The following is a 71888-nucleotide window of genomic DNA, read 5'->3' as shown; positions in this document are numbered from 1 at the left end:
AGTGTTTATATCGTGGATAGAAGTTCTTGTGCTTAAGCCTGATGATTTGAGGTTGAGCCCTGAATCCCACAAGGTGGCAGAAGAAAACCAACTCCTGAGTGTTTTCCTTTGGCCTCCATATATATATGCCAAGTCATACACACATCTACACACACACACAGAGAGAGAGAGAGAGAGAGAGAGAGAGAGAGAGAGAGAGAGAGAGAGAGAGAGAGAGAAATAGAGAGATTACAAATAAATATCCTAATCATGTAACTCAAAGAGAATAAGCAAAATTCCAAAGTAACAGATAAACATACAAACTGCCCAGTCAGTGGTGGTGCACGCCTCTAATCCCAGCACTCAGGAGGCAGAGGCAGAAGGATTTCTGAGTTCGAGGCCAACCTGGTCTACAGAGTGAGTTTCAGGACAGATAGGTTTACACAGAGAAACCCTGTCTCAAAAACATCTAAATAAATAAATAAAATTTAAAAAGGTGATATAAACTGGGACAGAAATTAATAAAATAGAAACTAAAATAAAACGCAATACAAAGAACCAGTGAAACAGCTCCAACACATTCTTAACAAGCAGTGAGACTGGCGCAGTCACAGTCTCCAAACAGGAGTCTCCCAGGACTGGGTGCACTCTGCTCAGGTCTACCAAATCTCTAAGTAGTAGCTAGCACTAATGCCCCTAAAGTATTCCACGTGGTAGAAAGGAAAGAGCAATACTATACTACATCTAGTCTTTGGAGTCGGTGTTGCTATGGACAAACCCAGGCAAGGACAAGGTCATATGGTCATTCTGTTTTGAACTTTTGAGGAACCTCTATACCGATTCCCAAAGAGATTGCATCAATTTCCATTCTCACTGGCAATGTCTAAGCATTCCCATTTCCCACATCCTTGCTAGCATTTTGTCATTGGATTTCTTAAAGATAGTGTCTGACCAGGGTGAGACAGACTGTCAAAGCAGTTTTAATTCAAATATTGGGACACATTTTTCAAGTATTTATTGGCCATTCACACTTTTTTTTTTTTTTTTTGGTTTTTCGAGACAGGGTTTCTCTGCAGCTTTATAGCCTGTCCTGGAACTAGCTCTTGTAGACCAGGCTGGTCTCGAACTCACAGAGATCCGCCTGCCTCTGCCTCCCGAGTGCTGGGATTAAAGGCGTGCGCCACCACCGCCCGGCTCACACTTTTTCTTTTTAGAACTATTCTGGTCCTTAGAACTGTGGTCTGCTTATCTACCCATGATCTTGAATAACAAGTGCCAGAAACAATCTCTGTCAAATCCAGGTCTCTGCTCTCTCTGTCCTCCTTAAATCTGGTAAATTCTTATAGTGATTGAGCAAAGGGAAGAGCTAGTGCTTGGTGTTGTGCAATAAAGTAAAATAGTGGCTGTTGACACACGCCCTTTACCATCTGCTCAGAACCATTGCTTTGTGGCTTTTATACTGTTTTTATCTGCTGGCCCTCTGTTCTGTCTACACAACTCTAAGGACATCGTATGCCTTTCCAGGCTTCCCCAGCCCTTCTGAAGTAGGTATGAACATTGGAACTAAAATTTTTTCCCAACTAGAGGATGCAAAAGTTAGTAACTCTCCTGGAAGAAATGAAGATGGTGTGTGCTTGCATGCATGTGTATAATGCCCATCTTCTGCCTTACTAAGGCCAGCTTTGTCTTGTTTCTGATGATGAACTGTGTGTTCCAGGCTAGCTCCACTGTGAACTTCTGGATAGTTCTTCTGTCTCTGTGTCCCGTTTTGCTGTAGGACTTCTGAGGTCACAAACTTATACTCCACATTCAATTACCACATGGGTGCTGGTGATGGAATTTGGGCCACCAGGCTTATGTAGCTAGTGCTTTGACTGACTAAGCCTTCTCCCCTGGAAAGAGTAAAGGTTTTCTAAATGCCCCTTTCTTTGTCTCTCAAACTATTAGATAACAAAGCCCAAAGAAATTGCAACTTCCCTTGGAATCTCATGTCAGAAGGAAAAGAAATAGCCCCAGAGTCAACCAAAGCAGGAACTTGTCTCCTGGAAAGAGGTCACACAGTTCTGACCATCTTACAGGAGAGACTGGAGCCAAGACAATGACGAGTGGAACCACAATTAATCAGAACAGCTTTGTGCATTCTTTGCTCTTATTTAAACCTAAGACTCATGTCTGGACCCTAAAGATGGACTTGGCAGGGTTGTCCTTAGATCTCTTTGTTCCTCTCCTCAGTGTGTCCGCATTGAATACATCTTTCTCCCTGCTCTTTACTGTTACTTAGTTTCTTGTACTTCCCTACACACAAGGGATTTTGTGACCTTGGCTGTCCATCCAACGCTCCTTGTTCTAGATTCCCAAATCTCTCTAGGGTAGCTCACCCTTTGTCCTGGATACAGCAGCCCTTGGGAATACACAGCACACAGTTCCTTCTCAAGGAACTACCTCCAAATATTTTGTTTACTTCTTCTCTATCTCTAGAGGTAAGAAAATGGAGCCCAAGGTGGAAGGGTGCAAGTATTATGAGACCAGAGTCAGTATAAAGGGTTTAGTGAAGTGTGTATGCTGTGGACAGAAACACAGAAGGTGGAGGGGGAAGCAAGAGGGAGAGATTATGAGTTGCTTTCCTGAAGGACAGTGAGATCTGATTAGAAGAGCAAATTTAGTGATTCGTATTATGGTGGGCCATTGGCGTGGAGACAGATTTTAGTAGACAAGAGGTGCCCAACTATCTCCATTGTTAATAGTAAGTTTATGCCTTTGTCCATCCCAAGACTGCTCTTTTAAGGTGAGATGTTGGGGTGCATCAGGAATGAACCATTGTTTGTTTAAATTCTGGAACTTCTTCGAAGTTGAAAAGGGATAGTGTGTGTGTGTGTGTGTGTGGCTGGTTGGCATTGTTGACCTGTTATGGGGTCATAGTATCATCAATGGATCAAGCCATATTTGGGGGAGGGGAAAGGTAATGATTACTGTAGGAGGTTGCAGTCTAGACTGTGTGACATTCTTGGAGTCTGAGAAGCCCTCAGTGGGAGACAGGTTATGGAGTTGACGATTGATATCCCTGAGACAGTAACATTTGGAGTTTAATGCCCTCCTATTATCACAACCCATAAGACAACCATTGTAACCGAAGGTTAAGCAAGCAGGGGCCAGAGATAAAGAATACACTCTACAAAGCAAAAAAGACCCTGGGAGCTAAACAGTCCTCTAGACCCATCTTGATAAACAGTCCTCTAGACCCATCTTGATAAACAGTCCTCTAGACCCATCGTGACAGGATGTCCAGGAGCTGTCCCACCCAAGCTCTGCACTCAACTTGGATTTAGGCTCTTGGGGGTTTGAGGTTATTTTGCAATATTTTTTTTTCTGTCTACCTTTCCGTAAGTATTGACCTAGCAGCACAGATGTCACTAAAGGAACTCATGTGCCTCCCACTCCTGCATTAAGGCTGTCTGGGAACCTGCAGTTTGGAAGGTTACTCCTGCTAAGGAGCTAGAACTGCACTGTTGTGCCCCTATAGATGCCGGCGTGGCCTTATAGACACTGTGTAAGAGAGATGTTTCTGAGATTCCCATGGGTCAGAGGAGACCTGTGAAAGTAGAATAGCCCAATGCCACCTGTTCCCTTAACAGGTTGTTTGTGGCTAGCACTCCAAAATGGGGGGTTTCAGACAATTCTGGAATTTTGTTTTGTGGCATGGGGCTTGGAGGTAAGAAGAGCACCTATTTCAGAAAAGAGCCTAGATTTTGAAAATGCTGGGAGATGAGAAATCTGGGCATCCAGCGTGGCCATCCTATCGTTTCTCTGCAAAGGCAAATATAAGTTGGAGCCATGTAGAAAGTTGTAGCTTCTCCCTTAAGGTTGCTTAATCCAGTCATAAAAAGCGGCCTGTCAATAGGCTCTGGAGTTGGCAGTAACAGAAGGGCCTCAGGGATCGAATCCTTTTGACCTCATACCAGGAAAGTATTCAGCTCTACACAGAGGTTACTCAAAAGTGGAGTAATTGTGAGGGATTTGGTAAGCCAGGTTTTGAAAGACCAGAGATGAAAAGGGACAAGTGAGGTCTCACTTAACTACAAGAGTTCTGTTTGTCAGATTACCAGCGGTCTCTCCATGCTGAGTGGTTATGTGCATGCTGTTTGGAGGCAAAGGGGAGGACAGGGGAGATGCTCAGATAGAAAAATCTTGCTTTGCAAACTTTAGTGTTGTTACTCTACAGTCACTGCTCTAGGGGCAAGGACCTGGGAGAATAGAGCTAATAAATGAGGTGAACTCAAGTCTCATGCAATAGCTAGCTTTATTCAGAGTGTCAATCTATATTCTGTGAGTTAAGAAGAGTCACATAAGTAAAGTGTACAGTCACCAGGACAGGCTGCATGTGGCTGGCAATCCACATGTGATAGACAATCCGCAAATCGCAAAAACATGTTTTCCCATAGGCACAAACTGACATCACAAGACTCATCTTGTTTTCTTGGAATTTTCTCACAAGCACCCAGAGTTCGCCTTATAGAACTCTATTCTTGGACTATGTTCCAGCACCTCACTGTGGTGCTCGAACAAGAATGGCCCCCATTGGCTCACATATTTGAATGCTTAGTCACGAGGGAGTGAAACTCTTTGAAAGGATTAGAAGGATTAGGAGTATTGTTGGATCCTCCAGTTAGGAAAATCCTTGTTGGGGGAAGTGTATCACTAGGTTTGGGCTTTGAAGCTTCAAAAGCTCATGACAGTCACACACACATACACACACATGTACACAATATTTACACACACATATGTACACACACACACACACACACACACACACACACCTCTACTGCCCCGTCTCCCCTGCCTGTGGATCAGGATGTAGCTCTCAGCTACTGCTCAAGTGTCATGCATACCACCATGTTCCCTGACAGGTTGATAATGAACTAATAATCTGAAACTGTAAATAAGCCCCCAATTAAATGCTTTTCTTTCTAAGAGTTGCCTTGGTCATGGTATCTCTTCTCAGGAATAAGTAATAACTAAGACACCAAATATAAATGGACAGAAATAGTATAAGGAATACATCTAATTGCATGATTCTCACCTAGGATATCATCATTGGGATTGTGTAATGAGATCATTTAGTAATAAAATAGTGTCTAGGCACCCTGTGAATGGCCCATTCTCTTCCATTGACTGGAGACAGGAAAGCCAGCTCAAGGACTGAGCTCAGCTTCTACTTATTGTTGGGTGGTCTGTTGCCATTAGGGTCTTATGTACAAAGGATCCCCCCCTTTTCCATTCATGTCTAACCATTGAATAGCTGATACAGGAGATGCTCAAGTATTGTACAGAGGTATTATCCAGGTGTTTTTCTTATAAGCATAGGTAGGTTTGGAGGACCCACACATGGAGTGTCTTTATGGACATATTCAACAACTAGACAGATTAGACCAAGCTTCTATTCTGTTCTTGACTAGAGAGAGAGGGTTGGAAATGCCTAAATCAGAAAGGATGACCATCAAGAGGCAGCACAAAAGGAAGTATAGATACTGGGAAAGGGGATCAGCTGGAGGAGAGGTTGTGCCATGAACCAAGCCAGGACAAGCGACAGGTTGGTTGCTTAGACAGAGGAAAACAAACAAAAGAACAATGAGTGGTTTCTTAGTATAGTGCTATAACCACAGCCGTCTCTTGTATAGAATTATCAGTAGAGGCTATAACTTGAATTTGGTGGTGACCGCAGTCCAGGAACAAGCTAAGAGAAGTCCTGGAAGAGACAGGCTGAAGACAAATCCTCCTGTTTGACACTGAGGGAATGTGAAAGGACAGCTTGTAAAATTATATCGTAGGATTCAGAGAAGTGAGAGAGAATCTTAGCTACATTAGGGGCCTGGAGATGTTTAAGGGTGGCTTTCACTGCAATGGGGTATGAACAGAACCCAACAGAGTCCAGCCCATACAGTTTTGGGTGGATTTTTTATTATGTATACAATATTCTGTATGTGTATATGCCTGTAGGCCAGAAGAGGGTACCAGACCCCATTACAGATGGTTGTGAGCCACCATGTGGTTGCTGGGAATTGAACTCAGGACCTTTGGAAGAACAGGCAATGCTCTTAACCACTGAGCTATCTCTCCAGCCCCCTTGGGTGGATTTTTGTTGGGAATTTGTTGTTGTTAATTCTCATTGTGTATATTCTTTGTACATGACTTCATGTTACAGAAAGGCATTTCATACAAGTATATATTATATGTTGTGAAAGTTCCCCCTGTGATCCACTGCCACTCACTTTCTTGACCCTCCCTTGGTCACTTCTGCTCCCTAGGCAGTTTCACTTCTATTTTCATTTATCACATAGGCACATGTAATTTTATGTATCTATATGAGATCTAAGAACCACATATGAGAAAAAACTCACAATATTTGATTTTTTGAGTCTGGTTTAATTTGCTTAATGTGATTATCTCTAGTTGTATCTATTTTCCTACAGACAACCTAAGTTTGTTCTTCTTAAGGACTGAAAGTACACACACACACACACACACACACACACACACACACACACACACACCATGATCACTATCATCTTCATTTACCAGTTCACCAGTTGTTACACTAAGACTCATAACTTAGCTATTGTGAATAGTGCTGACTAACCACTGATATGCACATATCTCTGTGATATAAGACACTGGGGTGCTTTTGAAGACTGTGGGACTTTTGAAGTTATTTATATTTTAATGTGATATCTTGAGGGTGAATAATAAAGGAAACATTGTGACTTAACAGTGATACATTTGTATGTCAAGTTGATAAGGGGTCAGTTATACTGTATTGTTCTATGTCAACTTGACACAGCTAAAGTCATCTGAGAGGAGGGAACCTCAATTAAGAAAATGCCTCCATAAGATCAGATTATAGACAAATCTGTAAGGCAGTGGTTCTCAACCTTCCTAATGCTGCAGTCATTTAATACAGTTCTTCATGTTGTAGTGACCCCAACCATAAAGTTATTTTCATTGATACTTCATAACTGTATTTTTCTACTACTGTCAATCAAAATGTAAATATCCGATATTCAGGGTATCTGATATATGACCCCTATGAAAAGGTCATGCTACCTGGAAAGGGGTTGCGACCTACAGGTTGAGAACCACTTCTGTATGTTGACCGAGGTTTTCTGTCCCACCTGGTCCCCACAATCATTAAGTCCCAAAGAAATCACAAAGAGGTCTACATTAATGATAAATTGATTGGCCCACTAACCCAGGCTTCTTATTAACCCTTATAACTTATATTAGCCCATTATTCTTGTCTATATTAGCCACGTGGCTCAGTACCTTATTCAGTGGGGCAGTCACATCTTGCTCCTTCAGTGGCTGTGATAGGACTGCAGAGGAATGGGCTTCCTTCTTCCCTGAATACTTCTGCTCTGATTGACCCGCCTCTACTTCCTGTCTGGTTGTCATGCCTATACTTCCTGCCTGGCTACTGGCCAATCAGCGTTTATTTAAAATACAATTGACAGAAGACAGACCATTCTCCCACACCAGCTGTAGGGCATTTTCTTAATTAGTGTTTGATGAGGGAGGTCCCAGCCCATTGTGGGTAGTGCCTTCCTTGGTCTGGGGATCCTGGTTTCTTTAAGAAAGCAGGCTGAGGTCAACAAGACAAAACAACAGCCTACAGAATGAGAAAAGATCTTCACTAACCCCACATCAAACAGAGGTCTGATCTCCAAAATATACAAAGAATAATCCAATCAAAAAAATAGAGTACAGACCCAAACAGAGAACTCTCAACAGAGGAATCTAAAATGGCTGAAAGACACTTTAGGAAATGTTCAACATCCTTAGTCATTAGAGAAATGCAAATCAAAATGTCTCTGAGATTCCATCTTAAATCTGTAAGAATGGCCAAGATCAAAAACACTGATGACAACTTATGCTGGAGAGGTTGTGGGGTAAAGGGAACACTCCTGCATTGCTGGTGGGAATTCAAGCTGGTACAGCCCCTTTGGATGTCAGTGTGACAATTTCTCAGAAAATTAGGAAACAATCTTCCTCAAGATCCAGTAATACCACTTTTGGGTATATACCCAAAGGATGCTCAATCATGCCACAAGGACAGGTGCTCAACTATGTTCATAGAAGCATTGTTTGTCATAGCCAGAACCTGGAAACAACCTAAATGCTCCTCTACCGAAGAATGGATAAGGAAAATGTGGTACATTTACACAGTGGAGTACTACACAGCAGAAAAAAATAACGACATCTTGAATTTTGCAGGCAAATGGATGGAGCTAGAAAATACCATATTGAGTGAGGTAACTCAGACCCAGAAAGACAATTATAACATGTGCTCACTCATAAGTGGTTTTTAAACAAAGCAAAGAAAACCAGCCTACAAATCACAGTCCCAGAGAATCTAGACAACAATGAGAGAAATGCATTGATCTGACATGGGAAGTAGAAAAAGACAAGATCTCCTGAGTAAATTGGGAGCATGGGGACCTTTGAGAGGGTTGAAGGGGAGGGGAGAGGCAGGGAGGGGAGCAGAGAATAATATAGAGCTCAATAAAAATCAATTTAAAAAAAGAAAGCAGGCTGAAGCCAGGCAGTGGTGGCGTACGCCTTTAATCCCAGCACTTGGGAGGCAGAGGTAGGCGGATCTCTGTGAGTTTGAAGCCAACCTGGTCTACAAGAGCTAGTTCCAGGACAGGCTCCAAAGTTACAGAGAAATCCTGTCTCGAAAAACAGAAAGAGAGAGAGAGAGAGAGAGAGAGAGAGAGAGAGAGAGAGAGAGAGAGAGAGAGAGAGAGAGAGAGAGAGAGAGAGAGAGAGAGAAAGCAGGCTGAGTGGGTGGGCTGGAGAAATGGCTCAGCCATTAAAGGCTAGGCTCACAATAAAAATATAAGAAAGCAGGTTGAGCAAGCCATGATGAGCAAGGCAGTAAGCAGAACCCCTCCATGGCCTCTGCATCACCTCCTGCCTCCGGGTTCTTGTCCTTCTTGAGCTCCTGTCCTGACTTCTTTGATGATGAACAGTGCTGTGGACGTGTGAGCCAAACAAACCCTGTCTTCCCCAACTTGCTTTTTGCTCACAGTGTTTCATCGCAGCAATAGAAACCCCAACTAAGACTAGTAGGTACCAGAAGCGGGGTGTTGCTGTTGACAGACCTGATCATGTTGTCTGGGGGAGGACTGTGGAAAAACTTCGGAATTTTGTGCAAGAAATGCCATTGAGTTTTGAGAGCTCAGTGAGATGTTCTGTAGGAAATTGGAAGATAAGAATGTTGAAGCAGTGCAGAAAATTGAGGGCAGACTTGTGAAGTTTCACTTGGAAGTTTAAAAACTCGATTCTGTGGTTCTGGTTCACTGAGCCTGAAGAACCAGCTGTAATTAATGATATGTATGAAAGATACTGATTTTTATATTCTAATTTTGTATCCACTCATTTGCTAAAGTGTTTATCACATGTAAGTGTTTTCTGGGTGTCCTAGCTAGGGTTTCTATTGGTGGGAGGAAACACTATGACCAAAAGCAAGTTGAGGATGAAAGGTTTGTTTCCTTGCACTTCCTGTCATAGTCCATCACTGGAGGAAATCAGGACGGGAACTCAAGCAGGGCAGGAACCTGGAGACAGGAGCTGATGCAGAGGCCGTGGAGGGGTTCTTTGCTCCTCATGGCTTGCTCAGCCTGCTTTCTTACAGAACCCAGGACCACCAGCCCAGGGATGGCACCACCCACAACGGATGGGTGGCCTCCCCATTAATCACTAATAAGAAAAAGCCCTACAGGCTTGTCTACAATCCACTCTTAAGGAAGCATTTTCTCAATTGGGGTTCCCTCCTCTCAGATGGCTCTTCCTGTGTCAAATTGGCATAAAATTAATAAAATTATCCAGCACACTGGTGAAGGCTTTTTTCTTCCATCTCATGTGTACAATCAAGTCTTTAAATAAGGATATTTGAACATCTGCCTTTCTTTCCTTATATCCATTTATATCTCAATCTCTATTATGTATACTTGTTTTTTTTATGTATAATATTACCTTGGTAGGTTCTTTTCTGGTTTTACTTATTTGATGATCTAAATGTATCCTGTACATAGATGGGCATCTCTTTGCCTAGATTTGGGGAATTTTCTGTGATTATTTTATTTACATCAAAATTTATTTTTAGCCAGGTGGTGGTGGTACACATTTTTAACCCCAGTACTTGAGAGGCAGAGGCAGAGGCAGGAGGATCTCCAAGTTCTAGGCCAGCTTGACCTATAGAGTGAATTCCAGGACGACCAGGGTTATACAGAGAAAAACTGTCTTGAAACAAAACAAACCTAATTTGTTATTTTATCTTATGTATATGGGTGTTTTGCCTGCTCCTATGTACCATATGTATACCTGGTGCCTGTAGAGACCAGAAGAGGACATCGGATCCCCTGGAGCTGAAAATTAACTGCCATGTGGATGCTGAGGATTAAACACAGGTCCTCTGGAGGAACAGCCAGTGTGCTTAACCGTTAAGCCATCTCTCCAGGCCATAAACTTTTTATTTTTTACTATGTCATAAGCATTAAATTCTTCTATGTTCATAATTGGTAGCATTAATCTTTTTATAGAGCTTGAATGTTTTCATATTTTTTTAAAAATAACCTTTTTCTCTTTTAGAAATGTATTATTTTGGCCAGGTATGGTGATGCATGCTTTTAATCTCAGCACTGAGGAGGCAGAGGCAAGCCAATCTCCAAGAATTCGAGGCCAACCTGGTCTACATAGCAAGTTCCAGGATAGCCAGGATGACATAGAGAGATCTTGCCTCAAATAAATAAATAAGTTATTTTCTTTCATGTATATGAGTGGTTTGCCTGCAGGTGTGTCCATGTCGATGCCTGGCGAGGCCAGAAGAGATACAAGCTCCCCTTGAACTCAGGTTACAGACAGTGGTGAGCTGCCATGGGGTACTGAGAACTGACCCTGGATCCTGTGGAAGAGCAGTTGGAGCTCCTGACCTCTGAGCCATCCCTCCTGCCTCTCTTCATACTTTCTCCTTCCCGTTGTCATTGTTGGAGTGCTCCAGTTCCTCTGCCTTGTATTCAAGGCCAGATATTCTGTCCTTCTTGGTTCCCTCCACAGGCAAAGTTTTCCATCCAACTTTTTATTTGAATTATTGTTCTTTTTTTCTGTATTTCCACTTCTATATCCTTTATTGACTTGCTTTTTTAGTCTGTTTACTCGTGTTCTCCTGGCATTCATTCTGGAGTTTGTTTCTCTGCATTCTTTGGACGTTCATATGGTCATCTGAATTCTTTGTCTGGGATTTCATTTAATTTGCTGGCTCTGGAAGCCATTCCTATTAGAATAGTAGTTTTTTTGGAGGTATGTTACCTTGGTTTTTCATGTTTCTTGTGTATCTGAAGTTAAGCCATTGGTTGAGTTTTTTTAAACCACCCTTATTCTTGCAGTGTATGTGAGAAACTGGGCACCAGGATCAATTCTTAGTGCTTCCTGACAATAGAATAATGTGTGCAGAGCCAAACTTATTAGTGGGTAGGCCCACTATGAGAATAAAGTATTAAAAAATAAATAAATAAAAATATTTATAAATAAAATAAATAAAAATATTTCCAGAATGCCAAGAAGTAAAGGAACATTGTGTTGTGTGAACTATATATATATCAGTTACTGTGGGTATAGATGGAAAAGATATAAGACAGAGTAAGATCAATACCTAGGAATGAGTTACAGAGAAAACGCAGAGAAAGGTGAATAGAAGAGGGGACAGGCAGGACAAGGACAGGGAGAACAGATAGTTTTGGTGAAAGCCTGAATGAAAAAAAATTAAAGAAATGCAATCCAGTAACTCAAAACAAGCCTCGCTCTCCGAGGCTGACACGTGCAGACTACAAATCAGGTCAACTTATGTTCTCTCTGGAACGCTCACCAAAAGGAAAAGGAACGAAAAGAGAAGGGTGTGAGGGAGGTGTGTGTGGGGGGTGAGAACAGAGCAGGATGAAAAGACCCACTAAACTGACACCAGGTGTAATAAAAATTGATCGCTGTGAAGGGAGAGGACTGGGTCGGGGTGTGGAATCTCAGCGCAGTCCTGCCTGCTTTCTGTTCCAGGTTTAGCTTCCCAAGGACTTTCTACCTGGAGCCCTGAGTTTAGGTCACAGAAGCAGGGCATTTCAGTGGGTAGTCCTTCCTGATTCAGGCCTAGAAACTGGTGAAACCTCCTCGGGCTTCGGTTGTAAGTGCTGTTCTAACTTCTGCATGGATGGATTGGTTCTGTCTGTGAGTGGTCCTTCATGGGTTGGCTCACAGACATGGGCTGTACCTCTGGGCAGTCCCTCAGGAGACTGATTGTAAATGCTGGACCCATCCCTGAGTGGCCCTTCCCAGTGTGGGGAATGCTGTCTGGAACCTCAGCCTGTGTTTCCCCACAGCCTGTCTCCAGCCAGATTCCCAACTTGCCAAGTTCAGTGATTCAGAAATCCTTTTCCTAAGTCTAGAGATATTCTGCTGGTCCAGTGTCAGCATAGAATCCCCAAAGTTTGGTTCACTGAGGTTCTGAGATGGCCAAACTGCTGATTCCATAGGGGTCTTGTTAAAATGGAATCTCTCTGCTGCTCTGGTTGCCAGTTCCAAGATTCCTCCTCATATTAAATCAGAAGTCAAGATCTATCTTAAAACCACACATACCTACACACATGGATATACCAAACACACACACACACGTATATACCCCCCCCACACACCCCTACACACATACACATATACCACACACACACCTACACACATATGCACATACCACACATACACCCTAGTACATTAGGAGAAACTGGAACAGGAAGCATGCCTATGCTGGAGTGCATTGAAACCACGGAGTTTCAGCTGTTCACTGAGAGATTTCTTAAGGGGTTTGCTTAGTCCTTTCAACCTTCTGGGAAGATTGAGGGTGTTGGTTGGGTGTCCTCACTGGGGAGAGAAAGGCTTTCCTACTACAGCAGAAACAGCCTCAGAGGTAACCACTATCCTCACAGGGTGTATTACTCTATAATTCAGGCTCCTCTCATTCCACCAGGCTGGGCACGGCCAGGCTTTCATTTTTAATATCATTCAGGAAGTGAGTGAGACTTTTGAAATTAAAGGTTATTTCCACATAGCCTGACACCCAACACCCTCAATCTCATAGTGGGGACTGTGGTTGAAATCTTTCTGTTGGTTCTCCCGGCACAGTTCCCTTACACTGGACTGGCTGTAAACGGGGAGGGGGTCCGAGAACCCTCCCAGAGTGGGCCTGGCAGCAGGTGGGTGAAGCTCTGGAAATGCAGCATGGAGAATGCCTGTGCCTGTGAGAGAGGCTCGGTCAGAGTTCGGAGGGTGTCGTAGTTATTGTCAACTTGACACAAACCTAGCTGGGAAGAGGGCATCACAACCGAGGAAGTGCCTCTCCGTCAGACTGTCCTGTGGGCATGTCTGTGGGATGTTGTCTTATTAGTTAGTTGATGTGGGAGAGCCAAGCCCAGGGTAGACAGAGCCAGCCCTGGGTAGGTGGTGCTGGGCTGGAGAAGAAAGGCAGCTAAGCAAGCTTGTCAACAGCATTCCTCTATGGCCTCTGCTTCACTTCCTGCCTCACGTTCCTGCCTTGCCTTTCCTTGACAGTGTAACCAATAAACCTGTAAACCAACAAACTCTTTCCTCCTCCAAGTCACCCTTGGTCACTGTGCATCACAGCAACAGAAACCTAACTGGAACAGAGGACTTTGCCTCCCCCCCATATGGACTGCTGAAAATTGTTCAGTGTCTTCCATTATGAGCATCCGGGGAGCAGCAGCTTGTTGCTTGTTTGGGGGTTCCATAAAAGGTGGTTGATACTGTGGGGATTGCTGTGAAGCCTTGGTTTAAAGCCTGTTACATCTCTTGAGCATACATTGTAGATGAGGGAGAGTGTGATTGGGAACGAAGGCAGCCTTCAGTGGAAGCGGAGCTGTTTGGTTGGTCTGTGGATCCTCTTGGTTGTTACCCAGAGAAACATCCTGGTGGGTCTTGTAATGAATCACCTGATCTGGAAGCAGCCAAGAGGCTCCTTTCTCTACAGAACGGCTTCACATGGAAAGCACATACGAAATCTGTGTGAATCACAAGTCTCCTTCCTAGCCTATGACCTCTGTAATAGAGGTGTCACTAGCACCCCATGTCCTGTCACACGAACCTGTTTCCACCTGTGAACCAGATGGCCCTGCAGTGGGGGAAGTGGAGGATCTCATCCGTCTCATCTAGCGCTCCGGGTCAGGTCAGCTATTTCACAGGAATGCTGTAGAGGCCTCAGAGTAGCAAGGTCATGTTGTTTAGCCTCTGGCGGTCTCACCCCGTATTCTGGAGTTTGCAGGAGCAGCTCTGGCACTTGTTCTGCTAGCAGTGGAAGGCTCTGGAATAGAGAGTTTCAGAGATCTGATGAGGCATGTAGGCCACCATACTTATGTAGAACTTTAAGCTGAGGCCTCTCAGCAGTCGTGCTCCTCCCTCCCCTGGGAACCAAGGACCTAACAACTACACATGTACGTACTGGAATGTTGGGGATTCTCCCTCTCCCTGTGTCCTTGTGGATGTTCTTCAGATAGAACTCACTTATTGGAATTAGGGCAAGATAACCCTTAGATGTTGACTCAGTTCCTCGGCCTTGGTCCGGATATTGACTCAGTTCCTCAGGATGACTCACAGATGTTTCCCCCTTACCCTGCCGGATCTAGCAACCACTCTCTCATCATGGCTCAGACCAATCATTGCTAATAGCCATTTAAATAAGCCAATCATAATAGTTAAAGAACAACTCCCAGACTCCCCCCTTGTTTCTGTGGCTTTTTGCTTTAAAAGTAGCCTGTACCAGCTATTTGGGGGCTTTCTGGCTTCTCGAATGCTGAAAGACCCTGTTGCAACAGAATCAATAAAATCCTGATGCTTTTACATCAACTATGGTATGAGGGTGGTCTCTTGGGGCGACTCCTCCTCGGTAATTGGACTCTAGGGTCCAACACTTAGCCCTAGGGTTTCTTTAGATTCTCTGCTGTTCAGGGAAGTCTAGGGACCATGTTATTTTTAGGGGCTTACTATCATCACTCTCCTGGTCTCAAGGCTTCAGAAAGAGATTTAGCTGGAAACCCAAAGTGGGGAATCCAATTTTGCAAAATCCCAGCATAACAAGGGAAGCCATTATCATTGTTTTCTGGCTGAGGTCCACATAGTCAAAATGAAATCCTTATGGGTACCGCCAAGGCTCTTTGTGACGAGAATTACTATAAATCCCAATGGTTGGATCTTTTTTTTTTTTTTTTTGGTTTTTCGAGACAGGGTTTCTCTGCAGCTTTAGAGCCTGTCCTGGAGCTAGCTCTTGTAGACCAAGCTGGTCTCGAACTCACAGAGATCCGCCTGCCTCTGCCTCCCGAGTGCTGGGATTAAAGGCGTGCGCCACCACCGCCCGGCTTGGTTGGATCTTTTGATACGAAATGAGGGCTTTTGAAGGAGAAACCTTACATCTACATGAGGCTTGCTTTGGAAGCGAGACCTGTGCTTTGATCTGGAGTGGCTCTGTCTGGGCTTCAGGTTAACAAGTCATCTACATATTGAAGGAGTCTCTTCCCAGGGGGAGACTAAGGAATGGCAGGTTTTTGGCTAGGGCCTGTCCAAAGAGGTAAGGACTTTCTTGAAAGCCTGGGCGGGGAGATAGTTCATTATCATTTTGAGTGAGCCCCCACTTTGCAAACTGGGCATGGTTGGCCATTTGGAAAGCCTAATAGCCGTGCGGCCTTGGGCACTCCCAGATTAATTGTTGTTTTAGGGTTAGTATTGTTGTAATGAAACCCCACAACCAAAAGCAATGTGGGGGAGGAAAGGGATTATTTCCCTCCCAGTTGCACATAACATTCATCATACAAAGCAATAAGGGCGTGAACTGAAGCAGGACAGGAACATGGAGGCAGGAGCTGATGCAGAAGTCATGGAGGGGCGCTGCTTACTGGCCTGCTCCTCATGGTTTGATCAGCCTGCTTTCTTATAGAACCCAGGACCACTAGCTCAGGGATGGCACCACCACAGTGGGCTGGGCCCTTCCCCATCAATTACTAATTAAGAAAATGACTTACAGCCAGATCTTATGGAGGCATTTTCTTAATTTAGGTTCCCCCCTTTTATATAATTATCTTGTGGTCAAGTTAACATAAAATTAGCCAGCCCAGCTGTCTTAGTTGACCACCATGATATCAAGAAAAAGCCCTTTTACTCAAGTCTGGGTTGGTTTTCTTAGACTGAGCTGGATGGGGGCTGGATGAAAATCCACGGTTTTCTGAGACGGGCAAGGAAGAAGCAATGGCCTCTGGCATTGGTTTAATCTGTCCTTTTCTCCCTTTCTTCCACGGTTTGACAATTCTGGCCTTTGAGTCCCTTCCTAGTCATTAAAGATCTTTTAAAACACCGTGTTTAATAAAGTAGAGAATGGAATCTGGGGACTCCGGTCTAGTTTGTGAAGCCTTTGTCTAACATTCGGAGACACTTAGCTTATAAAATGTGAAGCCAGGTCAGCTTCGCCCTGGGGACTCTCTGCGTGAGTGGACTGTGCATTCTTTCAGCTATTCAAGACTGAGGCCAGGGTCTTCAGAAGGCCCCATGTGATGTCCCATAACGTGCTAGAGTTAACAGGCTAGATAATGGCCCTTTTCTCCCCAGCCCCATAGAAATGTAATTGTATGGTTTCAGCAAATCCTTCCCCACTCATTCCTTACATTGCGGGTCTGATATGATCAGCGGGACTCTCTGTGTCGAGCATGGCAGTGAAGCCTGGGCAGGCCTGCATCTGGATTATGAGTGTGACCCTCATTTTCCTGGTGTGCCGGAAGGAGCAGGTTTGGGACTTTTCCTCTTTTGTACAAGCATGCAGCAGGTGGCCTGATGACATAGGCATCTTGTCAGGTTATATCAAAAGCTGTAGTAACACTTTAGAACTCTCTAATGAAGGTGGCAGGATTCTGGCTAAATGACGCTGATGCGGATTGTCCTCGGAACAGGTTAGTCACAGGGAAGGGAATACTCGGAGTATGACAAGGTTGGCCGCTTTGTAAAGCAGATGTTTTCCTGGAAAGAGGGAACGGCTTTTATTTACTTTTGGCATTCCCGGTATGATGTTTTGCAGCGAGTGTGGAGTGAGAGAGTTCACTGGATAGGGATGGCGAGCTCTTGGGGAGAGCTCCATGGGTGGAGAGGAGGTGGAAACAGGGCTCGCAAGCAAAGGAGTGGCTACTGTTAGAGAAGCCAGAGGTTGAACAGGGGCTGCATGAACACAAAGGAAGGGCCCCCAAGGGTGCCCTCTGGCTGAGTGTTGTGGAGAGAGACCAGTGTAAGGGGATCTGGTGAGGCACTTATGGCCTCTCCCCTAGCTAAGGGACCTCTGTAAGGCCGTGAAAGCTTGGCCAGTGGAATGTCAGAGTTCTTCCATAAACTACAACACAAGAGGCCTAACTATAGGATATCACGGGAAGCCATGCTCTTTGTCCTTGCAGAGTAGGAAGGCCAAATTTTGTTAGAAGGAAAATGAATTCTCTTTTTGAGAATCAGAGGCGCAAATCTGTACACAGTTTTGGAGGGTACATCATCAGAGTGAGTCGGAGGGAATAGAGGATGGGGCACCTAGTGTGGTCCCATCAGAGGTGGAGCCCTTACCCTGGAAATGCCCCAGAGAGTATCAGACCTCTCTGTGTGTCGTGGATGAGTTCTGGTCTCACTGAACTGACTCCTGAGCAGTGTTCTCCCTGTGGACACACGCAAGAGAAGCAGCTGCCTCCCAGCCTGTGATGGTTTCACTCTGGAGCTAAACTGGTGCAACTGGTCAGACCAGACCAGCCCTGAGGGGATATTCACAAGCTGAAACTGGCCACAGATTAGCTGTGAGGGACAGGGGACCTGCCCATCCTGGAGAAAGGGAAAACATATGGGTGTCTTGGACCAGGGGACCTGTCCCGGAAGGAAGATGGCAGATATGAAGACAATAGCCACATGTAAATACCATGGCCACACTGAAGGTAAAAACAGTGAGGGGGGCAGGACTAAGGGAGTCCTCACAGATTGTGTGTACCTGCCCTGGACATGCTGCCCTCTTCGACACTCCCCCATGTTGAGAGTGGGGGCTCTCCCAGAAAGAAGAAGAAAAGTAGCCAGTTACCTTTGAAGACTATAGTAGACTAAACTTCATTTTTCTCTTGTCTTTGGGTCCCACTAAAGCGTTCAGCCTTGCATGGCCCTTCAGGTGCAGTAGGAAGCAAAGCTTTCTACAATATACTGAAAAGCATTTCTTAGCTTTTACCTGAGGGGCAAAGTGGCCTGGAATTCCAGCTCAGAGGCCTTCACATCCTACTGGAGTGCAGTGCCAATCAGACATCTTTAGTTGCCCTTGAGCCAGTCGGCCACCAACTATAGCAGAGAAGTGAGTGGGGGCAGGCTTATATAGCGTCTTTTGGTGGCAGCGTTTTTCCAGCGTAGAGATTCACAGGCTGGGAATTGGTGGGCAAGCTCAGGGATTAGTAGGATTCTGAACTCAGGGGTTGGTGGGTTTTTGAGTTTAGGGATTGGTGAGTTTTCAGAACTAGGAAGTGAGCTCAGACTTCTTACCCTATAGTTAGACAACACAGGTCATTGGGTCAGGCTCCAAACAGTCAAGTGTGGGAATTGTGGCTTTTATTTTTGTCCTCCCTGTCTCTACAGAGCTTTCAGTTGCTTTTCTGGTGCATGGAATCTCATGAGTTCTTTTGAACTTCGGTTTTCAAAAGCCCAAATCCAGTTTCTTTCCGGTTAAAGCCCATGCATTTCTTTGCATCTTAAAACCTGCCTTTTACTAACATGTATTCCTTAAAAGATGAACCCAATCAATGCATTGGCCAATTAGATGAAATGAAAGGTAGGAGGTTAAAAATGACAGGGCGAGAGGCTCGGCGCGGTGATGCCTGCCTTTAATCCCAGAACATGCTGGTGGATTTCTGTAAATTAGAGGCCTACACAGTGAGTTCTAGGACCACCAGGGCTGCACAGAAAAAAATCCATCTCAAAAAAAGATAAGAGGGATTCAATCAACTGATGGAAGGGTTATGGATCTCAATTGTATCCTAATTCTCATTCTACTACCAGAGCTGGGGACAGCTACATAGAACCTGTGACACTGGATGACTTACACATAGTTTCTCAGCTTCCACTCTCCCTCTGATGGGGTCTTCTGAATGTAGACTGTGAACATGCTTTGAGTTTGGGTCAAGATTATATTTGTTGATACATACCAATCTCTTAACTATCTTAAAGTATCTAGGGTTGGTGGGAGATCTGTCTTATTTTGTTCCTATAACTTTGTATGCACCTCAAATCTACATTGAATTAATAGAGTGAGAGTGTAAATAAACCTAAAACAAACAAACAAAGCCCATCCCCTAAGCACCCCATGCTACACTTGGGTCTTGAATACCCGAGTGTAGTCCCAGCCAGCTAGAATAAAGACTTTCAATTGACCATAAACTATGTCTGAGTGCTCATCTCTGTTGGGCTCCCCATAACAAAGTTTCACATGTAAAACAGAACATTTGGTACTTATCTTCCAGTATCTGCCTTATTTCTGTTAACATGATGTCCTTCTGTTACCATCTAGGAGTCTCCATTCGGTTTGTTTGCTCTGCCAATTAAAGAATTAAAAGGCAGGAAAAAGTGGGAATGTTACAGGTAGCAGCAGAGAAATCTTGAACCTGGGAAACAGAGTGGACAGAATCAGCAACTTTAAATGGAGGCTGTTCACTCATTTACCAGCTGCCCAGACCTGAATAATCACACAGAAACTGTAATAATTACAACACTGTTTGGTCGATGGCCCAGGAATATTTCTAGCTAGCTTTTACATCTTAAATTAACCCATCTTTATTAATCTATGTATCACCATGAGGTTGTGGCCTACCAGCAAGATTCCAGCACCTATCTCCTTTGGCAGTTACATGGCATCTTCTTGACTCTACCTACTCTCTCTCTAGATTTCTTCCAGCCTGGCTATATCTGCCCTGCCATAAGCCAAAGCAGCTTTGTTATTAAGCAATGGTAATAAAACATATTCACAGCGTACAGAGGGGAATCCCACATCAAGCAGCTGCAGAAAGACTTTTCTAAGGGGTAAGGAAACACACATACAGCGGGCACAGAGAAAAAGAGACCATCCACCAAGCAGATAGGACTCAGAGGGTAGAAATTTAGGTTCCTTTCCAGGGCTGGGGGTTTTAAGTCTCGGAAGGGTCTTCCTCCCCTAATATAGAGTTGGTCGGTTTGAAGAAAGACAGGATGGCTGATTGGCTCACAAATGTCACATAATCATTTCCTGGTTCCCCTTGCCCTAGTGGAACCACTTGTCATTAGGGAGTTTCCACTGGCAGAAGAAAAACCCACAAGGACTTTGTTTTTAGCTGCCTGGCTTTTTCTCAGGTCAGGAGGATAAGGAGAAAGCCCGTCACCTTGGAAGTCCGTCATCTCTATTACCTAGTTGTGGCCTCTCTCCCCATCCATTTGTCTGGATCTCTCTCCCAGTTACTCACCAGGGTTTCTCTGTGTAGTCCTGGCTGTTGTGGAACTCATTCAGTAGACCAGGCTGGAGACCAGGCTGGACTCAAACTCAGAGATCCACCTGCCTCTTTGAGCTTGGATTAAAGATGTGTGTCACCCTGCCCAGCTTCAGTTCCCTGTTTTTTTTTTTTAAAGATTTATTTATTATGTATGCAACATTCTGCCTCCATGTATGCCCGCACGCCAGAGGAGGGCGCCAGATCTCATTCCAGATGGTTGTGAGCCACCATGTGGTTGCTGGAAATTGAACTCAGGACCTCTGGAAGAGCAGCCAGTGCTCTTAACCACTGAGCCATCTCTAGCCCCAGTTCCCTGTTTTAAGACTGTTTGCCTAATCATAAAACAAAGTTAGCTGGTGGGGGAGGAGTAGTCATTCTTTACCTTCCAAAATTTTTTAAATGGGGTATCTGGGTACCCAGAGTGTCTAGGTTTACCCATGTGTCCTTAAAAGGACTTGGACTCACATGGTTAATTGTGCTTTTTTTTTAAATTCTTGTTTTTGTTTTGGTGTTTTTGAGACAATTTCTCTGTGTAGCACTCGAACTTGTTTTGTAGACCAGATTGGGTAACACTAGGGAGGCAGAGGCAGGCAGATTTCTGAGTTCAGGTTCACCTTGGTCTGCTGAGTGAATTTCAGGACAGTCAGGGCTACACATAGAAATCCTGTCTCAAAAACCCAAAACAAACAAAGAAAACCCTGTAAACAGATGTTGTCAACCTATATCCAGCTGTTGCTTCCGACATTTAAAGAGTATTGTTTTTAAGGTTGCTTCCAACGTTTTGGCTGCTTTCAGCAAATGATATCCACTCCACAACGCACATACTCACATCCATTGTTTTGGATCCGGGCAATTGAAGAGTATGTAACTTAAGAGTAAAGCTGAGCATTTCACTTAGGTTGTAAAAGCTGATTGTGCTGGACACCCACAACATAGTAAGGTTGGTACTATGTACTCCTAAAGACAGGTTAAACACAGACAGGCTGAGCATACAGAAGGTTGGTACTATTGTACTTCTAAAGACAGGTTAAACACAGACAAGCTGAGCACACAGAAGGACAGCAAGTAGGATACACAGTCTTAAATGCCCTCAAGGGATATCATTAACTCAGCTGCTGCATCTAGAAAACGCTCAGTCTCTTTGTAGGCAAGAGGGCTTTTCCACACAAAATGTTATCACCACGTCATGGAACTTATGATGTGGCCAAGGATTACCTTTGGACTCCTGCTCCTCTTCTTCCAACACATGAAATGCTGACATTACAGATATGTGCCGCTGTGCCCAGTTTTGGTGGTGCTGGAGGTTGAAGCTGTGGCTTCATGCGTGCCAGTTAGCACTCTGTCAACTGAGTTACATTCCCGGTACTTTTTCCACACATGTTGAAACTCAGTGGTCCTGGGAACGGGAGCAGACCCCAGTCACTGGTCTGGCAGGGGATTTTTATGGCCCAGCACATGCTTTCGTGATGGCTGGCTTTAATTATGACTCTGACACAATTTAGAATCATTTGGGAATGGAGTCTCCGTGAGGGACTGTCTAGATTGGGTTGTCGTGTGGGCATGTCTACGCGGGATTCTTGTGGGAAGACCCACTCACTGTGGGTGGCACTGTTTCCCGGGTGAGGAATCTGGATTATATGGGAGTAGAGAAAGCAGCGGAGCACTTGCGGGCAGGCAGTAAGCCATTGGTTTCTGCTCTCGACTGTGCAAGGGATGTGCCTAGCTGTTTCCTGTCATCTTGTTCTCCCACAAGGTTGGACTGTAACCTGGAACTGGGAGTCAAGTAACCCTTTCCTGTCTTAACTTGCTTTCGTCAGGGTGTTTGATCACAGCACCAGGAAGCAAAATTAAGATGTGTGTCTTCACCACCTAAGGACTCTAATAAAAATGCCCTAATTTCCCTTGGGTGGGGCTGGGTGTTTTCTTACTTTGTTTAATTACTTAAACTATTTTAATTAGCATATATCAACTACACATAATAACAGGTTTAATCATAGCATTTCATACTTGTATTGAATACATTTAAAATTTTCATTTTATGCATATGGGTATTTTGCCTGCATGTATGTTTGTGTACTGCTTGCATTCCTGGTGCCCTTGGAGGCCAGAAGAGGGCATCAGATCCTGTGGAACTGGACTTCCAGATGGTATGAGCAGCCATGTGTGTGCTGGGAATCACATCTGAATGCTCTGGAAGAGCAGCAAGTGCTCGTAACTGCCGAGCCATCTCTCTAGCCCCAATATAGGATATATTTTGGTCATATTCAACCGTTGTCTTCTTTTGTTTCCCTCCCAATCCTGCAGATCCCTTTTCCCCTTCCAACTAACCGCTCTTCACTTTGAAGTCTTTTCTTTGAGGACTGAATGAGTTTCAGCAGGCTTGCTTCAGGAGTGTCTGCTGTAGCACTGAAGAAACTGGCTCTCCACCATCAACCATTGACTGTCAATTAATCCTCAGGGAGGGGTGTGGCCTCATGAGGCTCTTACCCCCTCCATGACAGGATGCTGATGGATCTCATTTATAGTGGGGTATTTCTCCACCTTTTTTTCTTCCCCTCTTCTTCTCCTCCCCTCTCTGCCCTTTGCCCTCCTCTTCCCTCCCTTCCTTCCCCTACCTTTCTTTCTTTCTAAGACAGGGTCTTGCTGACATCCTGCCACAGCTTCCAGTGTGCTAGGATTGTGGGTAAACATCACCAGGCATTTGTTGGGGTGGGTATATTTTTTTTAATTAGCATATAGCTAACAGGTTTCCTTATGACATTTTTATATGTGGGTTTGATTGATCCCCTTCCTCCTCTCCTTTACCTCCCCGTCTTTTCTCACCTGTGTCCTATTGGTTACCACACCCCCATCCCAGGAATATTAGTTTCTCCTCTCCCGCGGGCTTCTCTGTAGTTTCCTGGACTCTAACCTTTGCTCACAAACGAATACTTATAGCAATTTAAAGATAGGATCTTTAAGTGAGAGAGAATATGTAATATTTCTTTCTGGGTTCTGGATTACCTCACTTAATATATTTTCCAGTTCAAAAGTGGTAGTATTTTCTCTTAATTTTATGTGTGTGGTGCTTTATGTATATGCACGCGGGCGTAGGTGCCTAGGGAGGCCAGAAGAGGGTTTTAGATCTCATAGACAGTAGTGAGCTTCCTGAAGTGGGTGCTGGGAATTGAGCTTACGTCCTCTGCAACAGCAGTACCAGCTTAACCACTAAGCCACCCGTTTCAAAGGCATTTTGCTAGTGTTTTCAGAGTGTAGTCAGCTTTAGTGAGTGACAAACTTCCGAGTATCAGGGCGCTGTCTGTTTTATTTAAGCTTTAGTATCCTAAAGACTCAAAACAAACCTACATTCACCATCACGAATTAACCCCGTTTTTTGAGTTGAGGTCACTAGGGCTCAGGGAAGATATGGCAATGCTGCAGATCTCTAGGAAGTGTTCTGGGACACCCTTTGAGGCCTAGGTGAAAGTTCTGAGGGTCAAAGTCAGCTCTGTGCTTGCCTAACCAGGCCAGTCCGGCAGCGACAGGGTTAACCCGAGGCCCCGCCCCCTGGATTGTCCTGGGGTCGAGGGCCCGGTGCGCGGCTGCGGCGGGCGTCTTCGTTTGTGCGCCTGCGCGCTGCCGAGGGGACGGGTCGGACTCAGCAATGGCGGCATCCATGTTCTACGGCCGGCAGTTGGCCGCGGCCGCCCTGAGGAGCCACCGGCCGCAGACTACGCTGCGGGCCGCCGCCCAGGTAGGTCCGCTCGGCCTGCTTCAGCCTCGGGGGGACAGGGGCCCGGCGGCAGGGCTGTTCCGCGGCGCTGGCACGTCCCGGGTGCCTTGCGGGGCGCAGCGGCGAGGCTGCGAGCCAGGAGTGCGAGCCGGCGCTCGGGCAGCTCCACTCCGCTCCGGCCCGAGTCCTCGGGAGGCCCGGTCTGGCGTCCTAGCTGCCCGCCTCGACTCCGGGAGCGTGGCGGGGCTCGCCGAGAGCAGCCCGGGGCCTTCCTGGCCGAGGGTCGACGCCTCCGGGCTCCTTTTGGGTAAGGGGGATGCCCTTCAAGTGTACCTTCGCGTCCCTGGAGCTGTCCTCCGGTGGGAAGGGCTTCGGAGCTCCAGCCGAGTCGGCCTGCCTACCCTCCCCAAATAGCCGTGATCGGTCAGCCCCGGTAGTGAGTGCAGGTAACGAGTTTTGAGTTTTCCAGCTGATGAGCCGGGAGAGTAGGGAAGAACTCGGAGCGCTTCGTTTCTGGACAGGCTGAAATGGTAGTACCGACTTCTGTTTGTTGCTTTGCTTCTTGACATTTAGAGTGTGGCAGATGTTGACCTAAGGTCGTCAGGCTTGTCAGCAGCCCTGGGGTTGTCATTAAGACCAATTGCCATTGGTGACGATCTTGTGGCTAAGAGAAGAACTTTGGCCTAAGAGACAGCAGCTGAGATGATGGCTGAGGTTTAATTCCACAACTGTCCCTTTCTGAAACCGTGTGCTTGTGTCCGCTCTACAACTCAAGGACAGAAAAACGGAGTCTGGGGGTGCTGTGCATTTGGTAAAGTGCCTGCCCAGCATATAGGAAGCCCTGGGTTCCAGCCCCAGCATCCCTAAAATCCTAGCTCTCAAGGTATAGGCAAAAGTATCAAGTCATTCAAGGTCATCATTTTCTACCTAGAGAGTTCAAGGCTAGCCTAGGCTGCAGGAGACCCTGTCTCAAAAGAACAAAAACAAACCACTTAACAACAAGCCCTATAAAAATTGGTCCTCAGTGTTAATACCTTAAAACTGCAAGAGCAAGATCAGCTTCCTAAGATAGTTTCAGAGTTTTTGGTTATGTTCTGAGGTAACTTCAGGCACACCTTAGCTGAAAAGATTTAGGCCCCCCACTGCACTTCCTTAAGTAACGCTGCCGAGTTTAGAGAGTAAGGCTTTCGCCAACAGATGGGTTTTCGACTCATTGTGATAGTTTTTCTGTTTGGAAACTGTTAAAAATGCCTTTGCATCTTCCTATGGGCTGTGTGATGCACTGTCTTTGTTAGCGCTCTTTTCCTGCCTCTCCAGCATTAAGGGTATATATCTTTGGAGTTTGCCAGTAGTCTGACATCTTGCTCTTGATGTGGACACGTTCTCTTAGGATTAAACTTGTTCAAGGTCACACATTAAATTTAGCAATTCAGTTCTGTAAAAAAAAATCATGGGTTTGTCTTGGAATTGGTCATTGTTCTTTTTCCTTATGTTTCCCTTTTTATTTGATACATAATGTTTTAATTCATGTATACTTATGATCAAATCAGGTTAATTAGTATTTTGTTACCTGAAATATTTGTCATTTCTTTGTGATGAGAACATACATAGCCACCTTTCCCGTTGATTTAAAATAGAAGTACATTGGTGTTTCCCACAGCCACTGCAGTAGAGCACCTAAACCCCTTCCTCCTGTCCAACTGTAACTTCTGATGCTGCCCCGTCCTTGGCATTGTGCAGGGATTGTATTACTAATAGAATTTAAAACTAAGGAAATTGGAAGTTATATCAGTTGGTGCTGCAAGGACACAATTTATCTAAATACTTCAGTTGTTAAAACTCTTTTAAAGAGCTAGGCATGGTGTTACATGACTTTAATCCCAGGCTTCTGGGAGGCAGAGGCAGGTGGATGGCTGAGTTCCAGGTCAGCTGGTCTATAGAATGAGGATAGGCAGGGCTACAAAGAGAAACCCTGTCTCAAAAACAACCTCCCTCCCAAATAAAACCAACCAAACCAACTCAAATTAGTGAAAGTGTTCCAACAGTAGTACAGTAGGTACTGTAATGCTTTCACCTAATTGAGCAATCCATATCTCCCTTCCCCCGCCCCCTGCCCCAGGTTTCTCTGTAGAGTCCTGACTGTCCTGGAACTCCACTAGATGATGCTGGCCTCAACTCACAGACATCTGTTTGCCCCTGCCTCTGCCTGCCGAGTGCTGGGATTAAAGGCGTGTGCCTCTGCTGCTGCCACTGACGCTGCTACCACCTGGCTCCATAAGAACCAAAATCACCTCACAAAAATCTAAGTACTAGACATGAGAAGCCCTCTTTTGTTGTTAGCCCAAGAAACTCCCAGAACATATGGCCTGTTACTGTTGTTGCCCTTGGTTACCCCAAAGAAGTGGAAGGTAAGTCTCGGTTCCTGAAGACACCATGTGCTTCAGAAACATGGCCCAGAGAGCCCTGATCTGGAACTGCTTCAAATGCCCCCTCCCTGAAGACTGGCTCTCATGGTACCAAAAGGCACCCTAAAATCTTCCCAAAGGAGGGAGACAACCAAGAGTTCTACACTACTGTGTTGACTGTGAACCACACTGACAGCGTGGTACTCTGAGGGCATGCACAGTTGGGGCTCACAGAACTTGAAGGTAATGAAGAGCGAGACCATGCTGTGTACTAGAAACCTAGCTACCACTCAGTGCTACTGAAGTCATGGTTATTGGAGGAGAATCAACAACCACTAATATATTAAACCAGCATGTCCCTAACAACAGTCTTTGAACATTTTTCCTTGTACCCACAGATAAGTGTAGTCTTCTCCCCTCATCAAGGAAACTTCTCTTGGCAACAAATGGAGACTACTACAGAAAACCACAACCAATCAAAATGCAGAGTTGTGGAGTCCAGTCCCAATGGATACATCTACAGAACACTCTCATACCTGAGTCTCAGGGGACATTGATGAAGAGGGGCCATAAAGATTGTAAGAGCCAGAGAGTCAGGATCAGGGAGTTTGCTCTACAATTGTGTCTTTTAGTAACACCAGAGGCTGTACCCATGAGGTCTCACCAACATGACTGCCCAAATGTGAGTTGAAAAGGATGACACCAGTGGGCAGGCCAGACTGGATGAAGAAAAGCCCACAAGCCCTCTACCCTATACCAAGAACTATAGGCAGCTAAGGGAAAGCTGGAAGTGGGAGAGCACAGTGTTGAACGATCATCCCTGAAAATGTACATACATATAGGGATATATTTAGGACTATATATATGTATATGTGAATACATATATATATGCAATAACAACTAGTGAGAAAGCCATGAATCTGAAGGAGAGAAGAGAGGGGCGTATGGGAGAGTTTGGAGGGAGGACAGGAAAGATAAGGAATAAATATTGTAATTAAATTTTAATCTCAAAATTATACACACACAAACACACACATATATATACACACTGTTTCTTTTTGCTCAACTTCCTGAGAATAAGTTGCAAGTACCATGGCACTTCACCCCTAGATACTTATACATACATACATACATACACATATATATTCTCTAAGAATGTATATATTTAAGAATGTCTGTGTCTGTGTGTGTGCATTCTTTAAGAATAAAACTAGCCGAGTGTGATGGCCCACACATCTAATCCCAGCACTTGGAGGCAGAAGCAGATCTCTGTGAGTTCAAGGCCAGCCTGGTCTACAGTGTGAGCTTCGGGACAGCCAGGGCTACACAGAGGAACCCTGTCTTAAAAAACAAAATAAAACAAAACCAAAACCAAATAAAAAAAAATAAACATTTTGGAACCCTTAGTATGTGCAGTACCAGCTACCTGGGGACTGAGATGTCAGGATCACTTAATTCCTGGAGTTCTAGACCAGCTGGGCCATCTCAGGATAAACCGGACCAAGACAAACACACCCCAGTCCTCGAGGACTAAGACCTTTCCCAGATAACCACAGTGCACTCCTATGTGCAGGAACTTCATCACTGAGTTAAAGTGAGTGATGTGCAGTCCAGCGGTACCCTTTAGAGTTTATGTTTTAGGAAGTAGCATCCTTTTCTGTGGCAGTTCTCTTTGATGTGTGAAGCTAAGGAGGTGCCATCTAGTGACATAGACTGTTGAGTAACTCTTTTTGTTTTTGTTTTTGTTTTGTTTTGTTTTTTTTTTTTGAGACAAGGTTTCTCTGTGTGATAGCCCTAGCTGTCCTGGAACTAGCTCTTCTAGACCAGGCTGGCCTCGAACTCATATTCACCTAACTCTGCCTCCCGAGTGCTGGGATTAAAGGCTTGCGCCACCACCCAGCTAGAAACTTTTTTTTTGTGTGTGTGTGTTTGACTCTTTTTTTAAAAGATTTATTTGTTTTTAATTATGTGTATGTGTGACTTTGCATGGGTATGTGTATGTGTGTGGGTGGCCTTAGAATCTGATGTCCCCAAAGCTGCAGTTACATGCATCTGTGAGCCATTCAGCGTGGGTGCTGGGAGCAGAAGTTGGGTCCTCTGAGAGAACAACAACAGTGTGTGCTCCTAACCCTCTAGCCCAGCACTGAAGTTTGCAGCGTTAGTGGCACGCTGTCTGCTAGAGAAACATTAAAAAATGAGTGTGACCACCTTTACTAGGCTTGTATAGGTTCTTCCCTTCATCTTTATTTTTGAGGTTTAGTTTATGTGCAATAAAATCTATGGTTTGATTCAGTGGCTATATTGGTTTTTGTGTTTGTGTACAACTTTGAAATCTCTGAGATAAGATAGGTAGCTGGGTTGTCAGCTCATGGAGAGCTCCTTGTCGTCCTCCTCATCTTATCGTTTCTTCCTCCTCATCCCCTTCCCGTGTGTGTGTGTGTGTGTGTGTGTGTGTGTGTGTGTGTGTGTGAACTCTTTGTGCACATGGAGTTCAGAGGACAACTTTGTGGAGTTAATTTTCTCCCACCCTTACTGGTTTTGGGGCTTGAACTCAGGGTCACTAGGCTTGTATGGCAAGCCACTTTTACCCACTGAACCATATTGTCAATCTTAGCTAGGCTTTTAACTAGATGAATTAGCAATAAATTGCTATTATATGTGATTGACTTGTTAGGTTAGAGGTGCTCAAACTAGGGTCCATAAGAACCAACTAAAGGATTTATTACCAGTTCTGATTTCTTTGAGTCCAGTTCAGATATTCTGGTTTTATAGAGAATGGAGTCCAGGAATCCCATCTTAAGAAACAGTTTTAATTTTGATGTGATAGTTCAAAAATAAATTTCTTTCATTTCAAGAAACAGACTTTATGTAAAGGTCTTTAAGTCTTATGTTACTTTTTTTTTTTTTAGAGGGAATTAAGTTTTTGTGTGTTTGATTTCATGCAAAAGTAATGGGAGTGTATAGCTAAAGCATAAGAGTCTGATTTCAGTGCAGTCTTGGAAGGTTTTTGTGGCTAATTTGTTCTGTATATTGCCTTGGAGGGTTGTAGGAATTGAGGGTTTTAAAATTAGACAAGGCAGGGTTTTCAGCATTTTATTAGGTTTAGCTTAGACTGACTTGAGGTGTTGGGATTGCTAAATGTTAGAGATCTAACTGATGAGTGTGCTTTCTGAGCAGTGGCCTTGGTACAGGAAGCTACGAAGCTAGCTGCATATTTCTCTCTCATTCATCAGGAAGATAAAAGTTAAAGATTGTTTTTGACATTCTGTTTAATCAGAAAAAATGTGTGTGTGTGTGTGTGTGTGTGTGTGAGAAAGAGAGAGAGAGAGAGAGAGAGAGAGAGAGAGAGAGAGAGAGAGAGAGAGAGAGAGAGCTCCCCACAATGTGTGGATACTCACTTTTGCAAGGGATCTAAGGATTAAACTTAGATCACGAGGCTTGTACTGCAAACACCCTCTCTGAGCCACTCCTTTGGCCTTTTTGGTCATAATTCTGATTAAACTGAAAATAGGGACGTTGTAGTTTTCTCTCTGTATGAGCATTCTTTCTCATTCTTACTGCCAGCTGGCATGTTTGTTTATTAACTGTCCTTGTGCACAAATACACACTAGACTTTACCTTAAGGATAACTGCACTCTTCTGTTTCTAGTTCCTGTGTGCTTTAAATGTTGAATAGAGTGAATGAACATTCAGCATGAAAAGGGCAGGGATTTGTAGTTGCATGTTCCCCAAGTCATTCCGCTCTCACATTATCTAATGCCAGGTAGTGTAGATCCCAGAGAAGGGTACAGAAAACAACGTGGGAAATAGTTTAGTTTTGTGGAAAAAGATGAGATTGACCTTAGAGCCTCTGAATTTGTCATTCAGCTAGCCATTTCCTGTAGGCTAGTGGAGATAGCTGGTGAAGCTCAGATGTCAGGTAAGGACTAGGAATGGATGATGAGGAAGCAGTTAAAAAGTTACAAGGTGACACCTGATATTTAACTGGTAGGCCTGCTTTTAGTTTTAGATTGCAGTTCAGGTACTCTCATGTTTGGATGATTTAATGTATCACTCTCTAACCAAATAAGAAGAGGCTGTTCATTGTTCTTTCTTTCTTGTAAACAACTGCCAGACCACTGCCATTCTTAAGTATGCTTCCATTCTTTTCTCAGGTTCTGGGAAATTCTGGATTGTTTAACAAGCATGGACTCCAAATGCAGCAGCAGCAACAAAGGAATCTCTCACTGCATGAATACTTGAGTATGGATTTATTGCGGGAAGCTGGAGTCTGTGTTCCCAAAGGCTTCGTGGCAAAGTCAGCAGATGAAGTTTATGCAATCGCCAAAAAATTAGGTATTTAAAAACAAACAAATAAAAACGCTTAGTCACCTTGTCACAAACTTGAATAAGATGGAAGCTTTACTTGTGGTTTGATAACTTTTGACATTTGTTTAATTTGGGAGATAGGTTCTCACGTTGCCAAGAATGTCTTTGAAATAAGATTCTCCTATCTTTACCTCTTAAAAAATGCTGGGATTAGAGATTAGGTGCATGCTACCACATTTGACTTGGCCTTTTTTTTTTTTTTTCAATTCTTTTGAGAAGGTAGGATTTTACAATTGTTGAAAATTTACAGTTATTATAAGATGATTTTGAGCTGTAGTGTAGTGACTTAGGAACCACTTCTATTGGTGATAGGATGTGGTTTGAAACCCTCTTAGCTAGAATAGACTTATGGGGAAAGTGAGTCTTTATACTTTGTAGCTTGAAGGATGGTGGCTGTGGCGAGGTTTTTTTGTTTTGTTTTAGAAAAGTTTTGGTGGAGAATCTTAGTTGTTCATGTGTGGTTATGGAGAGGGGGCATGGACGTCTTTGCTTCCCATGTGGGAAACAGATGAATAGGGATAAAGAAGCTGAGCTAAAGAAGCTGAGCTAGGCTAAGCTCCGTAGGAGTAAGCAGTGTCTTACCTGCTCACCCATCCATCCCAAAGGCTTAGAAGGATGCCTGATAGGTGTAGGAGGAAGCTGCTTGTTGCTTCCTGGCTGCTCAGCCCCGAAATAATCACACAGAAACCATATTACTTAAATCACATCTTGGCCCATTAGCTCTAGCTTCTAATTGGCTAATTCTTACATCTTAATTTAACCCATCTCCATTAATCTGTCCATCCCCACGAGGTCGAGGCCTACCAGCAAAGTTTCAGCACGTCTGTGTCTGGTGGTGCCTCCTAGGCTTCTCTCTGACTCCACCTCCTTTATCCCAGCATTTCGTTTAGTTTTCCCTGCCTAGCTCTGTTCCCCATAGCTCTGCTATAGGCCCAAAGCAGTTCCTTATTAGCCAAAGGTATTCACAGCATACAGAGGGGAATCCCACATCAGTTAGGTAATCGGTATGTATTAGAGTTTGTTAAACAGGTTCTGGAGTTGCTCATATTTTATTACATTCTTTTATTGAGAGAATCCTTAATAACGTCCATTAATTTGTTGTAGTAGTATCTTAAACAAGTTTTGATTTTAGGAAATAAGTCTACATTTAAAAAGGTTTAGCATGAAAACATAATGAAATAGTGCAGTGTCTGTACATCGTTTTCTGTGTTTGAAGTGTGAGCAGTTTTTATGTAGGGGGTAGGCAGTCATCTTGGTGGGCTTGTGGTTAACTATGACTTTAAATGTGTTCAGTGAACTTTGTGCTTATTAGCTTTTCACACAGACTACAGAGCAACTAGTCTAAGTGTTAAACCTAGACTACTAAGAAGTGTTTAAACTTAGGCTTATTTTAGCTGTAAAAACAAGAACGTTCTTTAAAAATGAGAATATTACTATATAAATTGTTTTAAGTGAGATGGCTACTGTTTTCTTGACTTGAGAGTATGACTTTATAGTTTTTATTGTTATAATCAGTTTTTTTCAGATTATTCAATAAAAGTTTTATGGAATACTAATTTTAGTGAAATACCTGTTAATTATAAATGCAGTGGGGTTTAAATTTGTGTATGGTCAATATTAGCAGGTCCTGATTTGTTTATTAATAGTCAGTAAAACTATTACTTTCTTCACTTAGTTGAGTTTTTTTCCCTGACACAATAATTGAAAAACTTTTTTTTTTTTTAAAAAAAAAAACAAGACAATTATTTTGATACTTTTATATTTGTGACAACTTTTATGGATTAGGACTTAGACCTGTGAAGGGCAGGTGGGAACTCTGACTTTTTAAAAATATGTTACTTTTAAAAAAATTATTTGTGTGTAGTGTGTTTGCCTGTGTGAGTACATGTGTACCACATGTATACAGTTGCCTACAGGGCCCAGAGGACGGTGTGGGACTTCTGGAACTGGAGTTCCAGGTGGTTGTGAACCTGCTCTGATGTGGGTCTTCTGCAAGATCACCAGGTCCTCTCTCCAGCCTTGGGAGCTCTGCCTTTGAGGCCAGTGGAAGGGCACTGTCTCCAGTCATGACAAGTTTTAAGAAAACATTTTAGTCTCAATGTTGTGCTTTTAATACCTTCCAAAGCTTTAGTCTGAGAATTGCTAAAATACTTTTAGTATACTATTGCAGAAATGTGAGTGCATAATCTTTGAAAGGCAGAGATTTTTAAATTTATTTATTCTTCTCTCATATTTACATCCCTACCACTGTTTCCCCTCTCTCTTTTCCTCCCAGTCCTTCATCCTGCCTCCCCCCCTAGATCCACTCCTCCTCCATTTCCTTTTAGAAAAGGGCAATCCTCCTGGGATAGCAGCCAAATGTGGCATAACAAGTTACAGTAAGACTGGATACATGCTCTTATATCAAGACTGGACAAGGCAACCCAGTAGGAGGAAAAGGGTCCCAGGATCAGGCAAAAGAGGGCCCCTGCTCTTTCTGTTAGGAGTCCCATAAGAATACCAAGGTATACAACCATACCATTTATGCAGAGGACCTAGGTGAAACCCATAAAGGCTCCCTGATTGTCAACCAAATATGTACTTCAGTTTGAGCCCCTATGAACCCTGGTTAGGTGATTCTGAGTTGTGTTCTTATGTTGTCCTTGGCTTCTGTGGCTCCTCTTCTGTGGAATTCTCTAAACTCAGCCTCATGTTTGACCGTGGGTCTCCACATCTGTTCCTATTAGTTGCTGGATGAGGCCTCTCTGATTGATGATTGTGCTAGGCTCTGTTCTATGAGCATAGCAGAATATCCTTATGATTCATTTTTTTCTCTCTCTCTCTCTCTCTCTCTCTCTCTCTCTCTCTCTCTCTCTCTCTCTCCTCCTCCTCCTCCTCCTCCTCCTCCTCCTCCTCCTCCTCCTTTCTTCTTCGTCATGTTTCGTTCTGTTATTCAGCCTCTGGTTCCTGGCTCTCCAGACAGTGTGAGGCGTAGACTCCCTCTTATGGCGTGGGTCTCAAATTGGACCAGTCATTAGTTGTTACTTCCACACGTTCTGTGCCACCTGGACCTCAGCACATCTTGTAGGCAGGACACATTTAGGTAGAAGGTTTTGTTGCTGAATTAGTGTCCCATTCCCTCCACTGGAAGCTTTGCCTGGTTACAGAAGATGGCCAGTTGAGGCTCAGTATTTTTCATTACTAGGAGTCTTTGCTAGGGTCACCCTTGTAAGTTCCAAGGAGTTCCTATTGCCCTAGGTTTCTACCTTGCCCCCCAAATGCCCCCTCAGTTCCAGTCCTCTCTCCCAGTACTCTCTCCCTCGTTCCCTCCACCCCCACTTGATTCCTCTTGTTTCAATCCCCACCTGTCCCAAGTCCACCCACGAAGTTCTATTTCCCTGCTCCAGGGAGATCTCCCCCCAGCTTTGAGCCCTGCTTGTTACTTAGGATCTCTAAGTCTGTGGATTGTAGCATGATTATCCTTTACTTTACAGCTAATCTCCACTTATGAGTCAGTCCATATCATGTTTGTCTAATCTTTTAATAGCCTACATCTTTAAGATGATGAGTGTTCTACTTTTCAAATCTGGAAAATCTCACATGGAATGTCTCGGTCTGACATGGTAGATTAATGGAACTTCATTTAAAAACACCTATTAGTGTGAGTGTTCAATAAAATATTGTCTTGCACACGATTCCCAGCTTTCTGTGTAATAAAAGGTATTTTTCTTCTAGGGTCAAAGGATGTTGTGATAAAGGCACAGGTTTTAGCTGGCGGCAGAGGAAAAGGAACGTTTACAAGTGGCCTCAAAGGAGGAGTGAAGATAGTCTACTCGTAAGTCACAGTTTTTAAAAGAAAAATCTTTATTTAGATCACCGCATTGTTGAAAACACTAAGCTTTACTTGTGGTACAGATTTTTTCACATGGAAAACAGAAGGATTTGAATTCTTTTTCTTATTATAGTCCAGAAGAAGCAAAAGCTGTTTCCTCCCAGATGATTGGGAAAAAATTGATCACCAAGCAGACGGGAGCGAAGGGCAGAATATGCAATCAAGTTTTGGTGTGTGAGCGGAAATATCCAAGGAGAGAATGTTACTTTGCAATAACAATGGAGCGGTCATTTCAAGTGAGTACTTGTAGACAAGACACATGAGGAGTTATGACATTCAGTTTCAGAAGTTGAACATTATGTATATGAGGAATAAGAAGTATTATCCATAACTCACACAGAGAATTTGTCATTTTTGAAAAACAGTATGGTAAAATTTGACATGTAATATAATTTTTAAAAAACTGAGCTGGCTAGTGGTGGCTCATGCCTTTAATCCCAGCACTTGGGAAGCAGAGGCAGTCAGATCTCTGTGAGTTCGAGACCAGCCTGGTCTACAAGAGCTAGTTCCCGGATAGGCTCCAAAGCCACAGAGAAACCCTGTCTTGAAAAACCAAAAGAAAAGAAAAGAAAAAAAAAACCCAAACAAAAAACAAAACAAAACAAAAAAACTATCAAAAAGACCCAACTGTAATACTTAATACTTTGGGTTTTCAAGTTGTTAATGTTCATTTATAATAGTTTAACTCTCTGGAGATCATAATTGAGTTAATGAACTGAGAAAATTAGTTTCTTGTGTGGCAAAATAGTCTTATCAAAACAAAAGTCAGAATAAACAAAAAACATTTATCTCTTGTCATCGTGTTCTTTTTCCACTTCTGGGTATATACTGTTTTCCTCTTCGTTAGGTTTTCTGTTTGACTGGGTTATTTGGTATGAGTTGAAGGGTACATTAGTGAGTGATAGAGTTTTGAAGGAACACGGCAATTTAAGGAGCGTTCTGTGGACCCTGACATTGAAGCATTGAACATAGGAGGCATTAACTTGAGTTGCGCCCTTTTCCAGACAAGATGCACGGCGGATATCCTATACTGTAACTGGCCTTTTGAGCTCAGTAAGTTTTTATAGACTACTTGGTGTGTTAACTAGTAATGTTTACTTGATACAAGCATCTTAAAATTTTTAATTTTTATAAGCGGTATTTCTTGAGGTATAACACTAGGTGGTAGTAAGAACCCACTTAATGTGATTTTAAAAAGCATTCTTTCATTTTTCAGTGAGGGAAAAGATTGCTCTGTGTGGTATAATTTAATTTTGTAAGTTATTTCAGACATTGCAGGACGCTAATCGCCACACAGACGTGCGGAGGCTGTGTTTCATCCCTCCCTTCCTTTACACGTCTTTCCTACGTGGCTTACGTCAGTGCCTACTGTTATGTTAGTAAATACCTGGACAAACCGAGGGAGACTGACTTTAGGTTTTGTTTTGCTAGTGAGTGTGTATGTGTGTGTTCATGTGTGCAAGTGTACAGGCATGCATAGGTATGTGCCATGGGGCTGTATGGAGATCAGCAAGCTCCCAGGACCCACCTGTCTCCACCTGCAGAGGATTATGGGGTACTGTGTTGTGCCCAGATTTCTTTCTTTTTTAAAGGTTTGTTTTGAGACAGTCTTACTCTGAAGCCCATACTGGCCCCAGACTTGTAGGGATTCTTTTGCCTTAGCCTTCTGGGTGCTAGGATTACGACTTCTGGCCAGAATATCTTACCTTGAGTATAGTGAATGCAGCAAATTGAATGTTTTATTGTTAAGGAAACTGAATATGTTATTAAAGATAGAGCATTTGGGAGAAGGATCAAATTTGAGTTCATTTTAAGAACTTAAATATTCAGAGAAGCATTTGGGTCTTATTAATGGAAACATGCTTTTATTTCAATTGTAAAAGTATGTGTATTAATTCAGAATCAGAATACTGTAATAGTGAAATCGTTTGGCCAAAAGCACTATGCTCATTTTGTTTGAGACAGAGCTTTTCTCTACATCCCAGGATTGCAAATTACAAAGCTCTTTGATACTGTCATCTTAGATTGATGCAGCTGGGGACATGGCTCAGCACTCAGATAGCATGAAGAGGCCCTAGGTTTTAGAACCAACCATCTTAAAAGTCAGTCAACAATTACAGCTAGAAAGCAAAGGGTATTTATTGATTGAATTACAATTGTTCACATGCCTAGGTATGGTTATGCCTGCTTATAATCCCAGCACTGAGGAAACTGATGCAGGAAACAGAAGACTCTTTGAGTTTGAGACTACTTGGGCTTCCTAGGGAGTACCAGGCCAGCCAGCGCGCCTCTCTTCTATACTTGAGTTGGAGATCCCTCTGGTCTTTGGTAGTAATAACACATGGGAATACTTGAGCAGATATTTTTGTGAGTTGGTGTGCCAGACCAGCAGACATGGAGTAACCACTCTAATGCTTTGTTAAGTGAGCTACTGACGTTTGCCTACTGTCTTTGCATTGCCTTTGTCCTGAGAAAATCGAATTTGTCAAATGGACTTTGCTACTTTATTTTTCTAGTAAACTTGATAATCTGTTAAATAAGTGGTTCACTTGACTGTCAGATTTTGGCTTTTGTAAAAAGTACTAAAACAATTCCATAAATTTTTTCTTAAGCAGATCTTTATTATAGTGAGTGGCTTCTATAAACTTTAAATTCAAACTTAATTTAAGGGAAGGATTCTTGAAAGAAAAAAAACCCAAAGAACTTAGGTTATGAACATGAAAATAACATTATTAGTGTAAATATATTTGAACTTATAGCTATCTAATTCCTAGAAACTAAATTGTTTTGATATATTATGATGAATTTAAAAATTAAAACTAGCCAGTGGTGGCGCACGCCTTTAATCCCAGCACTTGGAGGCAGAGGCAGGAGGATCTCTGTATTTGAGGCCAGCGTGGTCTACAAGAGCTAGTACAGGCACCAAAGCTACAGAGAAACCCTGTCTCGAAAAACCAAACCAAACAAACAACCAAACCAAAACAAAACCCAAAAAATTAAAACCAAAACTCATTTTTTTTTCAAGACAGGGTTTCCTTGTAGTTTCTAGAGCCTGTCCTGGAACTAGCTCTTGTAGACCAGGCTGGCCTCGAACTCAGAGATCTGCCTGCCTCTGTCTCCCAAGTGCTGGGATTAAAGGTGTGCCAAAACTCATTTTGAAGTACTTTTCAAATGCCTGTAGAGAATGAACAAATCTTTATTAACCTGTGAAAGATATCATAGACTAAGTTTGAATAAAGGCTTTTCACCTTCTTTTATATTTCATAGGTATCTATTTTTAAACTGGAAGACAATTCTAATTCCTTTTTCTTTCTACATTATTATTTTATTTTGTGTGTATGTGCAAATGATTGCCCACACTCATCTGTGTCGTAGTATATGGGTTAAAGTAAGGACAACTAGAGGATTCAGTTCTCTCCTCCTCCCTCTGCCTGTGGAACCTGGAGTATTGAACAAAGGTCTCAGTTCAGGGAGTTATCGCCTGCTGACCTCCCTCCCTCCCTCCCTCCCTCCCTCCCTCCCTCCCTCCCTCCCTCCCTCCCTCTCTCCCTCCTGCCCTCCCTCCCTCCCTCCCTCCCTCCCTCCCTCCCTCCCTCCCTCCCTCCCTCTTTTCCTTCTTTTCCTCTCTTACTTTCTACTGATTTCCTTGTTATTTGAGTCTTGCTCTATTTGAGAGTTTATTAATGTTGATCTTTTTTAGCTGGCTAATTCTTAGTTTTGTCTATTATTTTTAAATCCATGTCATATTATCACCAAATGGCTGTCATATGTTCTAGTATGTTACCGTTGATTAAGTTTTATGATGGCTGCTTAAATCAGTCCTCTTCTGAGGTACTCTGACTGCTACCCCTCCCTTGGGTCTGGAAGCAGTTAAGAGCAGTGTTTTACTAGGGTTTCTATTGCTCTGAAGAGACACCATGACCATGGCAACTCTTATAAAGGAAAACATTTAATTGTGGTGGCTTACTTACAGTTCAGAGGTTTGGTTCATTTTCTTCATGGTGGAAAGCAAGGCAGCGTGCAAGTAGTCATGGTGCTAGAGAAGGAGCTGAGAGTTCTTGCATCTTATAATAGGAGCATATGTGAGCCCTCAGAGCCCACCTCCACAGTGACACACTTCCTCCAACGAGACCATGCCTACTCCAGCAAGGCCCCGCATCTCAGTAGTACCACTCCCGTAGGGGGCCATTTTCTTTCAAACCACCACAGGCAATATGCACCTCATAACCCCTAATAACATTTAAAGTGACCTCTGAGAGTGGGTAATGAAGGGCTAGGAGATAGACAGATTCCCTGATAGACAGATAGGGAGAGGAGCCATGACTAGGAATAAAGATGGTGAACTTTTTCTTCATTCTCCTGACCAAAGACAAGTCTGGCAGCTTAAAAAGGCCTTGTGGACTCTCCTCCTGACAGTGAAGCTCCTGCTGATTTAATCATTTGTGCTTACACCTTATTTTCTTCATGCTTTTTGTAGCAATAGCCAGGGCTGTTATTGCAAGGTGGTTTGTTTTCTTTTTATTTACTTGTAGGAGGACTAAGAGCTCAGAAAACCTGCAAATTTTTCCTTAGATGCTTTCTTGTTTTCACTTAAACAGTACTTTAATGCCCCTTCAGGTTTATGTGTGAAAAATGCATGTTATATTTCATATATTTGATTATATATATTTGATATAAGTGTTTTTTAATCTTTTTCTCTTATAGGCAAGGTATCAATTTTGTTTTTTTTCTGCTTCTCTTACATTTCTCTCAGTTAAAAATTTATAGTGGTTACTTGTTGGAGATATGCTACATTGTAAAGAAAATTTAAATACGATGTGGGAACAGTAGATAGAAATCTGATAGTGCATAGGTTAATTTTAAAATTGTATTGAGTCTCCAGTGAAATTTGATACTTTGTCTTCTTCCTCTCTTATAGGGCCCTGTATTGATAGGAAGTGCACAAGGTGGCGTTAACATTGAAGATGTGGCTGCTGAGAATCCTGACGCCATTATTAAAGAACCTGTTGATATAGTAGAAGGCATCAGAAAGGAACAAGCTGTGGCAGTATGTTGTGTTCCGAAACATCTTTAGTTTTTAGTGAGATAATTATAATACTTAAGAAAATATAGTTAACTTTGTAAAACACTAAACAAAGCAGTTTATATTTTGAAATTATAGTTTTTGAAAGTACCTACAGTATTTTTCTTTGTAGGCTTCATAAATGTTTCTTGAAAAAACAGGGCTGCTTTTAAATGGGCCACTGTGCCATTGCTGTGTCAGTAACACTAACAATAATTCCTTAATGTTTTCACATACCCCGTCATTGTCAGTTCCCTAACGATCTCAGTATTGCTTCTTAGAGAAGTCAAGACATAAAATCCCTTCACTGTGACTTATTAATATGTCACACAGCACTTTTTTTCTTATGTATAGGTCTCCTTTTCCTCACTTTTGAATTTATTTGTTGAAGAATCTGGTGATTTATCAATCATTATTTTCATAGTGTGAGTCATTTTAAATGTTCCCTGTCCCCATTCTTTCCCTGTAAATTGTGAACAGTGGTAGAGAGGCTTCTTACAGCACACGCAGTCACATTTGTTTACTGTTCCTCTGGTTTTCTGTTCTTTCCTCCCCCCACCCAGCCTCTATACGTCCTTCCAAACAAACAAAATGCGGTATCTTTGAAGATTGCTTGGTATTTTAATGATGTTGTTAAATTAGATTATTTGGTTTATGTATAAAAGTAAGTTAAATAGCTTGCTGTGGATATAAACACAAGGCTCGTCAGTTGCTGTGAATAAAACATTGTTAAAATTGAAGTCTAGCAACAGCAGAACTTGACTGGCTCGGGGCTCACAGGACAGAGGGGCTTTCTCTAGTGAGACCGTGACTTAAACCGGTGAGTGACAGCATAAATATTCAAAAGGCAGACTTGATTCATTAGTAGTTATGTGAGGGTGAAGACTAGAGAATGTAGTTCAGATGAGGAAGCAAATATTTGTAAGAGCTAAGATGAAGCATTTTAAAAACAGCGGGAATGGCACATCTCTCAGTGCTTGGCAATATATGACATACTGGATTAATGAGAACCATTTTGCACTTCTCAGATATTTAATTATATATAAAACTAATGAAAATCTGTATAGTGAAATGGTGCTTATAGTATTATTTTTAATTTAAAAAAATCTCTTCACCAAATGACATTTTTTTTTGTTTTTGTTGGCTGCTTTAGTTTTTGCTACTTTATTATTTGACTCTACATGAATCATATTTGCCCTCAAAGGATTTAAAGTTCTTCTGTTACTGAAAATCAAGAATGTGTTGCACCCTTTGAAAGTTGAAACAGAAAAAAGAATTCTCTGTAGTGTTTCTGAGCAGACTACTGTCCTGTGTATCACTGTTTAAAATTTCTCATGGAACTTTGAAACTGATAATTGTTCTAACTGGGAAAATAGCTCGGTGGTAGAGCACTTGGCATGCATGTAGGAGGTCCTAGGTGCTGTTCCTGGCAGCAACCCAGCAAAAGAGATGGATACTCTTCGCATCATAGAAACTGTGAACGAGAAATGGTGGCTTGTGACTTTGATATTTGTTGTTTAAAATGCTTCTAGATATCTAGTCTCTGATTCAGGTTTCTGCTCAATTCTGTAGCTCTTATAAATACCTAATCTCCAGGGCATGCCAGAGTTGAGTTTTGAATGGAGGAGCTGGTGTCCTTTAATTATATCTGTCCTATTGGCCCAGTAGACATGCCTTGGTGTTACCTTAAAGAGGAAGTAGGATACTTTCATAACTTTGATCAGTGTTTGGACCATTGAGATTATCAGCCCACTTTTTAGATGTAGTTTTAACAAAATGTAAGTCTCTCTTTCTTCTCTGTATCATTGTAATTTTTAGTACATGTGCTGCTAAAGTGAGCACGTAAGTCTTTATTCCAGTTTAGGTTGACTGGGAACTGGGCAGTTGGGAAGCTATGGAATGAATGCTGGCACTGTAATCCAGGATAATGGCCAGCACTTGATCTCTGAGTCATTTTTTTGATTTGTAAAATGGGCATAAAGCATACCCTGTGAGGATTTTGAAACAAGTTTTGTTGTTTAAACCTTTAGTGGTGGCTCTTTAGTGAGTGTTAACTACAGCTCATGCTCATCTTTTGAAATGATAGTTTTTGTTTGCAATATTTTAATGCTGATTGGACATGTGCAAACTTCTACTGAAAACGGCAAATTACTTTCAGCTTGCACAGAAGATGGGATTTCCGGATAATGTTGTGGATTCTGCAGCAGAAAACATGGTCAAGCTGTATAACTTTTTTCTGAAGTATGATGCGACGATGGTGGAAGTAAACCCAATGGTGGAAGACGCCGATGGACAGGGTAACGTGTCCTCCTCTGTCCTCCTCTGTCCTCCTCTGTCAGGTGCCGAGTGTCATCTGGTGTTGGTGCCGTAAAGCAGGACTCGTTCCTGTGCAGCTGTTTATGTTCTCATGAATTGATGTAAGCAGATTTGGAAAAAACCCACTAAAATACAAATTGAGTCGCACTGTCTCATATGGTGACTGCCAGTCAGTCACAGTCACAGGTGTCTAGTTAAATTAATGAAAGAGACAGAATTGAAAGTCCACGTGAGTAGTCATGTCACACCCCAGGGGTCACTGTATCAGAAGGGACAGAAGTGGAGCATTTCCACCTGGGCAGAGGGTCCGGAGGGGCAGTGCCAGGTTGGAGTAATGAGGGCTGTGGCAAGAGCCAGTTGTGATCTGGGCCTGCATGTTTGGATCTTTTGTGTGAAAGAATATGCTCAGGCATGAAGCCGTTTCATTATGAAGAGTGGCTTGTCTGTCTGGGCTCTCTGTAGCGCATGTGTGACTGGCACATCATTTAAATCACTGTGCCCTCCATGTAGCCAGTTTTTGTCTTTTTTTTTTTAATGTGAGTTATTTTTTTCCCTACCCTAATTTTGTATTAAGTGCTTCTCCTGCTGAAATCTCTGTGGTTTTGTTTAGAGGCTTGGACATTGAGCCCTCTTTACGGATCTGCAGTCCTGTTTTCACTTTTTTACCTCTGGTTTCTTCTGTTCTTTATCAAAGAAACCAATTTTATTTAGTCATTTATATGATAATGTAAAAAATGAATAAATTGTCTTGTAATAGTAAGCACAGTTTGTAAAACAATATAATAAAACATTTCTGAAGAGTGAGGGGATCCCATGTAGAACATCTGGTATTGCTGTCTGATGATGCTGTTTGAGAGAGGTCAGTCAGCACTGAAAACAAGCCCTTGACTCATTGCAGCTTGATTACAGCAGCTACGAGCTGCTGTTGTAGAATGCTGTTGTGCTCTTGACTGGGTGTGCGTTTTCAGGTTGGCTTTTCTTAGTTTTCTTACGTGTGTGTTTGGGACGTTGTGTGCTTATTAAAAATGTCAGTGCCCAGGGGAAGAAGTGCTGTGGCCAGGACTATCTGTCTGTGCAGGGCCTGCTAGGCCACACTGTGCTCTGTTGGTGCCTTGCACATCTTAGCCTTAAAATTACATAGAAGAACCTTTTCTAGTTATATCTTTACTACATCTGTGATCGTGTTTCATATAGATTTTAGAAGATTTGGGGGTCAATTAGTATTTTTAAGGTATGTTTTGATCTTTTAGTAATAAGGCTTTATGAGATCTTTTTCCCTGGCAGGTTTCTCTTCATGCCTTCTCTCCTGTCCCTTCCTGTCATTGTTGTATATCTTCAGAGTCAGTCTCCTGTCCCTCCTAGCCCGTCATTCTCATGTATCCTCAGAGTCGCGAAATGTTAACGTCCTGGTCTTTATCTTCAAACCGACCATGAAGAAATGGTGTTTTGTCTAATTTGGTCAGTTCTTTGATATCTACTAATGTGTGTGTGTGTGTGTGTGTGTGTGTTCCATGTGCTGTTGAACATGTTTTCTGTTGATGCTCTTTGTTCACCAGTGTCACTTTTCCGTGTCCGATAAAACAGTTCAGAGCTCGAAGTGACTTAGAACTAGTTCTTTCCCTTCCTAGTTCCAGGCTAGAAGTCCAAGCTCATTTTCACATAAATTCCAGTGTTAGCAGGGGTGCATGTTTTCAGAGGCTGCAGTGACGTGCCTTTCTCTTAAGTTCACCCCTTCCTGCTAGTGCTCCTTGGTCTGTAGGTGCTTCATTTCAGTCTCTGCGTTGGTTCTTTCTCTTCTATGTATGAGTCCCTCCTCTCCTTGCTTTCTCTTGTAAGGATGCTTTTGGTTGCTGTAATCCAGGGTATATCTAATATCACCGTCCTTGTCCTAACCACGTCTGTAGAGACCCCATTATATCAAGTATTACAGTTTCTGTGCATTAGTGACTTGCTTGCTATAGTACACAAATTTGTTGAGTTTTTCTTACTACGTTGGTGACATCTAGATATTTTCATATTAGTTTCATATTACTCAAATTAAAACAATGTAATTAAGTATGGGGGCCATTTTTATTTAAGCTCCCTCATTCTACTCCCTGGCCTTAGTAGATCATAACCGTAACATAATGCAGAAATGCATTGGGCCCAACTTTACAAAAGTTCTTATAGTCTTTAACAGTCTAAAACTTGTATTAAAAATTCAAAGTTCAGCCTACAAACCACAATCCCAGAGAATTTAGACAACAGTGAGGACACTAAGAGATACTTACATAGATAAAATCTACATGGAAAGTAGAAAGTAGAAAAAGACAAGATCTCCTGAGTAAATTGGGAGCATGGGGACCTTGGGGGAGGATTGAAGTGGGAGGGGAGAGGCAGGGAGGGGAGCAAAGAGAAATGCATAGCTCTATAAATATTAATAAAAAAAGTTGAATAACTGTTAAAAAATCCAAAATTCAAAGTTTCTTCTGAGATTCATATAATCTTTTAATTGTAATCCCCTGTAAAATTGAAATCAAAAAGCAGATCACATACTTCCATCATATGATGGCACAGTGTATACATTATTGTTCCAAAGTGGAGGCCAAGGAGCATAGTGAGGACCAAAGCAAGGCCAACCCCCTGCTGGGCAAACTCCAGACCCTGCATCTCCATGTCTGATAGCAAAGTGCTCTTCAGATCTCCAACTCCTTTTGTCTTTTTTGACCTCAACGTGCTTCTCTCTCTTGGGCTGGTTTCTCTCCCTGTTAGCAGCTCTCCTCATCAGGTCTCCCGTGGCTCTGGCATCTTTATCGTTTTAGGGTTTCCAAGGCAGTCCAGGCTTCGCTTTCACAGCTTCAAACAGTGACCTCTTGGGCCTCGTGCAGGGACTCTGCTGACACAAGTCTTGCTTCTGAGTTTCCTTAGACATGGAGAAGAGTCCATAATCTCTTTCTCTATCCCTGACCCTATGGCCAGAACTGTGTGGCTGAAGCTGTCTTACTTGTGCTGGAACATGGCCCCTTATTCCGTTGCATTTCATTTGCTTTCTGTTTCCAGTTGTTTCCTTCGCTGTCTAAACTTGTCTATCCTGTCTATCCTGGAACTCGCTCTGTAGACCAGGCTGTCATTGAATTTAAACATCTGCCAGCCTCTGCCTTCTGAGTGCTGGGATTAAAGGCATGCACCACCATACCTGGCTCTGAGCTTTCCTTTTAGTTCCTTTTCACAAGTTAGAAACTTAGCTGATGGGAGTCTTACCCTGAGGTCACCACTTCCTTTATTTCATTTAATATCCAACTCTTCTTTAATCTGTTTATTCCCTGAACATAGGACTTAACTCCATTTTACCTTCTGGTGTCCCTTTTCACCTCATTCTGTACATTTTGTATTTACTTGCTCAGCTTGCTCCTTTTCATTATAAAGTGTTATATAATGTTCATAAGAGGGAACATTGGTAACCACAAAACAGAGTCTGTACTAGACTGTTTTGAGATTTCCTTTTCCATTTTAATTCAAAAAGCTCTTCACTTCCGCCTCAGGCAGACTTTTTGGACAAGGGCAAAAAGCAGCCACGTTCTTAGCCAAAGTATCACAAAAACAGTCTCTAGGCCACGTACTAAACTTCTCCTCTGAAACCACGTGAGCCAGGCCTGCACAGTTCAAATTACCCTCAGCACCAGTCTCCCATGTCCAGACTAGTAGTATGGCCTATTAAACGCCCTTCAAGAATTCTCCTGCTTTCCTAATCCAAAGTCCCCAAATCCACATTCCTCCAAACAAAAGCCTGGTCAGTCCTATCACAGCAATTCCCTACTCCTGGTACCAGCTTCTTAGGATTTCTATTGTTTTGAAGAGACAGCCATGACTGTGGCGACTCTTATAAAGGAAAACATTTAATGGGGGGTGGTTTACAGTTCAGAGTTCAGTCCCTCATCCTCCTGACAGGACACAGAGCAACACGCTGAAGAAGGGGCCGGGAGTTCTAGGTCTTGATCCACAGGCACAGCTTGAGCATATGAGAGCTCAAAATCTTCCTCTGTAGTGACACACTTCCTCCAGCAAGGCTATACCTCCTAATAGTGCTACTTCCTATGAGCCAAGCATTCAAACACATGAGTCTGTGGAGGCCATTCCTATTCAAACCACCACAGCTTTCAATCGCATAGCACAATTAGTAAAAACTCAGAGACAGATAGTGGGGTTCAACCTGAAGGTCAGAAAAGCGAAACAGCCAGCCACGGGCTCTTATTTCTACCTTACTCTGAAATGGCGATACTGCCTCCAGGAATCTCAGAATGAGACTTACTGAGAGCTGTCTCCTCCCGTCTTATATTCCTCTCTAGTGCTGGGATTAAAGGCCTGAACCACTACTGCCTGGTTTCTATGGCAAACTAATGTGGCTACTGGGATTAAAGGTGTGTGTCACCACTGCCTGGTCTGTAAGGCTGACCAGAGTGGCTATTTTGCCTCTGATCTTCAGGCAAGCTTTCTTTATTAAAATACAAATGAAATATCACTACAAGTCTGACTTCGTTTATTTTCAAGATGAGATTATTTCTACCTACCTCAATATTAGTAACTATTCATATGTAATGTGTTCTTTTGTTATTGTTTGATTTAAGAACTTTTTAAGTTAAAAAAAAATCCCAGTATTTGGAGGCAGAGGCGGGGGTGGGTCTCTGTGAGTTCAAGGCCAGCCTTGACTACAGAGTGAGTTCTAGGACAGCTAGGGATACACAGAGAAACCCTGTTCTGAAAAACAAAACAAACAACCAAAAACCCTTTAAGTTTTTAGAGTTATGATTTTACTTGGGTTCTATTTCTTCTTTCTAAGAATGCACTTTTTCTAATATTGTTAAATAAACTTTTTCAGGTTTTTTTGTACCTTGACTGTTCACATCCAAGCATCTGAATCTGTCCTTTTTTGTGATGAACACTGTAGTATGTGAAAAAGTCATACACAGAAAGTGGGTGATGCCACTAGATAGGAAACTTTAAAATGTTCCGCTCTTAGGCAGAGTAAAGGTGGTTTCCAGGCGTCTGGTGTGGGGAAATGAGAAGATACCTTGGTCAGAATATTAACTTTCAACTGAGCATCTCTACGACCTAACTGTGGCAGGTGACGCACAGAGCATTAGAATGAAGGCGAGAGGTCATAGTTTGACTAGGCCAACTGCTGGGTTTCTGGTGTGAGCCTCTCTCGGTGACGGGTTTACAGGGGTGGAAACATGTTGAGAAGCCCCACCATGGGGACAGGGAACCAAGAAAATCCTGGGTTCAGGCTTGCTCTTTAATTACAGCTTGCTTTCATATAAACTAGCCAACGCCAAAAGAGCCACGTTAACCCATTCAGAGAGCAGCACCCTCTAATGGTTGGCTGTACTAGCCTTTCCTCTTAAAGGTTCCAGCATGTCCTACATATCACAGGACTGACCTTCTAAACTACAGGACCTTTGGGGGACTCTTGGAAATCACATCATACTTTGAATACTGACTCAGGTCTCATGTTTGTACACCAGGCACTCTTACCCATAGAGTCATCTTTCTAGCCACTGGTTGCCACCATTTCTACTAGAGCAAGACTTTGGTGTTTACTATAGATTTTAATTCTACATTATTGTTTTTATTTTTCTTGTTAAAACAGAATGCCTTCTGTGCATCTCAGCTGGCCCTCCATGTTTTTTATCTTCTATTTTGTATTAAACAGTTTTGAATTCTCACTTCACGAACATTCATTCTAAGTATAGTATGTTTATAGTAAATTAAAAAAACTATGTATTTTTCATTAACGAGAGTGTACTAATGCTAGCTACTGCTGTAAGTCCAAATGTGGCCCTCCCTCTTTAGTTCTTTAACATTGACAGGTACTTCTGTGAGGTAGGTGTTATTGTTGTCTTTATTTTATAGATTATAAAATTGGGAAACAAGATATAAAGCTTGCCTGAAGAATTGTGACTACCTGTAAAGATGTGCTGTCTGCCCCAGATCAGTGACCTGAAGGACTTGAGCTCCTCATCCCAGCAGTTTCTGTTAGGGACATGGATACTGCTATGCTAGGAGCAGGGGGAGCCTTTAGAAAGCTGTATTGTAGGGTCTAGTTATAAGCATTACAGATTGACAGATGGTACATCTTTAGTTCCAAAAGTATTCGATAAAATATAGTTATCTTTTTGTAAACTGTTGTCATAAAACATAATATATAGTATAAATTTGGAGATGTTTCCATAGCAGTCTTTAAAATGGTAGTTTAAAGACATATTTGGTAACTAAATTTAGACTTGCTGTTTTGTGTAGTTTTGTGGGAGCATATCTACTGGGTAGGATGAAGTACACATCTTAATGTATTCAGTGAAGTTGTCTGAATAATGGAAAGATGGAGACTTAAGAGACTGTTTTTTAAGTAAAGGCAAAACAAGGTCTAACATCAGGATAATATAAAAAATTATGAGTTGGCCATAGTAGTACGTGCCTTTAATCCTACCACTTGGAAGGCATAGGCAGGCATACCTCTATGAGACTGAGGCTAGCCTGGCTTACATAGCGAGTTCTAGGTCAACTAAGACCACATAGTGAGAGCCTATCTTTAAAATAGAAACAAACAAACAAAAAAAAAACTGAATGGATTTGCTTAAATAGCTTATCATCCATTGTCATTAGATCTCTTAGAGGTCCTCCAGTGATTACTTCCATTCCCTGCCAGAATTTCAATCAAAATGAATATGACAATTTAATTACAGAATTAGATAATCTGCCTACTCAAATACTAGTCCATAGTAGGACAGAATTTGTCCTGGATTAGCAGAGAACTTGTTTTCCTGGGCAGCTCACTCCAAGAGAACATGTATTTATGATATTTGCTTTCATAAGATAGATAATTTGTTATTCATCTTTTGGGAAGAAGTGAATATAAAGAGGAGGAAATAGGCCAGAAATCATGTTAATAGTGAATCCTTGTTTTCTTGACCTTACCTCAGCTCTGATATATTGACGAGGACATAGAGCTCTGAACAAGAAGATATTCACTTTCTATTTGGGCTATCCCACTTGGACTCAGAGGCCACTCTTTCCAGTCTTAACTTGCTAACCTTTGGCTAGTCTCTGGGCACACTTTTGGCAAGCTCAGATATTTGCTCCCAGAAGTTTCTAGTAAATAATACACTCATTACAGCTAGAAGAAAGTGTTAGATGAATCCTGAAAAAGTATCTTCTTTTTCCCATAGTAAATTATATTTAATTATTTTGTTTAATACAATATCAGGAGTTCCTGCAGTGATGTTAAATTAGGGAATAAAGATATTCTAGCCAGGCTGTGGTTGTGCGTGCCTGTAATCCCAGCATTTGGGAGGCAGAGGCAGGTGGATCTCTGTGAGTTCAAGGCCAGCCTGGTCTGCAGCGTGAGCTCTAGGACAGCCAGGACTGTTACACAGAGAAACCTGTCTTGAAACAAAGATATTCTAAATACTGCAATAATAAACTGCCTAAGGTCACATCTGGAACCCAAGACTAAATGTGGTGGAGCCTAAAGGCCCTAAACTAGAGCTTCTGCGTTGGAAGGCTATAGCTGTATTCTTTTTAACATTTGTTGTTTTACTCTTGCTAGAGAGATGATTATGGGCAGATTTGGGATTGTTTCAGCTAGAGCAACTTGAACTGCTTCTCAAGGAATGGGCAGTTTCTTCATAGCCTTAAAATGATACTGTTTGGATTTCTAGTCTTTTATTGTACTTTACTTTGAAAGCAATAGGATATTTATAGACCTAAGCGTCTCACAGCTTATCTTCTCTGCACATTACCAACAGCAGTAAAATCCTGCTTGTAAGCCCTAGCCACTGAGGGTCAGGTTCCAGTTCCCCAGGCAGTGCTATGTCCTTAGGCTTTCTCCAGCCCTGTCTAGTGTTGTTAGAAGTCACAGAGTAAGTATGCTCATAGTGAGGAAGATATCAAAAGTGACAAGCAGTTTCTTAGTAAATGATACAAATGTAAGTATCCAGAAATTAGCAACAGTGCATCAGCATGTAATTCATGTGAAAATGAAAGATAAGAACTGTCATTTTTTTTCTCTTATCAATATTAATTTAGTATGATGGATCATTTATTGACTTAATCACTGCTTCCTTTTTGTGATGTGTGTGTGTATGTGCATGTTTAATTTGGTTGATTGATTTTTTTTTTCATTTCCATACTTCATATTTGGTTCTTTTTTAGCACCTCAATTTCCTTGCTGAATTTTTCCTGAGTTTCTCTTCTGAGTTATTGACGATTTGTCTACCTTGGTGACTTCTGTGTCTGGGTCCTTAGTTGATGTCCCTCTCCTTGTCTGCCCAGTAGTCCTCTCATAGTCACTGACCGTCTTTGAAAGTGGAGCTCCGCCTTCGTTTTCTGCTCTCAAGCTGTCTCATCATCTTTTTCCGGCTGTGAAGTGGTTAGCTAGTGTAGTGTTACGGTAGATTATTTTCTCACGCTTCTGCCTTTCTTTGTGTTTTATACTTCTGTTGGGTGACTGTGTCTTCCAGCTTTGTTTTCCACCCTTTCCCACTGTTTTTGTTTGTTTTATTTTATGTGAGTCTTTAGGTGAGTTGCCTTCACTTGACTTTATGTTCAGAAGGAAAGCTAACTACATTAGTAGCAAATATAGTGGTTTAATAGCCATTCCAGTGTTACGTGTGAATAGTACAAGACACTTGTGCCTCCTAATAGGTTCAGAGACAGCAGTACAAGGACACTTGTGGGAAATGTAGTTTTTAGGCTTATCGTTTATTTTTTTGAGATTCATTTTTATTTATAAGTGCTTGCCTGAAAGTATATCTATGTACCTCATATGTGCTGTGCCTGGGGATGTCAATAGAGGGAGTCAGGTTCCCTGGGACTGTATCTACAGTTGTCAGCCACTATGTGTGTACTGGGAATTGAGTCTGGTCCTCTGGAAGAACAGCCAATGCTCTTAACTGCTGAATCATCTCTCTATCCCTGAGTTTCTTATTGTAGAGCTAAGGAAACACTCAAGTAGCAAAGGACTAAAGAGTTAAAGTAAACGTAAAGGAGAGTATATTGTTTCTGGACTTCTGACGAGTAGTAGAGACAATATCGAGTATTAGGTTTAAAGAAAGGATAGGCAGAAGCTTTTTTCAGAGAGTTACAGTTAAAACACACAACAAAGTATAAAAGCATAAACACTAAAACCAATTTAAAAAATAAAGCAATAAAATGTAATATTGTAGTCCATAGAGCATACTAGTTAGAAAGATTAAAGACATGGCTGCCCTACTACACTGGCCCTTTTTCTACTGGTCATGGTGAGGGCTGCAGTCTCAGTAGTTCATCAGGAGAAATCAGTGTGTCCTTCGAAGCTGACGAGCGTTTCTGAGTGACAGCCACTTGGTGCCAGAGCTCTCTGATCTGGCTCCTTAGGCCTGCAGAATATAACCTCATCTCTGGTGCTTTGAAGATCAACCTGTGCAGGGTTTTCTGTGATAGAGGCTGTGTGGGTGCGGGAAGCCTGATCACCTGTGCTTACTTTTTTGGGCCTGTCAAGGTTTTATTCTGCCTGAACCAAGTTCCAGCTTCCATTTCCCATGATGAAGCAGGCAGTGATGGGTGTGTTGGACGTAGAAGCATTAAAAATCCCCAGCTCTTCTCCTCTAAGTTAAGAATCTCCCAGCTTCTGAATCTTGTACCAGAATTCTGCTTCTGTGTTCTTACCCTATACTGAGGAGGAAAGAGTAGGGTGTGGAAAGACCAAGTCAGAAGTCACCTTCATGGGGATGTTTGTGCTGGGCATGGTTCACATGCCTGTAATTCCTGGGGAAGCCAAAGGAGGAGGAATGTGAGTTTGACTCCTAAGACCCTGTCTGGAACAGCCAGGGTTTAGGATGTAGATCAGGGAAGAACTTCCCTACTGTGTGCTGTGCTCTGGGTTAGATGCACATAATACCTCAAAAATAAAAGTTAAAGGAAAAAAAGTAAGAATGATAGAGGAGCAAAACAGGAGCAAGTAGTTACCAGGTTGGTAGTTCCTAAGTATTTTTTGCTTTATCACCCATTCACAGTCTTGGGTTTTGGAGTTTTACTTATTTTGTTCCCCTTTTCTGCTTATTCTTCATAATCTTTTTAAACTTTGAATCACATTGTCAGTTCAGAAATACAGAGAAATAGGCAAAGGCCCTCTGGTCCCTGGACCATAATTTGCTGACTCCTTCAGGTTTTAGGAGCTCCGCTGCCCGGAGAGCAGAGTGAGGAGGAGGAGGACTCGAGGGAGGTTGGCCCTGTTAGCGCTGCTCTGCAAGTCGGGAGACTTAGCCGTTATAAGAGGGGAGTGGATTTAGGATTTTTCAACAAACCGTATCCTTCGGTGGTAAGAAGGTGTGGTGTCTGGGCCCAAGGGAAAGGTTTTTAGCTAAGAACACAGCCATTACACATGTGTAATGTTGTTTAGGAAAGTTTTCTTCTTTTTGTTCTTTGGTGCTGGGATAGCTGTAGGAAAAGTAAATGGGGTATTTTAAATTCCTATTTTTCTTTGAGAAACAGTTTGAATTCATTGTGAACATAAAGTACTTTGAGTAAGTAACAAATTAAAATGTGCTCTTTACTCTTAAACTAAACCATATATATTATTGGATAGTTCTTTGTATCTGTCATAAAATTAAGATTACTTTCTTCATTTTCCTCTCAAAGTGTTATGTATGGACGCAAAGATCAATTTTGATTCAAATTCAGCATATCGCCAAAAGAAGATCTTTGATCTCCAGGACTGGACCCAGGAAGACGAAAGGGACAAACAGGCAGCTAAGGCAGATCTTAACTACATTGGCCTGGATGGGAACATAGGCTGCCTAGGTACCTACTGGGTTTTCCTCTTAGAGGTGGCTTTGCACAACTTCATGTATTTTCTCTGTTCCTTATACGAATCATCTTTCCCTCTTGATAGTAAATGGTGCTGGGTTGGCTATGGCCACAATGGATATAATAAAGCTACATGGAGGGATTCCAGCCAACTTCCTTGATGTTGGTGGAGGTGCCACAGTCCAGCAAGTAACAGAAGCATTTAAGCTTATCACTTCAGATAAAAAGGTAAGGGTGGAGCTTGTGGGTTAGAATTGGAGTTGTGAGAAGTGACTTAGTTAATTGGTAGATGTCATTATGCTGATTCAACATTAAAATTCAGAACATTCATAGTTTGAAAATAGGAATTGAAATCTTATAACTCAGATACAAGTAAGAGAACCTTTGATGGAATTAATGTTGAAATTTAGCAAACTGAAGAAATTTGATTAAATTAGATAAAGATAATATTAATGCCTCTAGTGAACTAGCATGGGAACCATTCATATGGAAGAGTCTTGGTGGTATTATTTGACTGCAAAAGCCTGGGATTGTGAAAATAGATGTACCCATGCATAATTACTCAGTTCATTAATAAATGTTGTTGATGTTGCTGACAATATTTAGGTTTTTGGCATTAGACTTTAGGAAAAGGAAATCACAGATGATACTAGAAGATGGAGAAATATTCCTTGTTCCTGGATAGAATCAAAAAAGATTTTTTTTTACTGTCTTTCCCTTGGAATCTCATAGTTATTTACTACATGTATTATTACTATTGTTTTACACTAAGGATCCAGCTAAAATGAGACATCCTGGGAGTTGGTACCTGTTGTAGTGCAGGGGCAAGTGGTTAAGGACTTTAGAATCCATGTGTGGCCATGTAAACAATTGTAAATATGTTATACTTTTAAAAGCATTGTTTATTTTCATTCATGTATATGTGTGTGTTTGTGTGTATATGTGCAAGTGGGTGCCCATAGAATCCAGAAGAGGATCTCCTGAAGCTGGAGTTGCAGGTGCTCATAAGCCACCTAGTGTGGGTGCTGGGAACTGAACTCTGGTCCTCTGCAAGAATACCAGTCATTCTTCCCTGCTGAGCTCTCTCTCCAGCCCCAGGAGTTAAACAGCTTCTAATGACTGGAGATAGATTTGAAAGTCCTCCGCATATTGGGACAACTTGAGTTCTTAGGAGTTGGGGAGATGAGGAAAACAATAGAACCTGGCCCCTCAGTCTCGTCGAAGGGGACGGAATAAACTGATAGAGACAGGATTTCATCAGGAGAGGGCTGATGCCCAGGCAACAGTGAAGAACACTGAAAGAGCACCTGAGATGGCAGGCTCAGCTGTGATTCAGAGGAGGAGTTGTAGAAGTAGTATGACTTATTGTATTGATAGGACTGAATGTAGCACAAATAATAAAAACCCAGAGACAGATGTTGGGGTTCAACCTGAAGGTCAGAAAAGTAAAGCAGCCAGCCACTGACTCACCTCTACCTCAGACCGAAATGGCAATCCTGCTTCCAGTAACCTCAGAATGAGACTGAGCTGAGACCTGTCTCCTCCCTTTTTATATTCCTCCCTTGGGCTGGGATTAAAGGTGTGTGTCACCACTGCCCAGTCTGTAAGGCTGACCAGTGTGGCTGTTTTACTCTCTGATCTTCAGGCAAGCTTTATTTATTAAAATACAAATGAAATGTCACTACAGCTGAGTGCAGACAACAGCAGGTGACGGGTACTAATAGAGACGCTTCCTGTGACATTGCTGTCGGATGTGACCTGCAGTGTTGTGTTGGTAAATAGGAAGAAGACTGAATTACAAGGTTTTGTTGTAAGAGATGTAGTAGAAAACAAATCTAAGCAAATACTGAAATTAGTGGAAGTAAGTTTTGGTTGGTAGTGAACTGAAAGATAGAAAAGAAAATGATGGTTTTATCTGAAAATGTTCCATGGAACTTGTTTTTATAAGACACATATCCTGCTGTTTTGGAAGAAAAGGACAAATACTTATTCCTTTAATATTTACTTTATTGACAGGTGCAGGCTATTCTGGTCAACATTTTTGGAGGAATTATGAGATGTGATGTTATTGCAAAAGGAATAGTTATGGCAGTTAAAGATTTAGAAATCAGAATACCTGTTGTGGTACGGTTACAAGGTGAGTGTTAAAAATATTGTTTCCAATCGTTTAAATGCTGTAATTGTAAGGAACACAGTTAATTTAAAGTATAATTTTACAAATAGCTATATCCTTTCAGTGAAAGCATTAAATACAAAACTTGGAAACTGTTAGTATTTTTCTGTTGCTGTGATTAAAATACCATGATCAAATGCAGCTTAAGGTGTGGGTGGTGCACACTTTTAATTCCAGCAGTCAGATCTCTGAATTTAAGGCCAGCCTGGTCTACAAAGTAAGTTCCAGAAAAGCTGGGGTTACACAGAGAAACTCTGTCTCGAAAAAACAACACAAAAACAAAAAGGCAGCCTAAGGAAGAATTTATTTTGCCTTACAGTTTCAGAGGACAAGATAGGCTTAATGTGGAACGGGCACTGTGCAGGAGAAGAAGCTGAGATCACATCTCAGTCACACACACAGTAAAGTAGGATGAGGCTGCAAACCATCTCTAGTGATGCACTTCCTCCCCCAAGCCCTCTACCCTAGGAGCTCTGTAGCTTTCCCAAACAGCGCCAGCAGCTGGGGACTGATGTTCAGATACATGAACCTGTCGGGGACATCTCTCTCTCTCAGACACCAGTGTGACTTTTTTTTTTTTTTTTTTTTAAATTTACTACATTGGGCGAAAATGCTCAAAGTTTTGCTCTGTGTAATGTGATGTGTTAGGCTTTTTCTTCTGGACTGCCAATCAGCTCCCAAGTCATGGCAGGGAGACTTACTATGAGTTATGAATGCTCAGCCTTATCACTTATTTTAGTCTGTCTGTATCTGTGTTTTTCCTCAGGGCTTTTTTACCTTTCCTTTTTTCTGTTTATCTTACTTTCCTGCCGTCTCCATGTCTTGCTGGCGCTGCATGGCTTCTGGCCCCAGGCGCGTCCCCCTTGTGCTCTCCTCCTCTTTCTCCTTTGCCTAGATTTCTTCTCCTCATTCTCTCTGCCCACCAGCCCCTCCTATCCCTCTCCCGCCTAGCTATTGGCAGTTCAGCTTTTTATTAGACCAATCAGGTGCCTTGAGCAGGCAGGGTGAAACAGATGCAACACATCTTTACGTAATTAAACATACATCCTTACATCTTTAAACAAGTGTAGCATAAACAAATGTAACTTTACCTTTACACAGTTAAAGTGATATTCCACAACTTAAATGTAACGTATCCTTACTTAGTTAAAATAATATAGTTAAAATAATATTCCATAACAGTGATTTTTTTCTGAGATTCTGGTTTTGCTTTTATTACTATGGATATGGTAAAATGAAGTATTTCACAAGGTAGTTCCAAGTTCTTAGGATATTTTTCTTAAATATTTGTGTTAAGTAATAGAAACTTCCGTGCTGAAATACATATATATAATGTGAAAAAGATTGTACGTATTATGTGTGTGCGTGCCTGTATGCATATATATATACACATATATTTATGCATATATGTATATATGCATGTATGTATACACATATTTAACTCATTTACTTATATTTGCATAAATCATTTCTAGGTACACAAGTTGATGATGCGAAGGTACTAATAGCAGACAGTGGACTTAAAATTCTTGCTTGTGATGATTTGGATGAAGCTGCTAAAATGGTAAGTGGACTCTGATGATGGACAGGATCTGTAGACCTTTAGATTCTGAAATGAACCAGCTAATACTGCTAATATTAATACTGCTAATATTATTGCTTAATCTAGTTATATGGAAAACAAACTTAATTCTGGGGAGTGACGCACATACACACACACACAAACATATATATCCCCCACTGCAATACACATACACACACACACAAACATATATATGTGTATGTGTGTGTGTATGTGTATTGCAATGGGGGTAAAGATTGTGCTCAGCCTCAAATGCAGCAGGAAAGGTAGGAATTTCTGTCTAAGGATCCAGTCAGGTGGTGAGCAAGTAGGAGATTATTAGAAGAAATCAGCATAAGTGAGGGGAAATTCTTGTACAAATTGTACAATGCAGAAGAGTTTGAAGGCAATGAATTTAAAAATTGTTTTTCAGAACCTCTCATACCTTATATCTATTATCCATATTAAACAGTGACCAATTTATACCCAATCTGGTCTAATCTAAGTTCTTACCTATTTCTTCTCTCGTTCATTATTAGTTAGTAAATCCCCATGGGCGTCATTTTATACATCCAAATCATGTATATGAAGGTGAAGTAGTGTGCTGACGGAAAGGAATTCCTGTTGTCTAAACAGGATGTGGCATTCCGTTGTGAAAGTTGAGCAGTTATCTCATACCATCTAGGCTCTTCTGTTAGACTTGGGGTCAGACTGTACTGCAGCTGGGTAATATGTAAGTGCACTTAATCTGTAGCCCTCATGTTTTAAAGCAGTCCTCCTGTAGAGTCTTTCTTGGTCTGGATTTAATAGTTGTAACCCTGAGTATCATCTATTTATTATGTTCTTCTGTTCTCTGTATTTTTCTCCTAAACTGGAAGTTCAGTTTGTAGTATTGACTATGATTGACAATCCTTTCCCTCCCCCCCCCCCCCCGCAGGAATTCTCCTGGTGGTAAAATTTCCATGTATATAGATGAAGAAATAGCTTATATAAATTCACTTATTTGAACTCATATTTCTCTAACTCCAGACTCTTTTTTTTTTCTAACTACTAGGAGAGAAGCTGAGTTTTGGTTTTAGATGTTTAATTTGTATGACATTTTGTATAGAAATAGATAGTCTCATATCTTACAGGGCATTAGAATTTTTATTGGTTAGTGTTACCTCACAGAAAATATATCAGCAATTCTTATATCCAAACTCCTACCCTAATATTATCAATTAAGCTTGTAAGCTTTTTCAAAGTAGGTTTTGTTTTATTTAGTTGTGCTTTGAATTGTGGGATATCTTAAAGGATACTCACTGTTTTTGTCTTCAAGATAAAATTTAGGTAAGACATATCTAGTATAGATCTTTATCAGACATATTTAGTTGACTGTAGGTTATGAAGAATGTCAGACATGACAATCTTGCAAGTGTCAATTCCTAAAAGGCAGTTGTGTGACTTACAGCAATGTCAAAATATCCCTAGTGTTTTAAGTGAAAAAGGTTCTATATTTATTTTGCCTTGGTTTATAATGTGTGTTCACCTTTTATGAACATAGATTCAGAGATGCCCTGTTCTCTTCCAGGTTGTGAAGCTCTCTGAAATTGTGACCTTAGCTAAAGAGGCCCACGTGGATGTGAAGTTTCAGTTGCCAATCTGAGTGAGAACTTGGAGGCTGGCTGCCGGTGTTAATGTGCTGTAGCTCTTTATTATACTGTGGTCTCTGCTATTGTCCCTTTCCTTTTCAGTGTGTGGGGAATGTCATCGCCCATGGAGCGCCTCACGAACCTTTGAAAGCGTTTTGTCTATGTTTGAGTCTGCTGCTCAGAATGGACTGTTTATATAAAGAATGTATGATGCAAATTGCTGGTTTCTTTTGTTTCAGCCATCTTTTTTGCTTCCTCTACTGAACATCACTAGCAGTATGCCTGTTTTCTGTTGTTAGATACAAAGTTCTTCATTGCTAAGAATCCTATAAATAAAATAACTAACTACAAAGATGCTTTATTCTTTAGTATGAAAATATATCTAATAACTGCCTCATTAGAACAGTGGTGTGTGAAAACAATGTTTTATATAAGAAATATTTATCTTCAGCATCAATATCTTAAATGTATCAATCATTATTTATACACAGAACTTTGAAGCACTCCTCAGAATATCTTCTAAGTGTTTTAGAGAAGTAAGTTGTTGATTATTTGAACTTCGTTTTAATCATTACAGGACGAAGATAACTGCAAGTCTTCATGTTTCTGCAGGTAAAAACACCTGCAGGGTTATCAACCTAAATCTTAAGACATATATAAAGAACTTGGTGGGCAAAATTAAGATTGCCAATTTAAGTTAATAAAAGTTTCCCAATGTAATTTGGAGTAGTGTATTGTTTCTTTCTTTTAAAATAGCAGTTGTAGGTGATCATGTTAGTACGTAAGGAGCCCGTTTGTAGATTGTACGGCTGGACATGACAGTACACACATGTCTAAAGCTTTCTGTAGAGGATTCAGTAGAATTCTGTTCACAGGCATACTTTCTAGTACATATCATTACTACTTTTTATGTGTATGTTTGTATCTTTGAATTTGGGGTGGGTATGTGGGGATGCCTTTCTCTTTATAGCCCTCTCTACCTCTTACTTAAAAAGCCCATTTTAACACTGAAAATCTCTAGTAATAGTTAAGTTATAGTCATACACACTACAGTAGTTTCTGTGGAGACTAAACAAATTTTAAGTGTTTGTGTGGTTACACGGATGACTTTGAGGTTTGAATTTGTGGCCTCCTGTGTCAGGCAAACACTTGGCTACTGAGTTACATCACTAATCCTAATTTTGCCCTTCATTGGCTTGGTAGATACTTAAATCTCCTTGATTATACTATATTTAGCATATGCACATAGCCAGGAGGGAAAAACAAAAACAAAATCAGTGCTCAGGCGGCGTGCTGAAGCTGTTGATGTTTTGGTGACATATTTCTATCCGGCAAAGATATGTATTTGGAAGAAAATTTAAATACCAACTATAAATGTTACGCGGGGGCCAAGTGTAAAGGATTGTAGTGAGAACCACGCGCTTCTGTGCGGACAGGAGTGGGAAAAGCGTGGAAGTCAGTTTTCAGGTGTCAGTAATCTGTAGTGTAAATATAAAACTTAAGGTTTGAGTTTAAAGAGTTGAAAACAACAGACAGTAACTAGTGTTGACTTAGAAATTGGTGTCTAAAGTGACTCTGAAGAGCTGGGATTCTGAAGCCGTGTGCCCGAGTGCCAGGATCGGGTCCACTCAGTGTGTCCACAGTGACACGGAGGGGCTGAGATAGGAAGCCAGGAGTTCCTGGAAATCGGGTGCTTCGCTGACTAACATTTGTACTCATATAGGAGGATCTCTGTTGGGTGGAGCCAGATCATTCATTATGGTCTATATGATCAGTACCAGAATTACCTAGAAAGACCTTCTCTCAAGGGAAAAAAAAAAATCCTTTTGTTTTTTAAATTTTATTTTTCAATTAGTGGATAAGTAGTGGGCTTCTGTAAGGCTTTTAAATACATCCTTAGTCTTGGCACTCGGGAGGCAGAGGCAGGCGGATCTCTGTGAGTTCGAGGCCAGCCTGGTCTACAAGAGCTAGTTCCAGGACAGGCTCTAAAAAAAAAAAAGCTGCAGAGAAACCCTGTCTCGAAAAACCAAAAAAAAAAAAAAAAAAAAAAAAACAAACAACAAAACCCTCACCACTCCCTTCCCCAGCCCTGCCTAATCCCTCGTTTAAAGCTCTATATACCCGGTTTCCTATTGCATTGATTCTGCTTTCTCCTCCATTGATCCCTCTCCCACCCCGTTTCCTGACTCTCCAGACACTCCAGGTTATACCCACAAGTCTAAAATGTCAAAGCTAGGCCTTGGTTAGTTCTTATTTAGTGGATTTTCCAGTTTATTTCATTTTTCCTTGCAGCTGATGATGATTCTGCTCTGTCCATGCACCACACTTTACTGATTCATCAGTTGGTGGATATCTAGGCCAGTTCAGTTTCCTGTCTAGTCAGTAGCACAGCAGTGAACATGGCCATGCAGTATCTGTGTACAAGCAGGATGTGGAGCCCTTTGGATACATGCTCAGAAATGATACAGCTGGATGTTCTTGTGTTAGCCTCTCGAGGAGCTTGCACACTGGTTCTACTGGCTATATTATTAATTTACACTCTCATCAACAGAGGCCATGTGTCACCTTTCCCTACATCTTTGACTAGCATTTGATCGCCATTCTGATTGCGTGAGGTCAAGATAGTTTTAGTTGGCATTTCCCTGATGGCTGAATATTTAAGTCATTGCTTAACATTAAAAAGAAAAAATCCTGTTACCCATTTTTATTTCTTTTGAGAATCTGTTCAGTCCCCTACTCCCTACCCCTTAAAGTTGGGTTATTTTCTATATTTTTAATTCTTTAAGCTATTTGCACATTGGCTTATAGCTGTCAAGGATTTTCTCACGTTCTCTGGGCTGCCTCTTCATTTATTGACTGCGTTACAGTTTCATCAGGTCTCGTTTGTTGACTGTTGACTTTATTTTCTGTGTGATCAGTCTTCTTCAGAAAGATCTTACCTTACCTGTGCCTAGACTTGAAGTGGATGCCTGTGCTTCTATCAGTTGCAGGGTAAAGGGTCTTATGTTGAGGCTCCTAATCCATTGTGGAGGTTGAGAGATTAGTTTCATTCTACATGTAGATAACCAGTTTCCCCAGCACCATTTGTGGCGGATGCTGGCTTCTCCAGTGTGTATTTTTGGCATCTTAGTAAAAAATCAGGAGGCTGTAGGTTCATGGGCTTCTATCTGGGCCCTCAGCTCTGTTCCGCTGATTTTTGTGACAGTATCATGCTGGGTTTTTTTTGTTGTTGTTGTTTTGTTTTGTTTTTTTTTTTTTTTGTCTGCTTGTTTACTGTTTGGAATCAGATAATGGTGATGACTTAGGAGTTAAGAGCACTGGCTGCTCTTCCAGAGGTCCTGAGTTTGATTCCCAGCAACCACATGGTGGCTTACAACCATCCATAATAAGATCTGGTGCCATCGTCTGGCCTGCAGATATGCGCACAGGCAGAATGTTATATACATAATAAGTAAATCTTTATAAAAAAAAACTTTAAAAAAAATCTGATGGCTCTTTGAATTTCATTGGTATCTTGTATGACCCCAATTTTCTCCAGTAAATTCAATGTGTTTACTTTGGCTAAGAGTCTATCTTATTTAACTTTTCAAAGACTTCTTTATTTCATTGATTCTTTTTTGCCTTGTTTCTTTGTTTCCATATAATTCATCCCTACTCTGGTCCTAGGAAGCTCTTTCTCTTTCTTGTTGTTTTTCCAGACCCTGAAGATTAACCATTATATTAGTTACTCTTTTCTGTTGCTGTAATAAGATATGACCAAAAGCAGCTTTGGCTTACCGGTCCAGACAGGGTGTCGGTAATGGCAAAGGCGGCATGGCAGCAGGTGGCTGGAGCAGGAAGCTGACAGATCACAAAGAACAAGAAGTAGAATAAGGCAATAACCCCTGCTCCCCAGGTCCCCCCCCCCCCGTACTGACATACAAGGCTCTGCATCCCAATGCTTCCCTAACTTCCCCAAACAGTGCTACCAGCTGCAGACCAAGTGTTGAAACACTTGAGTTTATGAGGGATGTTTCTCATTCCAGCTGCTATCGTCATTCAGTTATTTGTTTGGGAGCTCTGTGATTTCTTAATGTACACTTAGAGCCAAAATAAAAATCATCCAGGACTGCTTTCAGTGTATCTCAGAGGTTATTTTGTGTTTTCATTTTCATGTGAGTTTAGGAATGTTTTTATTTTCTTCTTGGTTTCTTTAAGGGCCCACCCACTGTTCAGTAGTGTGTTGTTCAATCTCCATGGCTCTGTGTGTACATTAAGGTTTCTCTTGCTTTTGCTTTGAAGTCTTACTCCATTGTGATCCGATAGATTACAAGGAATTGTTTTGCTTTTCTTATTATTTGATAAGACTTGCTTTGCTTCCTCATATATGATCTATTTTATAGAAAGTTTTGTGAGCTGTTGAGAGAAATTCTTCATATTTGGATGGGATGTTCTGTAGAAATCTGTTAAATCCATTTGATCTGTGATGTAATTTCAGGTAGTTTTCTTTTTTGTGAGGATGACCTGTCTGTTGGTGAGAGTGGTATATTATACTGAAGTCACTATTTCTGTGCTGGGGTGAATCTGTTGCGTTAAGTCTTGTAATATGTATGTGCTTTATGAAATTGGATATATCTGCGTTTGGTCCGTATATGTTTAGGATTTTAATGTCATCTTGATGGATTGTGCCTTTCATTGGTATGAAGTATCTTTCATTATCTTTTCTCACTAGTTTTGGTTTATAGTCTTTTTTCAGATATTGAACGGTGACATCGGCTTGTTCCCTAGGTCTGCTGGTTTGGAACACCTTTTTTATGTCTTTTGTGGTGAGATGTGTTTCGTGGAGGCAACAAAGAGTTCTTGCTTTTTTATCTTCCGACTTGTATTGGGATTCTCTGGAATGAACATATATATGGGATTTATTAGAGTGGCTTACAAGCTGTGGTCTGGCTAGTCCAATAATGGCTGTCTCCCAACAAAAGTCAAGAATACAGTAGTTGGCTAGGCAGTGGTGGCGCAAGCCTTTTATCCCAGGACTTGGGAGGCAGAGGCAGGTGGATCTCACTGTGTTCAAGGCCAGCCTGGTCTACAGAGTGAGTTCCAGGACATTTAGAGCTTTTACACAGAGAAACCCTTTTTTTTTGGGGGGGGGGGGAGTAGTTGCTCCGTCCATGAGGCTGGGTGTCTCAGCTGCTCTTTGGCCTATCTTGGAGTCCTGAAAAATTGGTTCTAATAGCAGCGAAGGTTTGTCCCAGCAGTGGGCTAGATGAAGTTGCCAGCGAGAGCGAGGGCAAGCAGGCAGAAAGAAACAAAACCCCTAAAAAAACCAAAATCCCAAATTGCTTCCTTCTTTGATATTTGGAGTGCCTGGCTAGTTGCATGTTATTGACTCCAGGTGTAGCTGAAGGAGCTAAGGTCTCTATTTCTCAGCCCTCTGTCCCCAACAGCCACATTCACCTTCGCAACATATTTGGGATTTCCGTGACCCTGACCAAGGTCCAGATGCATTAACCAAAATAATGTTTGTATCAACGAAACATAAACTAAAATAACTGATAAAAGTATCAATCAAAGTGAATTATTTTGTTGTGTGGAGTAACTGCTCTGTTCTGCTGAAACCGATCATGCATTGATATAGTCATGGTCTGTGTGGTTTTGGCTTTAAATAACGCTGTACCCCTGACTTTGGCGCCAAGAGTCTTTCCGAGACACTGGCCAAGAGCAGGTCACCGCTCTTACATTCTGCACTGGCTCACTGTGCTGATGGGGTCTCAGTGTCTCTCCTGGATTATTTCATAGTCAAGTTGGCCACCAAGGTCAGCCGCCATACTACCGCACCTTTTGATTGGGGATATTGAGGCCGTTAATACTCAGAGTTGTCCCTGAAAAATATATTCAGTTCCTATCATTTTATTGATTCTTTCCTCTCTCACTTGATTATTTTAGCATCGTTTATTGTTTCTTGTGGCCTTGTGGATGGTTTTTGCTTTTTGTTTTTCAACCTCAAAGATTCCTTCAAATACCTCTGTAGAGCTGGCTTAGTGGTCATAATTCCTCTAGTGTTTTTTTTATCATGAAAAGCTTTTATCTTTCCTTCAGTTCTGACCGATGGCTTTGCTGGGCGTAGCAGTCTGGGTTGACAACTGTTGTCTTTAGAGTGTGAGATACATCCTTACAAGCCCTTAGGCTTTTAAAGTTTCTGTTATTCTGATATAAATCTTTATATGCGATTTGGCATTTCTCTCTTGCAGCTCTCAGTATGCACCCATCGCTCTGTTCATTTAGTGCTTTGACTGGGATATGGAAAAGGGGCCTGGTCTGCTTGGTGCCCTGATGTCTGGACTGGCATCTCTTCCCAGCATTCCACTATGTTTTAACATTGCTGTTTCTCTGTGGGAACTCTCAGTGTCCTGGTGAGAGCATAGCCAGCCATGAGACTGCAGGAAGGGAAGCCAGCCACACCCGTTCAGAGAAGCTTGTTAAGACACAGCATCGTTTAAGCTGTTGCTTCTCAACCTGTGGCTCACAACCCCTTGGTGAGTCTTGAATGACCCTTTCACAGGGGTCGCCTAAGACTGTCAGAAAACAGATACCTACATTACGATTCATAACAGTAGCAAAATTACAGTTATGAAGTAGCAATGAAAATAATTAGGGTTGGAGGTCACCACAACATGAGGAAGTGTGTTAAAGGGTCGCAGGTTAGGAAGGTTGAGAACTGGGGTTCTAAGGGGAGGTGAAGTGTTCTGCAGGGAAGCTCCTTAAGCTCAGGAAGTAAATAACCCGAAGGGCTCTGATGAAACTGACTGCCTAGGCTCCTCTCTCCTCCCCAAATGTGTGTAACCTGTAAGGACTGCTGAGAGACCCTCAGATCAGCCAAGCTGCCTAGAGGAGGCTCAGACCAGCTGAGCCAGGACACCCTCCTACCTGTGAGCTGCCTCAGGCTGTGTGATGCATCGCAGGTTTCCAGCTTTTGTGAGCCAGCACCCATTGCTGGGGTGAGCTTTTGGTGATACACCTGTTTTTGAGTCATTTCTGGTCCCATTAATTGACCCCCATAAGACTCATTTGTTTGCCAGGTTGAATTTGGGTGGTGTCCTCACTGTGATCTGTCATCAGCTCATAAGCCGTGGTGAGTAGACTTTTGTGTTTCTCCGGCAATCATGGAACACAGCACTCGTGAGGATTTTCATGTTTCAGGCTGAAAAACTTGCTGACGTTTTACACGAAATAGTATACTGTCACACCCAGTGGTGCCCTGTAAGTTTTATTAACCAGTTTGAATGATAACTTTTCAAAAATGTAGAACTTAAAATTTTAATGTCATGACCTCATTCTTTGGTAAAATAAAAGTTGTCACCGGAAAATGAAGTGTTAAAAGTCACGCAAAGTAATCGGTCCCCCTTTAATTAATTTTGATGCAACACCATAAGATGCCCTTTTAGATTGTTACAAATGTTTCCAAATGCTCAGCTATTCACGACCATCACCAGTCCGTGGATCATGTTTTCCCAAGAGCCAAGAATAGCTCCGTCCCTGTTGGTGAGAAGCGTGTCAACACTGGAAGTGCAAGTCAGCTGTAAGAAAATCCTCAGGAGAGGAGAGCGGCAGCTCAGCCTATGTGATTCGGGGTTTGTGAATCTCTGCAGCAGTAGCTTTAGTCACAAAGCCCGGGAGTCTCATCACCCCCAGCACAGTGGCAAGTTAGTAAGCATAAGCTGGGGAGTGAACACATTCATTCATCTGTCTGTGTAAAACAGCCCTTGCCTCCGAGGGGAAGAGATTGTTTAATTTTGGGCTAAATAACAAATTCAGGTTTTTCCATGTTCTGATGTGGATTCAACTTCATCATACAGTGACAGAGTAGTCATCAGGCACTTCTCAAATGTGTTGGTGGGAGGGGCTGGGCTAGTTTGGGTTGGTGGAAGTGAGTGGCCTGTTAATGACTTCCAAAAAGAGTTGACCTGGTCGTCCAAGGGTGTTACGTCAGACGTGAAGGTGAGCAGTGAAGGGCTCTAACAGGTTTGAAATAAAGATAACTTGGCTATGGGTCTGCAACGTCCCAGCTACACAGCAACCACCAGGCTTTAATCAGTCAACCTTGTAGACCCTTTAGCTTAAGTATGGCTTCCCCATCCACACTCCTGGGAAACGCACTTCCCAGATGTCCAGTAGGAATTGATCTGCGGAGACTAGTCGAGCAGTTGAGGGTGATAGTTCCAGGATGGCAGGATGAACACGTGGAAAGGAAACCAGAGGCAAACTATGACTGTTCCTGATTAGTTCCAAAGCCTGCCTGCCTGCCTGCCTGCCTGCTTCCTTCCTTCCCTCCCTCCCCCCCTCCAATTTGTGTTACATAGTGTTGAGGGAAGCAAGCATCATTTCAGAAAAATATAGCTGTTTTGGTAAATGAGACTAAAAAACCAAAAACCTACTAGGAAGCTATAAAAAAAAAGCATAAAAAACAACTGAAAATAACCTGTGCTGCCAGGCAAGCATTCTGCTGGTCTCTCTGCAGAAGCACAGTGCTGTGCTGGGGCTAGCCTTGGAACTACAGAGCCACAGTCTTTAGGAGTGCTTCTGCGCCCACCTGCCAGAGACGGTTGCCGCATACAGGCATGTACTAAAGGCCAGGGCACGCACCCGTTGGCCTACTTCAAGTCCCCATCGCCCGGATTTCATCACTCCCCAGCGACGCCATCAAGCTATGAATCCATGAGTGCACTAATCCTCTGTCGACATCAGAGCCCCTAAACTCTAGCTACTCCCCAAAGCCCATCAGCTGACAGCCAACTCTTAACACTTGAGCCTTCTTTGGGCTACATTATCTGTTTCTGAAATGTCAGATATCTCCCATTACTAAATCATTGTGTGTTCTTGAGTGTGTAGGAAACATTTACAGGGAGACTCTAGTGTTTGCTTGACCAATCAGAGTCTCACCGTGAAGCCCAGGTTGGCCGTGGGCTCCGCTGTACAGTCTCAGTTACCCTCGATTCTCCAGCCTTAGCTTCGCCTGAGTGCTAGGGTTACAGGCCTGAGCCGCTTGGTTTACAGGGAGACTTAGGAAAGTGATCTAGGCTATTCTGTTTGAGCCCCAGTCTATTAAACAATTTGGGCTGCTGTGAAATTGGAGCACTCGTTTGTCTAGTGATTCCCTGCTTGGGTCTGGTGGGCCACGGCTCTTGAGAGGCAACGTTAAAGTGCTGATAGCAGGGCAGAGTGCCAGGCATGGAGTCCAGGCCTTTCACACACTAAGCAACTGCGGGACTGCTGAGCTGCACCCCGCCCGGTCTCAACCTTCCTTAATGCTTTTTCTTTCTCTGGCAAAGCTCAGAGAGCCCCAGGGAAAGTAAACTGGTCATGACTTTCAGAAATACTACGAGTCTGTAATGTTACAGACCATTTCTGAGCATGTGAGAGCTCTTTTGTTAGAGGTCTCTCTCTTTTTTTTTTTTTTTTTCGAGACAGGGTTTCCCTGTAGTTTCTAGAGCCTGTCCTGGAACTAGCTCTTGTAGACCAGGCTGGCCTCGAACTCAGAGATCCGCCTGCCTCTGCCTCCCGAGTGCTGGGATTAAAGGCGTGCGCCACCACCGCCTGGCTAGAGGTCTCCTCTTAATCACCACCAATTGAATTTAGCAGGCTGTTGATTCTCATGCATGTATGACATCATACATCTACGTAAAATATCTGGCCTTCATCTGCCTTTTCCGAGACCATGTGACAGTTATGGAGCCACATCTGACTCCTCTTCCAGTGTGACCCCCAGGACCTTCTGTGACTCCTCCCCTTGCTGTCCTCTCCTGTCAGATTCTGCCCTTCGGGGCTCGTCTTGTACTCGACTGTCCAAGACCAAGTGCTTCACCGAACATTGCTAACGCAGCAGGCAGAGATCAGCACCTTGCCTGGTGCTTCTTTTGTAGTTTTCATTGCTGTCAAGGCAGAATGGAAAGGGGTTTAAAGACACCTACACACTGTCTTGTGTCACTACAATGGCACGTCTAACCTACACACTGTCTCGTGTAGTCACTACAATGGCACGGCTACGTTTGTCAGTGACTTAGCCTACTCATGTGAGCAGTGTCTGGCAAGCCAGTCGTCTAGGGGACCGGTGAGTAAAAGGGCACACAGAAGAAGTCAGTTGTTTTGAAATGTTCCAATGAGAAGAAAGCAAACTGAAACAGGTGCTGTCTCTGAGGTGAAGAGATTTTATTAAAATCACAGAGAAATAAATAGCCAAAGATCCATTGTTCCTTAATTCAGCGCCACGAAATACCTAGTCGCCTCGAGAAATGGGTTACCCAGCAACAAGAAACCCACATGGTCAAGGGCAGTGAAACACAGGCCTAGGCATTGCAATTCATTTGGTTCACTTAAACACTGATCAGTAGGTACTGTGTGGCAGAGCCTCGTAAAATGGTGTTTGCATCAGCTGGTCAGCAACGCGTGTTCACGGGGCTTTTGGAAATGTTACGGCAGGGACAGGTGCCCTCAACCTTTGCTTTGGACTTTAATTTCTTGTGTCTTTTGTGACGGCAAAGAAACTAAAAAGGAAAACTTTTCTGGGGGCTGAGCTGCAGATTCAGGTACATACATATCTTTGGATGTCTGGTAAGCTTGCAGTTTCTCCGGCCCATACCCAGAGATTCTGGTTGAGCTAGGTATGTACTGTGAATACTTACTGCATTCCTCAGGTGATTCTAATATAGACCATCACTTGAAAAACAAGATTAAGACGGGGTAGAGGAGAATTGAATTGGTATTGTTTAAGGCACCATTCAGTCATGACAGGACCTCATTTTGGTGGATTCCTTCCAGATCTCAAATATTATGTCCACCTGCTCCAGACACAGCGTTTTGCATGTATGTTGTGAGAAGTCACATTTGGGGGATAAGGCCTAGAATTCCCCCTTATTTTTCTTTATGTGTATGTGTCTTTCGGAATGTATACCATATGTGTGTGGGTACCCCAGAGGCTAGAAGAATGCATTGGATCCCTGGAACGGTAGCTACAGGAGGCTGTGAGCAGCTGGGAAGTAAACTCTGGTCCTCTCCGAGAGCAGTGGGCATTCTTCATCACCAAGTAAGTCATCACTCTGCCCCCTCACTGTATGGCAGGGGTTATCATTTTCAGCCTTATAGCCTAAGGTCACGTCAGGTGTCAGTCTGAGGCTGCATGCCCCTGATTTGTAACCAGGCTAAGGATTCTTTTTACCAGAATTTCAGTTATATCGCTGAGCACAAGCAGAGGGATCGGGCTGGGGGCAAGTAGATTCAGTACCAACTTGACTAACTTGAGACGCGGAGTGTGCAAACAGCATTTGGTGTCAGAGGAGCACCTTTCTCTGTGACCCTGGGTGGGAGAAGTAGAAGAGACAAGACCGGCCACCACAGACCAGCTCTGCTCACCAGAGTCGACTTCAGATAACTGGCTAGAATTCCTACGGTTTGACTTGGTTCCTTGGCTCATTCTAGCCTGTATAACTGCGGAAATGCCAACGAAAGAAAATGAAGTTAGAACATTTGGAAAACGGGCTAACTCGTCAGTCTGTGGCTTCTGGATTAAGGGAAGAGTGCTGGATAAGGCAATGTCTTCCCCAAAGGAGTGGGAGCTGAGTCTGGTGAGCACTTCGGTTTTATATTTCAAAGATTTTATTCTTAAGGTGTGTGTGTTCAGGTGCTTGTAGCAGACAGAGACATTAGATAACCCTCGGAACTGTAGTTACAGGGGCCATGGTGCTGGGAAGTGAACTCAGGTCCTCTACAAGAGCAGGGCACAATGTTCTCCTCTGAGTCATCTTTCCAGTGCTCTGGTGAACACGATTGGCAGTGGTTCAGAATCATCCTATACTTGCTATTGCACCTACGGAGATTAGATTCTCCATTCTTGTTCATCCAAATGCCCATACTCGACAATGATGAGTAAGACAGCGGTGTCTTCTAATGAAACTGTCTGTGTCCCTAGAATTCAAGGATACAGTTATTTCAAGGAACTACATCCAGTGTTCATTCAACTCACTCAGTACACACTGAGGATCTCTTATGTACCACCCAGGGCCATGTTGGGGGCTGTAGACTCTTGGCCCCCTGAGTTTCTTTGCCTGTCTCAGACCCTTTGTCTGCTGTAGTGAAGCAACTTGTTTTCCTGTGCCTGCAGCTGCTCTGAGCATCAGATCCTCATTAGTTCCTAATGGCAGAGGAGTGGTTTCTGGTGAGTTTTACAGCTGAAAGTCCCAAGAACTGGGGCATGGCTATCAGATAAGGATCCCTACATAAGCTTCCCTGGAGCATAGTAAAATTGGGATTCTTGTTTCAAGGATGACCCGAGTCCCAGTGTCTCCCTCTTGTCTGTGTGTGTGTATTTTTAAATCTCCAGTCCTTTTCCCAGCTCATGTACCATCCCATAGTGCAGGCACTATAGGGCCAGATCAACAAATGACACACAATCCTTCATGTAAGCAGCTAAATCCCAAAAAGCATCCACCAAATACATAACCATGAGCTGTGAACCCACTGATGAGAGGCAACTGCTTTGATAATCATCAGGTATGAATTTCAGTCTAATCAAATCTGGCAAATGCTTATTTTTTCAGTTGGAATCATTTTGATACTGAAATACAGCGAGTACTGACCTTTTGTTCCACACACTTAGGCAAAATGTACAACGAAATGAGCTTCCTGTTGCCTCCATCTTCCAGCCGAAGCTGCAGCCAGCTTCCTTCCCTGGAAACAGCCGGGGCTCCTGCTCATTTACATGACAGCTGTGAGGTCCTGTGTCAGTTTTATACGGTGCTCCTGCTCCTGACATTTCCTTTCTTTAAAAAACAGACAGACAAACAAAGAAGTAGTTAAAGGTCATTTGTGCTCGCTCCCTTCCACTGGTGTTAGTGTTTCAACCCACAGTGACAGGGAGAACTTCCAGTTCAGACCAACTCACTCAAGCAGGTGGAGCTGGGACAGCCGTCCAAATGGTCTCATTCAGAGCAGGACAGAGGTGATAAGTGAGGACAGATGTCTCTGTGAGACAGTGGGGGATAAGCGCTCCCCACCAGATTTAAATAGATCAGTGAGACAAATTTTTAAAAAGTGAGGGTGGTGGTGGTGGTGGTGGGAAATCCAAATAATCACTCAGTGTGAGCTGAATTTTTAAGTTCTTCCAAGATAGCTCGGCTATAACAGTAGCAGTCCAGATGTTTCTGTAGCTTGATTATAACAGTGGCAATCCAGATGTTTCCAAGACACTTCAACTATAGCAGTAGCAATCCAGATGTTTCCCAGAAGAGAAGGCAGAGCCCTGGCTTTCCTGGCAGTCCTGTGTCAGGCTCCCAAGGCTGCTGCTGCTGCTGCTTTGGTAACTCCTCCGTCTCAAAGATGGGAAGAGCCAGGATCATAAGCGAAGTGGCCCCGTTC

General features: G+C 42.5%; 1 protein-coding gene across 1 annotated transcript; it reads left to right on the top strand.

Moving 5' to 3' along the window:
- The first annotated feature begins 24161 nt into the window (after window positions 1–24161).
- Window positions 24162–59222, top strand: Sucla2 (succinate-CoA ligase ADP-forming subunit beta). Its single transcript, XM_038309882.2, has 11 exons — window positions 24162–24315; window positions 30854–31034; window positions 34782–34881; window positions 35012–35174; window positions 39857–39985; window positions 42159–42297; window positions 52970–53131; window positions 53223–53365; window positions 55154–55274; window positions 56786–56874; window positions 58442–59222. The coding sequence occupies exons 1-11, from the start codon at window positions 24226–24228 to the stop codon at window positions 58514–58516; spliced, it is 1392 nt and encodes a 463-aa protein (XP_038165810.1). The 5' UTR covers window positions 24162–24225; the 3' UTR covers window positions 58517–59222.
- The last annotated feature ends 12666 nt before the right edge of the window (window positions 59223–71888 follow it).

This window comes from Arvicola amphibius, chromosome 13, assembly GCF_903992535.2.
Source record: "Arvicola amphibius chromosome 13, mArvAmp1.2, whole genome shotgun sequence".
Lineage (NCBI taxonomy): Eukaryota > Metazoa > Chordata > Mammalia > Rodentia > Cricetidae > Arvicola > Arvicola amphibius.
The sequence above is the reverse complement of the archived record's forward strand: the minus strand, read 5'-3'. Positions and strand labels throughout refer to the sequence as shown.

What these genes read in the sequence shown, in the direction of transcription:
- Sucla2 (XM_038309882.2), top strand. Translation starts at nt 24,226, where the DNA reads ATGGCGGCATCCATGTTCTACGGCCGGCAGTTGGCCGCGGCCGCCCTG. An exon ending in GGAGTGAAGATAGTCTACTC is followed by an intron (nt 34,882 to 35,011) that starts GTAAGTCACAGT and finishes TTCTTATTATAG; the next exon opens with TCCAGAAGAAGCAAAAGCTG. An exon ending in TGGATGAAGCTGCTAAAATG is followed by an intron (nt 56,875 to 58,441) that starts GTAAGTGGACTC and finishes GTTCTCTTCCAG; the next exon opens with GTTGTGAAGCTCTCTGAAAT.